General features: G+C 37.8%; 2 protein-coding genes and 2 long non-coding RNA genes across 4 annotated transcripts in view; 2 read left to right on the top strand and 2 right to left on the bottom strand.

The window, feature by feature from the left end:
* Positions 1-1,045, top strand: part of LOC104885395 (heavy metal-associated isoprenylated plant protein 47) — a 1,723-nt gene extending 678 nt beyond the window's left edge. Inside the window, exon 3 of the mRNA XM_010670092.3 lies at positions 335-1,045. Coding sequence (XP_010668394.2) covers positions 335-753 — 419 coding nt within the window. The 3' untranslated portion in view covers positions 754-1,045. The remainder of the gene's footprint in view (positions 1-334) is intronic.
* A 19,876-nt stretch (positions 1,046-20,921) lies between these two features.
* Positions 20,922-21,998, bottom strand: LOC125494637 (uncharacterized). Its single transcript, XR_008968411.1, has 2 exons — positions 21,771-21,998; positions 20,922-21,117 (listed from the first exon to the last, which is right to left on the bottom strand). It is a non-coding gene; the product is annotated as an uncharacterized LOC125494637 (long non-coding RNA).
* Positions 21,999-25,923: 3,925 nt separating this feature from the next.
* LOC125494638 (uncharacterized) lies at positions 25,924-28,756 on the bottom strand. The gene is made up of 3 exons (XR_007270928.2): positions 27,772-28,756; positions 26,768-26,831; positions 25,924-26,119 (listed from the first exon to the last, which is right to left on the bottom strand). It is a non-coding gene; the product is annotated as an uncharacterized LOC125494638 (long non-coding RNA).
* A 16,644-nt stretch (positions 28,757-45,400) lies between these two features.
* Positions 45,401-46,977, top strand: LOC104906339 (RNA polymerase II C-terminal domain phosphatase-like 5). The gene is made up of 2 exons (XM_010695077.2): positions 45,401-45,646; positions 46,402-46,977. Exons 1-2 carry the CDS (start codon positions 45,401-45,403, stop codon positions 46,975-46,977), a joined length of 822 nt encoding a protein of 273 aa, XP_010693379.2.
* The last annotated feature ends 12,574 nt before the right edge of the window (positions 46,978-59,551 follow it).

Consider the following 59,551-nt stretch of genomic DNA (forward strand, 5'->3'; position numbering starts at 1 on the left):
TCCCTTGGAGACAAAAATACAAGTTTAGGGGATGAGATTGCTTGCCTATGAAGAAAAAATGTCTCCCCATGGAGATTGTAAGGGTGCTTCCCTAATAGCATTATACTTAAAATTCATTCTCATTATCGCAATTTATTAACGACTATCAAACGGGTTGTAAAGGTATTATAGATCAAAATGTTACATTGGCATACATGAAAATCAAACTGTTGCAGAAGTGTAAGGACCAACAATCGATCATAGATATACTGCAACTCAACAGGATTTGATCATATTATTTCCAAGATTTAGGTATAAGTTTTGTTCCAAAAGAAATAAAGCTTGTGTAATGCAGGGGTGATATCAGTAACCATGCAAGGGAAAGACAAAGACGAGATTGTGGTGGTTGGAAATGAGGTTGATTCAGCTGGTTTATGTGCGGCGTTAAGGAAGAAAGTAGGGATTTCTAATTTATTGAGCGTAGAAGAAGTTAAGGATCCAAAACCAGAAGAAAAAAAGAAAGAAGAAAAGAAAGCAGTAGAGGAGAAAAAGGCAGAGAAAGTGGAGGAGAAGAAACCAGAGAAAGAGGAAAAGAAACCAGAAAAAGAGAAGACATCAGAATCAAAACCATCAACACCAGAACCAACAATTATTTATCATCATTATCCTCCTAATTATAATTATCCACCTCCTAATTATTATGGTTGTCAAAATCCTCCTCAGTGTTACATGTATACCTATGATGATCATAACCCAAGTTGCAGCGTCATGTGATTTATTTATCATGTTAATGATCTCTGTAATTTTACCCTTTTCATTTACGAACATAAGGGTAAATATTGGTATTTATGAGAATAATAAGGTAAAGTATGTAACATTTAATTTATTAAATTTAGATAAAAGGCAAGAAATTGCTTCTTATGTATTTGAATATCAAGTAATATATTGCCTAAAATGTAGCTAGAACTGATAAGGTAGCTAAAATCGATAAGGTGTAGCTGAAATCGATAAAGTAGCTTATTAGCTTTACTGTTTGGCAGAACTAGTTGATAGAGTTTGTGAGAAAGCTTAAATGTATTGAAAGAGTTTACAACCTATTTATTAGAACAACTATGACAATGAATAGAGGAAATAAAGATATTATGCTAATAATATTCTAGAGAATATGCTATACGTACAAATTAAGAGATAATATTCTAAAAATACACATGATATCGTAAATATATTAGATAACTGAAATATTTGACTAAGATATGTACTATACGTATATCTTATAGTATATCTTCTATACTAGTTGCATAAGTTGATTAATTATTTAAATTTTGTAATTTTTTTCGATGTATTTAAACAATATAATAACAATATAAATATTTAAAATATAGCTCACTTGAACAAAAATGATACTTGTAAAATATAATAACAAATCATTTTCTACTCCATATTTGACTAGCAATACGATCACGAACCAAATCCATCTCTTTAAAAGTCCCTCTTGAAGTTTCGCTACTTTCGTAATTTGCAACATTTGGGATTTCTTCGTTTGGCATATAATCTGGATTATTATCGAGCATATTAAACATAAGGTCATTTCTTATATTCAATACAAGCATCACAAAACACAAAACATTGTATTATATTCACAATTCTTATATACATTGGTGGTTAATTATGTCCTTAACTCAAATTTAGACGAAACAAAAAATGACAGAAGCATGTATCCTATACTTTTAAGAACCTGTTTTCCCTTTGAATTAGGAAAAAATGATTTAATCAGTTTCAACTTTGGGCGTTCTGACAAAATTGTCTCAACTTTCCTTATTTATTGTTCAGTCCTAACTTTTGCGAGTCATTTACAATAACAGTCCAGGTTAACCAGTAATCAGTTTAAGAGGTTAAATATATATTTTTTTACTTTGTTTTTGTTGTTTTAATTATATCTTTTATGTTTTATTTCTTATATTCAATACAAGCATCACAAAACACAAAACATTGTATTATATTCACAATTCTTATATACATTGGTGGTTAATTATGTCCTTAACTCAAATTTAGACGAAACAAAAATGACAGAAGCATGTATCCTATATTTTTAAGAACATGTTTTCCCTTTGAATTAGGAAAAAATGATTTAATCAGTTTCAACTTTGGGCGTTCTGACAAAATTGTCTCAACTTTCCTTTTTTATTGTTCTGTCCTAACTTTTACGAGTCATTTACAATAACAGTCCAGGTTAACCAGTAATTAGTTTAAGAGGTTAAATATATATATTCTTTTACTTTGTTTTTGTTGTTTTAATTATATATTTTATGTTTTAATTCTTATATTCAATACAAGCATCACAAAACACAAAACATTGTATTATATTCACAATTCTTATATACATTGGTGGTCAATTATGTCCTTAACTCAAATTTACACGAAACAAAAATGACAGAAGCATGTATCCTATACTTTTAAGAACCTGTTTTCCTTTTGAATTAGGAAAAATGATTTAATCAGTTTCAACTTTGGGCATTCTGACAAAAATTGTCTCAACTTTCGTTTTTTATTATTCAGTCCTAACTTTTGCAAGTCATTTAGAATAATAGTCCAGGTTAATTAGTAACCGATTTAAGAGGTTAAATATATATATTTTTACTTTGTTTTTGTTGTTTTAATTATATATATTATGTTTTAATTCTCTCCTCTCTCCTTCCTCCCCTTCCACCTCCTCTTCCTTCTCCCCAACCATCCACCCTATCCCCCTCCCTTGCTGAGTGTCGACTCCCTGCCACCCACTCCCCATCCCCTGCTGACCCTCTGCCGACACCACTATTCTTCTGGGACGTCAACTTTACCATCTATATTACTCATCTTTTATATTTTTTTTATATAGTGACCCTTTTCTTCACAAATCACATGAATTAGCATTAGATCCACACTAATTTAATGTGAACCAAGTTCATATAAGTTTTTCTCCCTACAAATGCCATACTTCTCCAACAAATCAACATTGTGCATTACATTATTGTAATCCCCCATAATTTTAAAGGATTTTATAAATATATTTAAATATTTATATAGTTATATTTAAACCCAAATGAGTTTGGAAAATGATTTGACTATTTAAAAAGGTTGACTATATATTTTAAAAGTTCAATGAAGTTATTTTTCATGGCTTAATAAAATCGAAAATATTTTAATTAAGCATGTTTTAATAAAAGTTTTTAATATTAAAAGTATATTGAAAAAGAAGTCTAATGGAACTAAAAATCCAAAAAAGATAAAAAGGGAAAAGAGGCCTAGTGATGATTAATGTCTCAAGTTAATTATCATGTTCATCATCAATTTTCATTAAACTTTATCTCTTTTCCTAAGCCCAACCAAGAAAGATGTACTGGTAACTTTTCTATCAACTCAGTCCTTATTAAAACGCTATTTGATTCGGGGGCGACTTATTCTTTTATATCGTCTTCTGTCCTAAAGAGTTTGGGGTTGGTGGAATTCGAAACAGTTGACTTGTCTATTAGTATTCCTACTAGCGAAATCATAAGGTGTACTAAGTTGTTTAAAAACCTGTCTTTGAAGATAGGAGGATGTGTCTTTCCGTCAGACTTAATAGAATTCGATTTAGGGGATTTAGACGTGATTCTGGGAATGAACTGGTTGAGTCTCTATAAGGCCAACATCGATTGTGAGATCCAGAAGGTGGTGTTGACGAAGCCTTTGGGGAAACTGACCTCCTATAGATGCTTTGGGAAACCTAAGAAGTTTGGAGTTATCTCTGCCATGCAAGTAAGGAAGTTGATGAAAAAGGGGTGTGAGTTATTCTTATGTAGTGTGCAGGATGTGAGTAAGGAAGTTGAATTAAAACTTGAGGACGTCCCAATAGTGAACGAGTTTATGGACGTGTTTCCAAGTGAGATATCAGGTATGCCACCTGTTAGAGCTGTTGAGTTCACCATAGACTTAGTTCCTAGAACTGCACCTATATCTAAGGCACCCTATAGAATGGCACCTCCTGAGATGAGTGAGTTGAAGATGCAATTGCAAGAACTTTTGGATAAAGGTTATATCAGGCCTAGTGCATCACCTTGGGGAGCTCCTGTGTTGTTTGTGAAGAAAAAGGATGGAAGTATGAGGTTATGTATAGACTATAGGGAGTTGAACAATGTAACCATAAAAAACAAATACCCTTTGCCTAGAATAGATGACCTATTCGACCAATTGAATGGAGCGAGTGTGTTCTCAAAGATTGACTTACGTTCAGGATATCATCAATTGAGGATAGCCGATAAGGATGTACCTAAGACTGCCTTTAGAACGCGTTATGGTCACTATGAGTTCACTGTAATGCCATTTGGGTTAACCAATGCTCCTGCAATATTTATGGACTTAATGAATAGGATATTCCATGAGTTTCTAGACAAGTTTGTGGTGGTTTTCATTGATGACATCCTAATATATTCGAGGAATGAAACTGAGCATGATGAGCACTTGAGGGTTATTTTGGAGACTTTGAGGAAGAACCAACTATATGCCAAGTTCTCTAAGTGTGAGTTTCGTCTGGAGAAAGTAGCATTTTTGGGTCACTTTGTGTCTAAGGAAGGAGTCTCAGTAGATCCTGCTAATTTTAAACTTCTTTTAAGGGGGGTAGACTGTAATCCCACATAACTTTAAAGGATTTTATAAATATATTTAAATATTTATATAGTTATGTTTAAACCCAAATGAGTTTGGAAAATGATTTGACTATTTAAAAAGGTTGACTATTTTAAAAGTCAAATGAAATTATTTTTCGTGGCTTAATAAAGTCGGAAATATTTTAATTAAACATGTTTTAATAAGAGTTTTAAATATTAAAAGTATATTGAAAAAGAAGTCTAATGGAACTAAAAATCCCAAAAAGATAAAAAGGGAAAAGAGTCCTAGTGATGATTAACGTCTCAAGTTAATTATCACGTTCATCATCAATAATTTTCATTAAACTTTATCTCTTTTCCTAAATCCAACCAAGGAAGCCTTTTATATAAATATCCTAATACCCAATTATTTTATCTCACACAAATTATTTTCCTCTCTTTCACACGCCATACACGTTATTCTTTTCCTCCTCTCGGTTTCTCTCTCTCCTCTTTGGCCGTTCCTTGTTTGTCTCTCAATTCACTTTTCTTCTTCTTCAAGTAAAGTTTCTTGTTCAACAAGAAGCATCACAAGCCTTCCTAAAAACCCGAAATTTGCTGCTGCCGTGCTGCTGGTGGTGGTTGTTGTGACCGACGCTTGTCTTCCTCCTCCTTGAGTTGGTTGTTTTTCTTTCTTCCTTCTTAAGATTCCATTAAAGTCTAGATTTTTATATTGTTTTATTATTATTATTAATCATGTTTACTAGTTAAATTACTGTTTTTTTTATAAGTAAATTCGGCATCTATAGTTTACATATTATAAGAAATTTTCAGATTTGTTATTTTGATTTTATTTTAGTTCTAATTATGAAAACATGAGTTTTTAGGGTTTTAAATTGCTTGGAAAACTAAAGTAGTATATTATGTACTATGAGGTTTACTTAGTACGTGATTTTAAGTATATTATACATGTTTTAAGGAGGTTTCTTAAATATTAAAGTTGTTGTATTTTCAGAAAGGGTTTAATTAGGGAGTTTTTTAAGGGTTTTTAATTATTAGAATAGTAGTACTATACTAGGAATTAAAAATATTGCAAGTTTAATAGTAAAACCGATTTTTAAACATGTTTTGAGGGAGTTTTAAATTATTCAAAGCTGCTGTAATTTTTATTTAAAGATGTTAATTTCGGTTTTGTTGTTTTTTAGGCGGAGAATACTTCGTAGGGAACTTTTAGAAATTTAAAAGTGGCCTACAGGCTAGTATACACGAGGTACGTACATAATTATGTGCTATGTAACTAGTATTATGCTTAAATGATTTGTAGTATCATGTATAGGGACTTTTATGTTCATATATCTGATTTCTAGCTTATTTGATTATTACATGTTTTATGCCTGTGTGCAATGCATGTGAATTGAGATTATTTGGGAAGTATTGGGTTGTATGTTTGTATGGATTAATTGATGCAAGCATGAAAGAAAGTTATTTATTAATTCATATGATGAATTGTTATGCGTTATTGAGAATTGAATCATGTTGTTCATGTATTCTGTGATGAGTATTATTTTATTATCTTATGAGGATTGTGGACCTTATTTGGTAAGTTGGAGGTATACCTATATAATGGTAAATTGGTTTGTTGGCTAGGTTCAACAATTAAAATGGATTGGATTGAAAAGAAAGTATTCTTGAATTGTGTTATGATCACTTGTTAAATCTCAAGATAAAAGAAGCTATTTGTGGTGATTGGATATTTACGTGTGGCTTGTATGTGCGTGTCATGACAAGTAATAATTGGTAATTAACGTAAAGTGAAACGGGAATAGTTGTTGATTCTAGACTTGTGCACGTCTAGAGTTGGACGTTGGGAGTTGGGGTTGTGGTGAGCGTGCCATAGCTTTTCGAGGATGGTTGATCTCCATTCCTCTTCTTTAGTCAAAGGTTCCTCGATATCGTAGGTCACTTGGGAATACGTAGTTGCTCACGTATTTCGTCTTCGTAATGAAGGCTGGTTAATTGGTAGGACAACTCATAGTCTAATAACTATTCCATTAAAGTAATAAAAAGATGTTTTGAGTTTAGTTCAGTAAAAGTTGCCTGCAGATTATTATATGATTATGTATTATTTATTCCTGCACCTTATTATTTTAGTACCATGTTTAGGAATGTTTGTGTCTGAGATGTAGTACTCAGCTTTGCTGATTACGTGCTTGTTTGTGTGTGTGATCATGGCATTGCCTTATTGATCCTGTGATGATCCTTCTGGTGAGCGGAGTCGATTTAGCATTGACATTACAGGTTCGTAGATGTGCATCCATTGGGAATCTGGAGTGGAGAGACTTTAAATCTAGCGTAGTTTAATTTATGCTTTCGCATGAACATATTTATTTCAGTTGGTGTGTTTAAATTCTAAACATTTGTTATTTACTTAGTGAATTTTAATAAAGTTGGTTTTTAGTAAATTATTTTCCGCTGCAAAATTCTAAATAAGCCGATACGTTATCACACGGGCGATAATGCCTGGGTAATTCTCTAAGTTTATATTATAAAAGTATTTCTGAAAAGAGAGAATTATCGGGGTGTTACAATTATTTTACCTAAACATGAATAAAGCAAATCCCATTGTCGAGCTATTTTAACAACATTCTCATCACTACCTAAAATACTCTTAAGAATTTGAATTGCAGAAGATAAACATCGATTTAACAATGAAGGATTCCTTGAGATAACATAATGAGGAGTAACCTGGAAAATATCAATTATGTTGTGTGTGCTAATGCTACTGTCAATTAGTGTCATCTGAATTATTCTTCAAGAATCTTTTACCTAGGTGTCATCTAGTACCAATCATTCTCTAATCATGAGCTATCTATTTATTATTGTTATTTTGCCGAGTCTGGTTTTGGAGAGACGGTCTCACGTTAGTGTTAACGTGAGACCATTGATGTCATGCTGACATCACGCGCGTGCATCAAACCAGCCGTAGAATTAGTTAAGCGCTTGCACCTATTAGTTATGCTAGCCTTAAATTGATTCTGGATGAATTAGTTAAGCGTTGAAGTATATTAGTTAGTCACTGGAGTATATTAGTTAGTCGCTGGAGTATATTAGTTAAACGCTGAAGTATATTAGTTAAGCGCTGAAGTATATTAGTTATATCATAAAAATCAAATTATAATGCATTTTATAGGCCATAACTTCATTATCACGCATAAATAATTATGTCTTTCTCAAAAAACTAATGCAAGAATTCTATCATAAACCCTCCAAAACAAAGCCATCATGCTCTTCTTCAATAAGTCTGACAACAAAGAATTACAACAACCCAAACTAGGGCAAAATCACCATCTTTAACACACAAAAACACATTAGCAGCTTCAATCAAGAAACCCTTTTTCTTACAAACATTGATCACTATATCAAAGAAGAACAATCAAAATTAAGAAAGAAAACAATTATTGATGAATACCCAATTGAGAATGTGACCAGTTAAAGAAACCCAAAAGTTTAGTTGGATAAAAAAACTGATTATGATGAAGAACAGATTGAATAATATATGGGTTTAGCTTTTTAGTGATGTTTGAAAAACCCACTAAAATTTTCCAGTTGTTGTGTTTGAGAAGTGTTGAAATTTCTTCAACATTTTCGCCATTGGAGGGATTCAAGGTGGTGAAATTGCAGGAGATAATCTGAGTTTTGTGCGTTTTTTGTGTAAAAAACAATAGTAACTAAATACCCAAATATCATAACTATTTATCAGAAAACAGTAACTAATAGCCAGAATCACAATTATCAACCATAAAACCATAAGTAGTAAAGTTCGATGCTAAGAATTGGAGGAAAAACAGATTCGTCTCACGTTAGTGTAAACGTGAGACGGTCTTTTATAAGACTTTGCGTATTTTGTCCTTATTAGCTCTGAGTAACTTGTCCTGTAATAGCTCCATATATAAGGGAAGGTATAATCAATATTGGACAAGAATATTAATACAATCTATTTATCATTTCCCCATACTATTCTCTATTCTTATTTTTCCTATCTACGGTTTATTTCTTGCTCTCCCCTCTAGCTATTCATTCAATCACTGATGATGCATCTGTGTTGATCCTGCATTACTATAGAAGTTATTATAACATGAACTAGAGGAGAAGCAGATGAACCCGTTTCCAAATGTAACACTAAAGGTTTCAAAATTGCAATCAAATTCTACAGATATTTGACTTCTCCAATAAACTAGACGAGGCATTCATTATATTTTTCTTAGCCCACCTCTTCAAAGTTCAAAGTCCCCCCAGCCACCCACCCAAAAAAAAAAAACAGAACTCCTTTCTTTTCTCTCTGTATATTTAATTGAATGTGTTTCTCCTCTCTGCATCAAATACAAAAGGAAAGCAAATCAAATGCATTCAGAAATATAGAGAAATAAAGAACAGAATTTGCATAAAATTGCAAGAAAAATCATATGGCGATTTCAAGAAAATGAAGAACGAATTAGATGGTACCTATTTTGAGAAAATAAGATGCAGAAATTTAACAAAAGATGCAGTAGAGGTTCGAAGATGAACAACGCAGTAGGGAAAGAAAAGCGGCAGTAAGAGAGAATGACGTTAAAGTAGGAGATGTAAAAAAGATTTTTCTCAAAATTTTAGGTACCTAATTTGAAACATTAAATTTTTTAACTTGTCAATTTCAGTCTTTTAGGAGGGGGTTAGGGTCATTTATTATAGATGATCCCCTACGAAGAGGTCATTTATCATGGATGACCCTCCTATAGGGGAGTCATTTATCATAGTTAGTATGATTATGATTCTTTCATGAGGGATAAGTTAGTCGTTTACTCTTTTTTGTTATATTTAACTTTTTTTTCAGTATATATCACTTATGTTTAGATATTTTCCGTACACACCTAAATATTTTAGCAACTTATCATTTTAGGCACCTAAAAACCTTTCCAAACAAAGCCAATATAAAAATATATGATATGATTTAACAAAATCAACATGTGGCTTCCAAGATAGGATATGGTCATTAATCAAGATACGCATATTGTAGCCTTGTCGGTATTGAAGAATTGATGTATTCATTTTTTGTATTTTTGAAAATAACGTACATATCTGTTTAGTGAAGTATGATTATTGATAAGAGTGGCATATTCATTAACAAAACCAAAAAACAAACTTTTACCATCAACTATATATGAAAAATTCTCATGACATCCAAAAGTACCATGCAAAACCTTATAAAAACAAAAACAAAAAAACCTAATTAATATGTCTTTATTTGTAACCCAAACTAATTAATATTAGCTCCATTTCACTACCGGTGACAGTCCCGATCATTTGAAACTTCCTTTGCACCTCATCTCTCGCTTTTCTTACATCTCGACTTTCATAATGGAGTCCGTCCATATCTCCTTTCTCCGTACTATAGAATTCCCTATGAATTTTTTTAAGTTCTCTCAAAACCCTTGCTAATTCTCCATATTTCTCACTTTCATCTGCAAATCGTCTGGACCAAGACCTTTTATCGTCATCAAAGAACTCATACGGAGCAATTTTGATCAAGTTTTTAGAATCATTGTCCCAGAATTCTTCTATGTCGTCAACTATCAAAATAACTCTGTCATGTGACGATACAAGATTAAGCCCTTTTTCATCGGTGTGATGCAATCTTCTTTAGTAATTACATCTGAATGTGCAAAATATAATCCCTTGGGATCAAGAATATTAGCATTTTCTTTGCATACGTACGATCTCCTAGTGTAAATATTGAAAAATCAAACAGTTTGCTTGCTTCTTCTAGGAAGTTGCGAATGTTGGGCCTTAATTTGGTCAGCCATTGATCTTTTCCCTGTTATATGAAAATTATATGATTTTAGAATACACAATTAAAAAGACCACAAAATGACGCAAATTGATATAATCATCAGCACAAAAGTAGAATAATAAAACTGGACAAAATCAGATTAAATTCTAAACATCTCACATGGTTTGAGATGGTTTAATTAAATAAACTTGTTCGCTGCTGTTAAACTTTTAGGCGTGGATTATAATTTACTAAAGTGGCTTATAATATTTGCAAGAATAGGAGTATAAATGGTAAACACAATTAAAGAAGAAGACACAAGATATTAGCCTGACAGTCTTACAGTATATCATGTGTTGTATCATGTTTTTCCAATACCTAAGTAATGATAAGAATTGGTATTTCACGAGCACAAAGCAGCAAAGCTTTTAAGGAAGGACTAGGACATGCAATAACTATTAACATACTGATTACTGATACTGTATATACGAAGTATACAATTGCTAAAAATTACGAACAACTGATATGTAATGTACTGCGTGACTGCGTCCTTCCCTCCTATACTAAAGAGTAAAGATCCGCAACAAAGTACACAAGTATTACAAAGAAAGAAAAAAAATACAAAAGTATATATTTTTGCCATAATTCAAAACAAGTGACAGTAACTTTATGTTCTAAACCAAGTTTCTTTTTAACCGGAGTATTAACTGATTACCTTCGGTGCAAAAAAAAAAGAAGAAGATAATACCAAAACAATGACAAAAAAGAATAATCAGGAAAAAATAATAATTTGAAATCCAAAAATTACCTTGCCCCATCTAATCAATTTTCCTTCCTCGAGCCATCTTTGAGTACCAGGACGTTCCAAATATTCACGATCATATAGGGTTAGATTTCGCATCGCTCTTGTTTGAAGGAGGGTGTTATCTAGATCCAGAACAAGATGAAGTTTTTTCCGCGCTATTAAACTTTTCAAGTTCATATCACGAATATAATTGATTGAGCAAGCATGAACCGAAGAAGTATCGATGGGGTTTAACCTTTTACCTTCCATAATGCAATGATTGTCGTTTTTTTGTTAGTCTGTCTTTGATTTGTACGTGTAATTCTTCTTCTGCTTTGTACGTCTATTTATACACAATGCTTTGTAATAATCAGACCAGGTTTCGGTTAAATTTGATAAGGTAAGTATACCCTAATATATCCACTAAAATTCGGAATCTAGGAGTCCTAGATTTCCAAACTTGATTTGGAGTTGCAAACGTTTTGGCATAACCTGCTTCTACCAATTAAGGGAGTTTCCTATCTGGTTTGCTGCATTATGATGTTGAGATACTAATTACTAGTGTTCTATTACAAGTTAAACTTAAGAAACGCAAAACATTAACAAATAAACGGATAAGATCGATTTTTGAGTAACTCTCTAAATAGACCGTCTTATAATAAGATTAGAGTTAGACGTAATAATTCACACGAGCTTGATTATGGTATAGCAGTGCAAATTTAATTACACAAATTATAAAATAGACAGTCTTACAGAATGGATTAACCTAGTTACGAAATAGATTAAACCTGTCACTAAATAAATTAAAGAATGTGATTACTGAATATATTAAATTGATTCCTAAATAGATTAAAATGGTCACTCAATACATTAAAGTAGTCACTATGTTCAAAAATATGGCCCGTTATCTTCTTAATATTGGGCTTGGACGCGCTTACTTTTAAATTAAAAGTAGAAGGTCTCTTACAAAACCAACTGATTTAATTAAACTATAAAAAATGTTAACTGATTGCAAAAAATATGCAACTATTTTTACATAATAACTTTTGATGAAATTATATTAACTAATAAATTAAAACTCATATAACTATAATCAATAAATCATAATTATCAATCCAAAACCATAATATCAACCAAACCACCATAATCATAATTCAAACGATAACTATTTAAAATTAAAAGAAGTATTATATAGTAATACATTCTTTAAACAACATTTAAAATTTTATATTCAAATAATATATTTAAAAATACTAGCTTAATGCATTTTAAATACCAGAGAGTGTTTTTTAGGTTGCTCTAGAATTCATGTTATTTTTGTTTGGGTCGCTTCATGGTTTGTTGTGTAAACTTGAGTGGGTGCAAGTATTAGCGTGAAGTAATTGTTCAAGACTAACACATGTTCTGCTGGTTAGTGTTGCTTGTTTATGAATAATATTTATTTGATGAATTTGTAGTTAAAGTTGGATTAGTGGTTGTAAGACCCTCATTTGAAGTTGGATTAGTGGTTATAAGACCCTCATTTCACTCCTATGAATGGAGTTCGATTCTCACCCCTTACAAGAAAGATACTCAATTTACCCCTTTCCTTATAAGAGAATTCTCCTTACCTTAAAAAAAAAAAGTGAAAGGACATGGGATGTGGTTCCTCTTCCTTTGCTTGCTGGTTTCAGATGTTGTCTGTTTCTGTCTAGAAATTGAGGGTGATCACAAATGCTGATGTGTGCTTAGAGACTTGATGTGGGCCTCAAGAAGCTACGCCTGAGCTCCGTTATTCGTACATCGGAATCCTGCAAAACAAGGTTAGCCTACCCCGGGGGTGGTCCCGGGATTGCCCCTCCCACGCTCAAGCCAGTAAATGATTGAGGTAGAGAGAGAAAGGGATCAATATAGAGAGAGATGCTCTGGGTTTGGCAGCTTAGAGTTGCTTGCCTTTGTCTGATGAGACAACTCCTATTTATAGAGGATAGGAGCCCCAATAAAGGAGGGTATTTTAGTCAGCTCCAGCTGGTGGAGGATTGACTTCCCTAGATGCAGGGGTATTTTAGTAACTTTTCCATAGGTGGGCTGGTCCAGGAAATGGGCCCAAACTATTAGCCCCACGCCAAGCAATCGGAGTGAAAATCGCCATTTTAGCTCGGTTGATTGGCGGAATAAGCTGATTGCATATTTGCTGATATTGAGCAGGACACAAGAATTTTCATGCCGGATCGTAGCGGAGGAAATCTTCTGGCGCTAGGATTAACCAAGCACGGGGGTCTCGCTAAAACCGAGCTGCTTGCTGGTCGGGCGGCTCTACAAGTCGGGGTCTAGGGGTGAAACGCCCTGGTGGGGTTAGGGGGCAACGCCCCCGAACTTTTTCGGAGTATAGGCTGGCCGAGTGTACGGGCCGAGCTGCTGCGCTGGCCGAGTGTACGGGCCGAGCTGCTGCGCTGGCCGAGCTGCTATGCTGGTTGGGCGGCTCTACAAGCCGAGCAACTATGATGGCCGACCGACTTCACGAGCCGAGCAATTATGCTGGCCGAGCGGGTAACATGGTCGAGTGCCTCTATGGGCCGACCCACTCCCCTGGCCGACCAGCTTCATTGGCCGAGCGGGTAATATGGTCGACTAATCCCCCCTGGCCGACCAGGTGTTAGGCTGAGCGAACCCCCTGGCCGACCATGTGCTAGGCTTGCCGAGCTTGATAGCCGAGTAGCTTCATAGTCCGACCGGGTGCCTTATCCGTATGCCTGGGTCGAGCGAGTGCCATGACCGAGTGGCGGAGCAGCTCTCAAGCTTTGCTGGCCGAGCCCGAGCAGTTGCCCTGGTTGAGAGGCTGACCGTATGCCTTGGTCGAGATACTCTTCTGACCGACCAAGTACCCTAGCCGAGCGACTCTCCTAGCTGAGCGACTCCATTGGCCGACCAAGTATACACCTTGGCTAAGGGGGTGCCCAGGCCGAGTGGCGGAGCAGCTCTCAAGCTTTGCTGGCCGAGCCAGAGCAGGTGCCCTGGTTGAGAGGCTGACCGGATGCCTTGGTCGAGATACTCTTCTGACCGACCAAGTACCCTGGCCGAGCGACTCTCCTAGTTGAGCGACTCCATTGGCCGACCAAGTATACACCTTGGCTAAGTGGGTTCCCAGGCCGAGTGGCGAAGCAGCTCTCAAGCTTTGCTGGCCGAGCCCGAGCAGGTGCCCTGGTTGAGAGGCTGGCCGGATGCCTTGGTCGAGATACTCTTCTGACCGACCAAGTACCCTGGCCGAGTGATTCTCCTAGCTGAGCGACTCCATTGGCCGACCAAGTATACACCTTGGCTAAGCGGGTGCCCAAGCCGAGTAGCTGAACGGGTAGGACGCCACTTGGATGACGAGTTAATGAGCCCCATGCTGTCCGAGTGGGTGTCAATAAGATACTTAGCTCGAATTTGGCTAAGTATGAGAACGGCTCGTCAAAGGGGATGTTGTCTCCTAGTGGTCGAGCGGGTAGGACGCCACTCGGATGAGAAGCTAATGAGCCCCATGCTGGCCTAGTGGGTGCCTAAGAAGTACTTAGCTTGAATTTCGCTAAGTATTTGAGTGACGCTCCTCGAAGTGCCGAGGAAGGTCATAGACGATCCTCGAGATGCCGAAGGAGGTCCTTATCCCTATTTCGGCTAGGCGTTTCAGTGACGCTCCTCGGAGTGCCGAGGGAGGTCATGGATGCTCCTCGAGATGCTGAGGGAGGTCATGGACGCTCCTCGAGATGCTGAGGGAGGTCCTTAGCGCTCTTTGGCTAGGAAAGTAACTCGGCCAAGGATGGGAGGGCCTCCTTGGGACGAGTAGGGTGGATGCTGCTCGGATGAGGGGCTAATGAGCCCCAAGCTTGTCCGAGCAGGTGCCTTCTCTCGCTAAGTCGTCCAAGATTTAGGAAAGTGACTCAACCGAGGAGGGGAAGGCCTCCTTGGGCTGAATTGGGTGGACGCGGTTCGGATGATGGGCCAATGAGCCCCATGCTTGTCCGAGCCGGTGGCGTCTCTCGCTAAGTCAATCTGGGACTTAAGAGATTGACCCAACCAAGGAGGGGGACCTCCTTAGGTAGAGATGGGTGGACGCGGCTCGGATGAGGGGCCAATGATCCCCATGCTTGTCCGAGCCGGTGCCGTCTCTCGCTAAGTCAATCTGGGACTTAGGAGATTGATCCAACCAAGGAGGTGGACCTCCTTGGGCTGAGTTAGGTGGACGCAGCTCGGATGAGGGGCTAATGAACCCCAAGCTTGTCCGAGCCGGTGCCGTCTCTCGCTACGTCATCCAAGAGTTAGGAGAGTGACTCAACCAAGGAGGGGAAGGCCTCCTTGGGCCGAGTTGGGTGGACGCGGCTCGGATGAGGGGCTAATGAGCCCCAAGCTTGTCCGAGCCGGTGCCAATGAAATACTTAGCTTTGAATTTGGCTAAGTACGAGGTCGACTCGTCAAAGGAGAGGGGGTCTCCTAGTGGCCGAGCGACTCGATTTGTTTGTACTTAACTATTTTCACTAAGTGGTAGGGTATTCCTGGCATAGCCGAGGAAGTACCGTGAGATATGCTCGACTCGGGAGGCTAATGAGCCCCATGTTTCCTGAGGAGGTCTTGCGACACTACTCGGCTCCCGAGTAGGTCCGGTTTATTGATACTTAGCTATTTTTGGCTAAGTTAGGACGCTCTTTTTATGACTGAGGTGGTGCCAATGATGGAGCTTCTCGACCCGGGGAAGCTAGGGAGATCCATGCTTGCCGAGGAGGTCTTCTGACACTACTCAGATCTCGAGTAGGTTCAATTGTTGATACTTAGCCGTTTCTCGACTAAGTTAGGACGCTCCTCCTATGACTGAGGAGGTGCCCATGATGGAGATTCTCGACTCGGGGAAGCTAGGGAGATCCATGCTTCCCGAGGAGGTCTTCTGACGCTACTCAGATCTCGAGTAGGTTCAATTATTGATACTTAGCCGTTTCTCGACTAAGTTAGGACGCTCCTCTTATGACTGAGGAGGTACCCATGATGGAGATTCTCGACTCGGGAAAGCTAGGGAGATTAATGCTTCCCGAGGAGGTCTTCTAACGCTACTCAGATCCCGAGTAGGTCCAATTATTGATACTTAGCCGTTTTCTTCGGTTAAGTTAGTCGGGGGAGACTTCTCCATATTTGAGTGCCATTGGAGAAGTTTTTATTCAAGAGATGATGAACATCATCGTACCTCCATCAAGTGTATTCATTTGACCAGCTGAGGCGTTCAAGCAATTAGCCCCACGCTAGATGATCGGATAGGGTAGCATCATTCATTCTCAAGGCGATCGTCCAGCGGAAAACGAGAGAGATCCATGTTCCTGGGGTACCCTGCTGGGCCCGAGAGGGGGGGTGAAACTCCCTGGTGGGGGGTTATGAAGCAACGCCCTAGAACTTTTGCAAAGTATAGGCTGACCGAGCAGCTCTCTTGGCCGAGATTGTGCCTCGCTTCAAGTTATGTGCAAGACTGAGTGGCCGACCGGGCCCCTGTTCGAGCAGGTATCAGTGAATTACTTAGCCTAAATTTGGCTTAAGTATAAGAGCGGCTCGACAAAGGAGAGAGGGTCTCCTATCAACTGAGCGCCTCGACAAAGGAGAGAGAGTCTCCTATCAGCCGAGCGGGTCGGGACGCCACTCGGAGGAGGAGCTAATGAGCCCCATGCCTTCCGGGTGGGTGCCGATGAAGTGCTTAGCTTGAATGAGTATGCCTCCAAGTGTGAGTGACTCGGCAAAGGAGAAGGGGTCTCCTACTGACCGAGCGGGTCCAGATATGGGTCGATTTGAGCCTCACCATTTTGACATCATGAATGTTCCGGTATGTTGTACTTAGCCATTTTTCGGCTATGTTAGTGAGATTTCCCCTTCCTGATTGTGGAGGTGCCATGTCGAAATTCTCGCCTTTTGAGTCTCCTTTTGCTCGCCTTTGTTGACTTGATAGTCTTAGTTTTGCTGGACTGATCTGGGTGGTCTAAGGCTTTTGATAGTGTGCCTTTGAAGCTGAGATAAATTTCTCATAAGTTGAGTACGCATCTAAGGCCGAGTAGATGCCCTGGCTGAGCGAGCACCCAAGGATGAGTGGGTACATTGAAGGAGTGGGTAATGTTGATGAGGTGCCTTTGATGATGAATAGGCGCATCTAGCTAAGTATATTCTTTTTGCCGAGTGGGCACCCAAGGATGAGTGGGTACCCTGAATGAATAGACATCGTTGATGAGTCGGTGCTTTTGATGAATAGGCCCCTCTGGCTGAACTATACCATAAACTTCAGGGTCCACTTTTTATTTTGGAGGGATTTTGCGGTTCTAAGTCACCACACCCCTTGTTCAGATCAGTCTTCATGGGTTGTGTTCTTCAATACAACTTCTTCCGAGTGATAACATGTTTTTCCCTTTGAGGGTTGACACAGTCCTTCCCTCTGTTTAGGCCCTAGCCGGTTAGGCTGACCATCTCAGGAAGGACTAAGGATCTCCTCACGACGAGTGGAGGCCATACCCATCCGACTTTGCTGGTGCTGCGGGATGACCGACTCCGTAGTGGATTCTCCATTGGGGTGGAATCCTCATCATTCAAATAGAGGGATAGCACCATAGGTGCATATGGGATGCTTGAGCCCTCCAGGAACGGTTGGCTTGGGAGCATGTCTTCATGGTTGGGGCCATTGCTGAGCAGCAATGAGGTGAGTTTTGCTGAGTAGCAACAAGGTGAATCTTGTTCAGTGGTGGCGAAGTAACTTCTTGTACTTTCCCCACAGACGGCGCCAAACTGTTTCTGTCTAGAAATTGAGGGTGATCACAAATGCTCATGTGTGCTTAGAGACTTGATGTGGGCCCCAATAAGGTACGCATGTGCTCCGTTATCCGTGCATCGGAATCCTGCAAAATAAGGTTAGCCTACCCCGGGGGTGGTCCCGGGATCGCCCCTCCGATGCTCAAGTCAGTAAATGATTGAGGTAGAGAGAGAAAGGGATCAATGTAGAGAGATGCTTTGGGTTTGGCAGCTTAGAGTTGCTTACCTTTGTCTGATGAGACAACTCCTATTTATAGAGGATAGGAGCCCCAATAAAAGAGGGTATTTTAGTCAGCTCCAGCTGGTGGAGGATTGGCTTCCCTAGATACAGGGGTATTTTAGTAACTTTGCCATAGGTGGGCTGGTCCAGGAAATGGGCCCAAACATTGGCGTTTTTATTTGATTATTTGTTATGATTTCATGCGTGTATTTCTTTGGGCCTGTTCTCCCCAACTTATTTTCATTTCAGTTCAGTTTAATTCAGTTTAGCTCTGGACAATACTTTTGCTCTCGCATATCACTATTCATTTCAGTTTAGTTCAGTTCAATTCAGTTCAGTTCAGTTCAATTCAGTTAAGTTCAGTTCAGTTTAGTTCAGTTCAACTGTTTTATGCCGAAAATAACATGTCCTTAGTTGAGCAGGGGCGGCATGAATCATGTTTTGTGATGTGTTTTTTTTACTAATTTCTAGTTTAATTATTAAATAATTTCATGTTTTATTTAGTGATGTGGTTCTTGGTTATTTCTTATTATTGCTGCTTTCTATTGCTACCTTCTTACATTTTGAGCTATGTGAGGATAAATTATATGGTGTTTCTGTCTAGAAATTGAGGGTGATCACAAATGCTGACGTGTGCTTAGAGACTTGATGTGGGCCCCAAGAAGGTACGCCTGAGCTCCGTTATCCGTACATCGGAATCCTGCAAAACAAGGTTAGCCTACCTCGGGGGTGGTCCCGGGATCTCCCCTCCGACGCTCAAGTCAGTAAATGATTGAGGTAGAGAGAGAAAGGGATCAATGTAGAGAGAGATGCTCTGGGTTTGGCAGCTTAGAGTTGCTTACCTTTGTCTGATGAGACACCTCCTATTTATAGAAGATAGGAGCCCCAATAAAGGAGGGTATCTTAGTCAGCTCCAGCTGGTGGAGGATTGGCTTCCCTAGATGCAGGGGTATTTTAGTAACTTTCCATAGGTGGGTTGGTCCAGGAAATGGGCCCAAACGTATGGTATTTTTTTAGTGATTACTATAAGTCTCAGATTATTATGTACGATCAGGTGATGCTCATGCATGTTGGGTGATCTGAAAGTTTCAGTGGCAGATGTGTATTTTATGGAACTTCATATGCATTTTTATGCACTCTTCAAACTCTTATGCCTACTTTGCCTCTTACACTACAATGAACTCACAATCACACACTTGCTCTTCAAATTTTCAATCCTCTTACATTAGAGTGTCAAACAAGACTTGCAAATGTAGGAGAATATTTGCGATTAGGAGCTCGAAATCATCAATGAATCCGCAACAATTATACTACAAGTGTGATGCGTGTAACAAATTTAGGTGGTGTAGTGGTTATGTTGAGCAGCACAATGGGGATGATATACTTGAAGAAGAAGTGGAAAATAATGCAAAGTTTGTGGAGGAAATGAAGCAATTGGAGAAAAAATCAAGCAACAACACAAGTGCTTGCAAGCTGCCGTCAATATAGGAATTATCATGTTTCTTTTACTAGTGTTTGTAATGAAGAACTGAAATGAAAAGCAATGTAATCAGATGCATATGATTTTCATTAAATAAAATATGACTTGTATGATTCACCAAAAACAGTAGGTTTACATTGTCCAAAAAACAGTAGCTTCACATCACCAAAAAAATTGATCTTCACAACATTCCCAAAAAATTGAACTTTTATTTCAACTACTAATTAACCCATAACAACTGCATTTATAGAGTTTCAAAATATGAAATTATAATAAAAAAATCCACCAAAATGACTTAAGGGTTGTTCTTGGTCTTCTTAGCCTTGGATGCACCCTTAGATGTTGTTGCATCTCTTTTCTTTCCCCTTTGTGAGCTTCTGCCAGGCACATGAGTGGGTTGTTGTGATGTTGAAGGACCCTAGCATCAGCAGCATCAACTTCTTTCTTTTGCTTGGCAGTGGCTCCTCCTTTGCATGTTCTAGAATTATGGCCAACCTCCTTGCAGTGACCACACTTGACAGTGCTGCTCCTTCTCCCTCTTTTCTTCTCACATCTCCCTCTCTTCCTCTTCTTAGCTGGCCTCCCAGCACTTCTTTGGAAATGGGGGGTAAAATTTTAGGAAGTTGAAACAAGGGCCACTGGGTTGAATCAGGCATTTGGTGAATGTGGTTTGAGTAGGATCTTTTGTAGGCAACCCCTTTGTAGTAGGTAGAGACAAAGTCCTTAGACTCTAGTCTTTGATTAAAAAAATAACCCTAAGACCATGTTTACATGGAATACCAGTCCCCTACCACTTCCCACAATCACATTTCCTATGCTCTAGGTTAATGGGGAAATGCACATGGTCTTCCCTAACATCAAACTCACCCCCACCTGCTTGTACCATGTGACAAAACCTAGCTTCATCAGATCTCTCATTCAAGATCCTTGTAGCATAATCAGTTAAGGCAGCAAGGTCCACATCAACTGCTTTGTCAAACCTAGACTCAATTCTTTCCATGCACCAATACCTTATAGCTGTAATAAAATACCAACCTAATTAAATGACTGACACTAAATATTATTACCTTGAAAGTATTAGCAATGGGATGGAGAACATTACCTTCCAATAAAGACATGACAGGGAGATCTCTAAATGGTTTTGTACATGCATTAAAGGACTCCACAAAGTTGGTTGTGTTGTGATCACAAACAACTTGAGGGTTAACTGCATGTCTGGACCATTGCTTGTAACGCCCCGACAAACTTACATAACCTTAATCGTCAGCGGAAGCATAACTTAATCCTGTGGGTTATGGCCCACAAATAAAATAGTAGCCTAAAATTGAAAATTCACTATACAATTACTCATCGCAAGATAATACTTGTTTATTCACTATACAAAGTATCTTAAAACCTCATAGAATCATACAAAATCTCCATAACGCAGTATAATAGTGATCCATATCTGTTCTTCCATACCTAAAACATAAAACAAAACGTCGTGAGCCGAGGCTCAGTAACATACTACTCTAACATCGTAAATTCATTTCACATCATTTTATTTATAAACAGGGAGGAGAGAATAAGTAAAACCATTTCACAAACATATCATAGCATGTTACATTATCTTCTTTATCATGTTCATCATCATATATCTTTTACTTTGGTAACTTGGCTAGTACAACGGAAGGGACGTCTCCCCAAAACATCATAACATACATAAACGGAAGGCAGCCACCCGAGGACAAAAGCCCTCACTAAACGGAAGGTGGCGTTATTTGCCCAGATTTGCGCGTGCCACCCGAGGACAATAGCCCTCACTAAACAGAAGGTGGTTAACCGGCCGGAAGGTACGTGCACGACCCGGGATAACAGAATACTTGCCAAAAACCGTCTTTCACTTGAATTTATCATGTTTCATTGGTTTTAAGCATATCGTCATCATCGTGAATAATTATATTCATTTCACATCATACATCAACATCATAATCATTATATAAGTGCATCATATCATATATAACCATCATAAAACATTTCATTTCGATCCCGCAATCCATATATAAAACATAATATTAATCATGATCATAAAACATACTTTGAAGGGGAATGCGGGTGTTAGCAGTAGACGTTACCTGAATTCCTGCTTACCAACCATGATAGCCGGGGAGGCTTGTAATATCCTTTATCTTCTTTAATCTATTCAAGAATAATTTTATTAAAGAACGTTTCGTTGTTATTTAGCTTTTAAGCTTAAATATTAGCTAGCGCTTATTAAGGTCATAGCGGTCATTATAACGTCGCAAAGGTCTCCTTAAAGGTCATTATTTCTTAATCGTTAATAACTTTTAAATTAAGGTGACTCTTTAATCGACTAATTAGGTGAAATAACTCATTTAGCTATATTTTTAGAATTATCGAAACATTAAAGTTATAATACTACATATTATATAACCTTTCGAAAACGTATCATTTTTCTAGTTCATAGCTAACAACTTAATTAGTCGTCCATTAATAAACTATAATAGGGCCATTAACATTATTTTAATATTATTTAGTCATTTAAAACTAACAAGTCAAGTAACTCATTATTATAAGTGAACCTAAGGATTAGTGAAGTACTCATAACTTAGACTCAATTATAAACTTAATGAATTTACAGCTCAACTAGTTTAGAAATCATGAATTATAACCCAATAATAGATTTTAGTAAATAAGTTAGGTGGTTTAATAAAACTAACTAAATCAGTCCATTAAAGCTTAATATATTAAAGCGACAAGATTAACTTAAATGATTTAACTAAGTAAATTCAGATTATAAGCCCAACATTATGCTCAACTTAATAATTAAACTAACATAACTTAATAAAATACTAAATCAGCTTTAGTTTAACTCAATTAGCCCATTTAATAATAAGTAGCTTAGCTAATACTATAAAGAGGTCAGATTTGAGCCTAACTATTGTACATGCAACAAGTTTATAGCCCATAGTAAAATTCAGGTTAAAAATTAAGCTTACTTTTGAGTTCAAGACTCTAGGCCCAAATAAAAATAGTAAAGGTTAAAGGTTATATCTTGGGCTTGCATTAGTAAATAGAGACATCAGAATTTTTTTAATAACAAAGGGAATGTCGTTACCTCTGCTTCTTAGAGCAGGGACGACGGAGATCGAGGCGGAGGGTTCCGGCTCCGGTGGACGACGGTCGAGCACGGCGGCGGCGAGAAACGTCGGCGGCGTGCAGCAACGGTGGCGTACGGAGTTCGCCGGTGCTTGCGCGGTACAGCAATCCGCGAAGGAGAAGAGCGAGAGAGAGGACGCGAGGAGGAGAGAGAGTGTGTGCGTGAGTGCTGGCGCCGCGGATCTCCGGCGAGTGACGTGCGAGGCGGCCGGCGAGAGACGGCGAGGTGAGAGGGGGCGACTGAGCGTGGCGCGAGACCGGCGTCGCGCGGTGGCCGACGGGAGTGTTTCGTTGAGGGGGGACCGAAACAGAAGAGAGTTGTAAAAATTGGGGTTTTCTTTTGTGTTTCTTTTAGTTGCAATTTTTCCGGCAATTATTGACCGAATTTCTGATTAGAGAGAAGAGATGATGAAGGTTGTTGTTGGTGTGTTCTTGGTGTTGTATCCATGACTATTTATAGGGAAATTTGGAGTTAAAATCAGTGGTTGGGAGGAAGATGGTGAAGTAAATAATCTGAATTTGTCAACTTGAAGAAGCAATGGTGAGGATTGGTGACAGATTTTGACTGAAGAAGAAGAAGAGAGGGTGATTGCATGTGTGCCATGTGTTTGCCATGAAAATGAAGGAATTGAAGGAGGAGGAAGAAGGCAGTCAACTTTGTCAGTTTTATATAATACTTTTATTTTTCTTTTAATTTATGAAATCAGCAAATAGTCATTTTTTTTTTTTTTTTTTTTTTTTTTTTAACTTTCAACCACCAAGTTGGGTGATGGTTAAATATAAGTCTAATATTTTCTGGTTAAACAAAAGAATAGGATTACCCCCTTTTTACAAAGTCTAGTAATTTATGTTTAACATAATAAAAGAAAATCTAAATCTTAGTCAAATTAGTGATAACTATATTTAATTAATTACTTAAACATGGTTAAGTTTTTAGGATATTACATCCTTACCCCCTTAGAAAAAGTTTCGTCCTCGAAACTTGCAATTTAGTTAATTGATAAGACAACACGCTAAATTCATTTAAACAAGACCAAGATCGCATGCCTTCATGGCTTCGTTAGATATTCAGCCTCCATTCCGCCATCATCTTTGTATCTCTACTTCAACTCGACTCGCGAAATCGAGGAGCAAAGAAAACAAAAAGGGCAAACTTGTTGGCAATGAATTCCAACTAACTCATTTGATGAGACCTCGTTTGAAATTCTTTTGGTTTATCCAATTATGAAGATACATACTTTGAGTAACTACATATCATAAAAAAAATGCATGATACTACGTACGGATTACTGATAATCACATGCACCACATCTTTACATAAACAGATTCATATTGTACACGCAAAAACGCAAATGCTCAAACGACTTGGTTCATCTATATCCAACTTTTAGCCAACCCATTAAACCTATTTAAAACATTTACGCTACGATATGAAGATCATAGTGTTCCTGAATCTAACCTCAAACTTTCTCAGCACAACTTTACTTTCCATAATATGTGTTGAATCCTTGTGAATTTAAATATCCATGACACAATTTCATACTACGCCCACCAATTTTACTTAGAAAGCTTAAACTCGAATGTTAATCATGCCCCTTAATATATCAACCTATTCTTTTCTTACTCATTATCATTTGACGATTCTCATTCCGCTTGGTATATAATATACATTCTCTTTATCAATTCCACAATATAAGCTTATTAAGGCATTCTTAAACATCACATTTTGGTTCATGTCTGTATAATAACAGTATCATCTAATAAGGTATTCACTAAAGATCCCTAAACCTAATATTTCATGCATTCCCAAATTTTCAATCATCACATTATCATACCAAATCAATATTATTATCATAGCCTCAACGTTAAGCACTTACTAATTTGACAATGTCATAACATACTCCTTACCAACTTCCTCACCTAGCTAACATCAATACTCAAGATCTTAATTATTCAAGGCTTCACCGATCCAAATAATATTTACTTCTCATCACAATTTCAATTTCCTCCACATTTTTCCATTATCCTCTTTTATTGGTAATTCGATCACTTGAATTCATTCCTAGATCATCTCAATACCATACACAAAGAAACCATTTATCTAACAACATTTCAAACTTCGAAATTCTTTATCCCAAATCTTGGTAAAATAGAAGAAAAAAAAAAATCAAGCACTTGTGCACATTAAGTTTCATCTCGACATCAATGCTTATTTCATAATTTTATTCCATATGGCCATTACATCTCCAAGTAGCAAATTCCTATTCCTTCAAGACATCGATTCGTCTAACTCTTCATTTACTTAGTCATAATATAACATCCCAAAAGTGGTTCGCATCACATTAGGAAGTGCTTCAACCATTAAAACTAAAATCCTTAATAACTGAAGTAATGGTAATTGCTTTCTAATTCCTCGAGTAGAATTTCCAAATCCTTTCAAAATTTTCGAATCTCCAAAATCGTCATATGAACTCCTATAAAGTAAAAATTCAATATCAACTTATAACCATCAGGATTTCATATAGTTTAGCCTTTTTATCATCCCACAAATAATATAACCCTACTCATCATAGCATATCTAAATATTATTTCATGTATTACCTCGAGCGTCAAATATTACTACTCATACCTCAAAAGATCGTTCACCTTAGTCCTTATGACTCATATAACCATCATTTTATCCTCAAGTTATTCAACATCAATCTTTGCAGATAATTCATGCCAAGTTTAAATCGCAAAATTTTCCATTTAACATCTTACACTCTAGTAACCCCAAAGCTTTACGTTATTCTAATTTTCCAATAATACTTCAAAGGATCATAATTAAGTTCAAATCCTCACTTCTTTAAGATTCTAATAACCCAAATAATCCTCAACTCCTAATAACTCATTCATGGAAGTAAACCTCATATTTTTCAGCCATTGTCTTATATCTCATCCTATATCAACCCAAATGGTCATTTACTAATCTCGAGTTTTCCTCAATATCTACTTTCCTAAAGGACCACTCCTAGGCGGTGCAAAGTCTATTACTCCGCACTTCCGGCTAGGTTTCGGCTCTGATACCACTCTGTAACGCCCCGACAAACTTACATAACCTTAATCGTCAGCGGAAGCATAACTTAATCCTGTGGGTTATGGCCCACAAATAAAATAGTAGCCTAAAATTGAAAATTCACTATACAATTACTCATCGCAAGATAATACTTGTTTATTCACTATACAAAGTATCTTAAAACCTCATAGAATCATACAAAATCTCCATAACGCAGTATAATAGTGATCCATATCTGTTCTTCCATACCTAAAACATAAAACAAAACGTCGTGAGCCGAGGCTCAGTAACATACTACTCTAACATCGTAAATTCATTTCACATCATTTTATTTATAAACAGGGAGGAGAGAATAAGTAAAACCATTTCACAAACATATCATAGCATGTTACATTATCTTCTTTATCATGTTCATCATCATATATCTTTTACTTTGGTAACTTGGCTAGTACAACGGAAGGGACGTCTCCCCAAAACATCATAACATCATAAACGGAAGGCAGCCACCCGAGGACAAAAGCCCTCACTAAACGGAAGGTGGCGTTATTTGCCCAGATTTGCGCGGTGCCACCCGAGGACAATAGCCCTCACTAAACAGAAGGTGGTTAACCGGCCGGAAGGTACGTGCACGACCCGGGATAACAGAATACTTGCCAAGAACCGTCTTTCACTTGAATTTATCATGTTTCATTGGTTTTAAGCATATCGTCATCATCGTGAATAATTATATTCATTCATTTCATCATAACCATCATCATCATATTTATAGCATCATATCATTATAACCATCATAAAACATTTCATTTCGATCCCGCAATCCATATATAAAACATAATATTAATCATGATCATAAAACATACTTTGAAGGGGAATGCGGGTGTTAGCAGTAGACGTTACCTGAATTCCTGCTTACCAACCATGATAGCCGGGGAGGCTTGTAATATCCTTTATCTTCTTTAATCTATTCAAGAATAATTTTATTAAAGAACGTTTCGTTGTTATTTAGCTTTTAAGCTTAAATATTAGCTAGCGCTTATTAAGGTCATAGCGGTCATTATAACGTCGCAAAGGTCTCCTTAAAGGTCATTATTTCTTAATCGTTAATAACTTTTAAATTAAGGTGACTCTTTAATCGACTAATTGGTGAAATAACTCATTTAGCTATATTTTTAGAATTATCGAAACATTAAAGTTATAATACTACATATTATATAACCTTTCGAAAACGTATCATTTTTCTAGTTCATAGCTAACAACTTAATTAGTCGTCCATTAATAAACTATAATAGGGCCATTAACATTATTTTAATATTATTTAGTCATTTAAAACTAACAAGTCAAGTAACTCATTATTATAAGTGAACCTAAGGATTAGTGAAGTACTCATAACTTAGACTCAATTATAAACTTAATGAATTTACAGCTCAACTAGTTTAGAAATCATGAATTATAACCCAATAATAGATTTTAGTAAATAAGTTAGGTGGTTTAATAAAACTAACTAAATCAGTCCATTAAAGCTTAATATATTAAAGCGACAAGATTAACTTAAATGATTTAACTAAGTAAATTCAGATTATAAGCCCAACATTATGCTCAACTTAATAATTAAACTAACATAACTTAATAAAATACTAAATCAGCTTTAGTTTAACTCAATTAGCCCATTTAATAATAAGTAGCTTAGCTAATACTATAAAGAGGTCAGATTTGAGCCTAACTATTGTACATGCAACAAGTTTATAGCCCATAGTAAAATTCAGGTTAAAAATTAAGCTTACTTTTGAGTTCAAGACTCTAGGCCCAAATAAAAATAGTAAAGGTTAAAGGTTATATCTTGGGCTTGCATTAGTAAATAGAGACATCAGAATTTGTTTTAATAACAAAGGGAATGTCGTTACCTCTGCTTCTTAGAGCAGGGACGACGGAGATCGAGGCGGAGGGTTCCGGCTCCGGTGGACGACGGTCGAGCAGCGGCGGCGGCGAGAAACGTCGGCGGCGTGCAGCAACGGTGGCGTACGGAGTTCGCCGGTGCTTGCGCGGTACAGCAATCCGCGAAGGAGAAGAGCGAGAGAGAGGACGCGAGGAGGAGAGAGAGTGTGTGCGTGAGTGCTGGCGCCGCGGATCTCCGGCGAGTGACGTGCGAGGCGGCCGGCGAGAGACGGCGAGGTGAGAGGGGGCGACTGAGCGTGGCGCGAGACCGGCGTCGCGCGGTGGCCGACGGGAGTGTTTCGTTGAGGGGGGACCGAAACAGAAGAGAGTTGTAAAAATTTGGGGTTTTCTTTTGTGTTTCTTTTAGTTGCAATTTTTCCGGCAATTATTGACCGAATTTCTGATTAGAGAGAAGAGATGATGAAGGTTGTTGTTGGTGTGTTCTTGGTGTTGTATCCATGACTATTTATAGGGAAATTTGGAGTTAAAATCAGTGGTTGGGAGGAAGATGGTGAAGTAAATAATCTGAATTTGTCAACTTGAAGAAGCAATGGTGAGGATTGGTGACAGATTTTGACTGAAGAAGAAGAAGAGAGGGTGATTGCATGTGTGCCATGTGTTTGCCATGAAAATGAAGGAATTGAAGGAGGAGGAAGAAGGCAGTCAACTTTGTCAGTTTTATATAATACTTTTATTTTTCTTTTAATTTATGAAATCAGCAAATAGTCATTTTTTTTTTTTTTTTTTTTTTTTTTTTTAACTTTCAACCACCAAGTTGGGTGATGGTTAAATATAAGTCTAATATTTTCTGGTTAAACAAAAGAATAGGATTACCCCCTTTTTACAAAGTCTAGTAATTTATGTTTAACATAATAAAAGAAAATCTAAATCTTAGTCAAATTAGTGATAACTATATTTAATTAATTACTTAAACATGGTTAAGTTTTTAGGATATTACATTGCTGCTCTACCTTGTTCAAGTACTCCAATGCATTCACATCATGGTTGGTTATCTTCTTCATGGACTTGTTGTAAACATACATGTTGTATGCATCAGCAGCAACCTAAAATAGTTTGTGTAAAGCACTTCCACTAAACCCAGCATTTTTACAGTTTACATAAAGATGCTGGCAGCATATCCTCCTTGCAGCATCAGGGAAGACTTCATGCAAGGCAGTTTCAACTCCCTACATTTATGCAAACACACATTAGCAAACTTGTTTAAAATAGTAGTGTAAGAAAAACAAAAAAAACTTAGAAAGTATTAGATGACTAACCCTCATTTTGTCACTAATGAAGGTCCAATATGATCTATGGACTCCTTCACTACTGAATAGCAGTTTCAAGCACCTGAAGAAGTACCCCCATCTCTCAATGCTTTCCTTGTTCATTATCCCATATGCAAATGGAAATATTTCATTATTTCCATCAATTGCAACAACTGTGAGTAGAACCCCCTTGTAGTACCCACTCAAATGAGTGCCATCAATCCCTATAAGAGGTCCACATCCACCAAGAAATCCCCTCACTTGAGCTGCAAAGGAGATGAAGCATGCCTTGAAGTGAGGAGATTCACTATCAGTGCTATATGACCAGGTCACCAAAGCTAGCATAGCTTCCACGGTTTGTTGCCTTAATCATCTCAACATAGGCAGGCAACAACCCATATGATTCAGCAAAACCACCATATATTACTTCCTTTGTCATCTCCTTTACCTTATACAAAATCCTCTTCTTCACCTTCAACATGAACTTTTCTTGGCATAACTTCTGTAATGATTTAATAGGGATGTCTGGTATAGCTTCAACATCAACCCTCAAATGTCTTGTCAACCAAACAGTGGAAATCATAGGATTGTTTTCCAACCTCCCATACAACCTGTGTTCTCCTTTGAGGGTCTTGATTGCCCAATTGTTGTTGTTCAACAACTTGGATGCATGGATCCTCCAGTCACAACCCTCAACAATGCAACATGCAGTGAACCTACTGTTATCAGCCTTCTCCACCCTCACTGCAAATCCTTTTTGTATTCAATAGTCCTTAAACACATCAAGGAAATGTTCTTTGGAGGAGAATATCATCCAAGAATGAAGCTTGACCTCACCAAAAGTCATATCATCAACCACCTCACAATTCAAGTACACATGATCCATGGTGGATGTCCCATCCAAGCACCCATCAAACCTACCCTCTGTGTATCACCATCAAAGTCAGGCTCAACTTCAAGAATTTTCTCTTCAAGGTCCAAATTTTCTAGCTCCACCTCAGAACTTTCTTCCTCATCCTCACTGTTGTTAGAATCCTAAGCATCAGAGTCTCCAGGTTCATCCTCTTCATGCACAGCTTGCCTAGACCTAGTTGCATTTCTCCTAGGACCTTTAGTCTTAGGCACATAAGTACCAAGCCTCCTTGCACTAGTCTTAGCAGCCTAAAACCCTTTTTAACAATCCTCTTTTTTGCTGGGGTGGCTTGTTTTCTTGAGAGTTGTTTTCTAGTGGGTTAGTGTGAGGGTTCAGTTGAGGGGGTCGATGGGGGGTTGCGAGTAGGAGCTGAAGAGTGTGAGGGAGATATTGAGGGGCTGTGAGTAGGAGCTAAAGGGTGTGAGGGAGAGATTGGGGGGTTGTGAGTACAAGGGGAAGGATGCGAGGGAGAGATTGGGGGACTGTGAGTAGGAGGGGAAGGATGTATGGGTGGGATTGGGGGGTTGTGAGTAGGAGGGGAAGGATGTGAGGGAGAGCTTAGGGGACTGTGAGTAGGAGGGGAAGGATGTGTGGATGGGATTGGGGGCTGTGAGTAGGAGGTGGTTGGTGTAAGGGTGAAACAGGAGGTGATTGGTGTGAGGGTTCTACTGATGTGTTGTGAGGTGGGGGTGTTTCAGGTAGGGGTGTTTCAGTTGGGGGTATTGCAGGAAGTGTTGGTAGTGGATGGTTCTGATTTGGGGGACTTTGGTGGGGGGGGGGGATTTTGTTGTGAGGATGACTGAGGTGGGGTTTGGGGAGGAGTACTTTGTGTTTGTGACATTGGTGATTGTGATAGCCCAAGGTCTATTTCCCATACTCTTTCAGACTCCACTGCCATGTCATTCTCAACATTATAAACAGGGACCTCCACTGAGATAATGAACTTCCTTGCCTCTTCTAAGTCTCTCTGAATCTTAGCTTCATATTCTTGTTTCTTCAATTCCTCCTCTTGTTTCCTTAATTCCTCCTCTCTTCTTTTCCTTACTTGTTCTTCAAATTCTGCTTGTTTAGCAGCTTCTCTCATCAACTTGGCATTTCTCATTTGTATGGCTAACTTAAATGACAACCCAACATCTTGTGTTTCCTCTATCCATATAATAATCTCCTCTTTACCTTTAAAAAGAGGGAACATCCTCATCAAACTGTCATCATCACTCACTTCTACCCTCTGACCAGTCCTAGGATGATCATACCAAAATCTGAACTTCTCAGGCACAATAACATCTTGCTTTTGTCCCTCCACTATCATGAACTCATCAATCAAATTCATAAAACTACTCTCATCCATATCTAATACCCTAACATCAAACCTATGTCCATTGTAATCACAAAGTAACCAAATATCTCTAACCCTAAGCATATTACAAGCAATGAATCAAAACCACATCATAACATGCATGAAGTAAGGAAAAAAATTCAAACTTTAAACAATCAATTATCACAGACTTAAACCCTAAAAAACAGTTAATTTCAAGCATTTTAACCATTAAATTCACTAATTTCCACTAAAAAAAACTGAATGAGAGAGATACATACCTATTCATTTTGAAGATTTAACCCAGATTTTCTTCAACTTCCAAGCACATCCAATTCTTCTTCAAAACCCGCAATTCAGATGCGAACAACCCAGATTATACACCTTGATCAACTTCCCACTCCAATTTTCAATCTTCAGATTATGTAGATTTTTCGTAAAAAAATTTGTGCGATTTTTAGGGCCTTTTTTGGATGAGAGAGTTTGAAAAACAGAGGGTGTGGGTGAAGGGAAGAGGAAATACGAAAGGTCGTGGGTTGAGGGATCATTCTAATGGCGCCAGTTCTGACTGATGGCTTTTTTGTAAATATGCACTAACAGCACACTAACGCCACACTAACGTCGTTCATCATTAATGGCATTTGGTTCAATTTAGTCAAACTTCAGGGGCATTTGGTGCATTTTTCAAACAACGAGGGTACCTGGTGCATTTCCTTAAACCTCAGGGGTACCTCATGAAAAAACCGTTATTTTTTTCTCAATTCTTGGGATATCAATGGCAGATTTTATTTCACTTCGTTCCCCAATAAAATTACCAACTAACTGTTAATCCCCCCCCCCCCGACCAAAAATATATTTTTTTAGAAAAATATCATATTTTATTTAGAACGCATTCTCATGGAAGAAAATTGCTGGAGAATTGGAATTAATGAAATTGAATTGTGCGTTCGACTTGCCCTGTTCTTGAGTTTCCTTTTGTGAAGTCTTTAATTGAAGGAATTGGGTGAATCTTCACCCTTCAACTTTTAGCTATAAATTAGGTAATTCTATTTCCTTTCTTCTTTTTGTAATCTATTTTTACACCTAATAACACTTCTTTAACAATTTCTTCCTCGTCTTATTTTTTTAGAATAGCTCATACATTCAGATTATGACATGTCAATTAAAATAAAGTGTGATAAAGTTAGATAGATTAAGATACAAATTCTTAAATTTTTTTCTTCGAGATGTAAAAATTGGAGTATGGTTGTTCAATCACTTGTATTCTGAGATTCAATTATCAGGTTGTTTGGTTCCTTTTTGCACTTATGATACTTGCCTCCTTAAGTCAAAATGCTTAAAGTGGATATGAGAAGAGTTAAAAAAAAAGGAAATAAAAACTTGTGGTTTTTGACATTTGGACTTTTAAGAGTATAACCAAAGTATTTTCTTTAAGAGAATAAGCGAAGTATTTTGAAAGAAACTTTTAATGTTAAAATAATGGATGAGAATACCCCCAACTATGGCCCATCCGCTTTTAATACCCCCAACTATGAGTTATTTGTAAATACACCCAACTATTAGGGAGGTTTGTCAAAAATGCACCCCTGACCTAAAATAACCGGTTTAGCAGGTTAAAATGACACGTGTCATGCTCTTATTGATTTTACTTATTTTTTTTTGTTTTTCCTTTTTATTTATCACACCACCCTTCTACTCCCACCCCACTGTCACCCCTCCTCTTCCTCCTCTTCATCACCAGTCCCCCTCCCCTTCCTCTTTCTCCCTCCTCCCGTACCCCTTCCCACCGAGAAAACCCCCTCCTCTTCACACCACCCCCGAAACCACCCCACCTATGAAATCACCCCACCCCCACCACCCACTGCCACTTTCCCTCACCCCCAGTACCACCCTTCCCACACCCCAACCCCCAAAAACCCCCCTAATCACCACGCAGCCCCTACTCCCTTACCGTAGCAACCCCCACTGCCCCGCAACCCCTCCTTCCCCTGCTGAATCGACACAAACCCATTCTCCCTCCCCTCACCCTCCCATTCGAATTTCGTTTTATTTTCATTTAGCTGTGAGTTTCGTCGTTTTAAAGTTGTGAATTTGTTGAAAATGGTTGATTTGGGGAGGATTTCAGATGGGTTTGTCAAAAATGGAGGTGTATGGAGGATTTCACGTGGGTTTTGCGAAAATTATAAGGGGTTTGCGGGACAGGGAGGTTGTGTGGGAGGGGGTTGCGGCGCAGGGGTTGCGAGGGAGGGGAGGTTGCGGGGTAGAGGGTTGCGAGGGTGGGGGAGGGGTGATGAGTGTGTCTAGATTTGCTAGGCTGAAGGCGGTGGATGGACGCGGTGGATTCGGGGGTGGGGGGAGTGGGGAGGGGGCCTGGCTGGCAGGAGGAATTATGGGAGTGGTTGCAATGGGGGATGAAGAGGAAATAAAAATAAAAGAAAAAAAAAATAAAAAAATGACCTTGGTAACAGGTTACAAGTCATCTGGGTGCATTTGTGGCGGACCTCCCAATAGTTGGGATTATACAGGAATAACCCATAGGTGGGGGTATTAAAAGCGGATGGGCCAAAGTTGGGGGTATTCTCATCCATTTTTCCTAAAATATCACCCTTTTTAAAAATATTGGGGCCCAATTTATATGAGATTAGAACATGGCACTTTGAAATATTTAAGACGGCTCTCTAAAAAAGATTAATTTTGACGAGAATTATAATCATCAACAAGGAGGTTTCGGTAGACGACGACAAAATTTTAAGGGCTAGATATAGATATAAAATTGTACGGACAAAATTTTAAGGGCTAGATATAGATATAAAACTTGTAGATATGATGTAGAAGTATTATATGAAATATCTATTAGCAATGTAATTTTCTTGACATTGTGGATATTTCTTTATAATAAATAAAAGCATTTATTTAATTACTAGTAGTTCTCTTTGTAGTATCTCTTTCAATTGTTAGATATTTTATTTATTATACAAAGTATAAGGAATGCAAAAGATAAGTTAAAATAGCACTACAATTAAAATGGATGAGTTCTAATGCATTCAAAATAATACTGAATTTGATAAATCATAAAATTTCTCTTGAGGCTCTTCAAAATAATTCTTGAATTCTTACAACCGCACACAATGTGTCTTAGACTATGTTCAGTTCACCTTATTTTTGCTTATTTCAGATCTAATCAGATCAGATCAGATCAGATCAGATCAGAAAAAATAAGTTCAGATCAGTTCTGATCATGCTTATATTTAAAAATTATTATCTCTATTAAATATCTTTCATTACATATTAGTAAAAATTATAATAATTGAATATTAGTAAAGTACTCATTGAGACGAATCAAACAAGACCCCACATGACTATATTTTTTTCTTATATATTGAGAAAGATCTAAAAGATAAGATCTTGTAAATCATATCAGATCAGTTCATATCAGATCAGATCAGATCAAAAAAAATAAGTTCAGATCAGATCAGATAAGGTCAGATCAGAAAATTTCAGGTGAGCTAAACATAGCCTTAGTAGTAGGGTAAGAAAAGCGCGTCAAATTAGCAACGCTTTTTACTTGTTATACCGACGCTAATAAATAGTGTTGCTAGAGCTACTAGCGACATAGGCAAAGCCGACGCTTTATTTAGCGTCGGTAAAGGTGCTTGTGACGCTATTTAGCACCGCAATATATAGGTCTTTATAGAGCGTCGCAAGAGCCCTTTTTGTACTAGTGATCCCTATGTCAGATTGATTATTGAAGATAAGAAAAGTTGGTCTATGCTTACTTTTTCTCATCAGTTTTAACTATTTCGCTTGAATAACATCTTGACTACGACAATTATGAAATTGAAAAATACAAAGATGAATTATACTCTTCTTTTATCGGTAATTTTATGAATTTTACAGTGTTGATCTTTGTAATCATTATTGAATATTAAAAGAATAGTTTGTACTTTCGGCTTTAGAATTGTTGGAAATTTTTTTATGCTAGTTTTCTCATCGTAAGTAATCTTTTAATAATGACAATCTTAAAACTTTTTTATGTTAGTTTTCTCTTTTTACATCTTTCCTTAATTATGCATAATTATAATTCGGGAAATGAATGAGAAATTTCAAATAGATTTTTTATGTAATTCCTTAATCAACTCAAGTAAGAATAACCATAATAGTAATAATAAATATGAACTCATGTTGGCATAACCATAATAGTAATAGTTCATCATACATGCATACATACATACATGCGTGCATACATTCATACATACATGCATACATACATCCATACATGCATACATCCATGCATGCATGCATCCATCCATACATTCATGCATACATGCATACATGCACACATCCATGCATGCATATATACATGCATACATACATGCCTGGATTTGAGGGTAGGCAAGAAGTGCCATGGCCTACGGCCCATCAGCCAAAGGGGCCCAAACCAAAAATAACCAGCCATAATTAAGCTATGTGATATAAGCTTCCCATCATCCATAAGCAAACTGATTATCATAGAAGAAGCCAGGAAGGAAAGTCAGAGAGAGAAATCATTAATTTCCTCCAATTTCCAAATTCCAATATTCCATGGCCTTTCATTTCCATCTACTGTTTTTCTCCAAATCTCATTCAATTCTTCCCATATTCCAACTGATTTCACCATTATTTCTCATGGAAAATATCAAATGCTTCCCAAAAATTGAAGTGTCAAAAACATTCTTTGCCTTCTTTCCCAAATAAATGTTAACGGAAAAGAAAAAATTTTTTCTCCAATTTAACATTCCTTTGTATTTGAGTTTTGTTTGAAGAGATGTTATTAACATGATGCAATAAAATATACTACTTTAAATTATATTTCTAGCGCTTCTAATGAAATCACAATTTTAAAATTATTTTAGATGGGGCCCATTTTTTTTATTTTGCCTAGGGCCCATAAAATGTCAGGAACGACACACACGCACACACACACACACACCACACACAACACAAACACACACACACACACACACACACACACACACACACACACACACACACACACATACGTACTACGTACGTACATACATACGTACTACATACGTACTACGTACGTACGTACGTACATACATACGTACTACGTACGTACGTACATACATACGTACTACATACGTACTACGTACGTACGTACGTACATACATACATGCATGCCTGCTGCGTACGTACATACATACATACATTCACAATCATACATACATACATACATACATACATACATACATACATACATACATACATACATACATACATACATACATACATACATACATACATACATACATACATACATACATACATACATACATACATACATACATACATACATACATACATACATACATACATACATACATACATACATACATACATACATACATGCATGCACACGTACATACGTACATACATGAATGCATGCATGCACACGTACATACGTACATACATACATACATACATACATACATACATACATACATACATACATACATACATACATACATACATACATACATACATACATACATACATAAATACATACATACATACATACATACATACATACATACATACATACATACATACATACGTACGTACATATACATACGTACATACATACGTGTACGTACGTACATAGATACATATATACGTACATACGTACCGACGTATGTACGTACGTACGTAAGTACATACATACATACATTCAAAGTACCGATTGCTTGGCGTGGAGCTAATAGTTTGGGAATGTTGTGAAGATCAATTTTTTTGGTGATGTGAAGCTACTGTTTTTTGGACAATGTAAACCTACTGTTTTTGGTGAATCATACAAGTCATATTTTATTTAATGAAAATCATATGCATCTGATTACATTGCTTTTCATTTCAGTTCTTCATTACAAACACTAGTAAAAGAAACATGATAATTCCTATATTGACGGCAGCTTGCAAGCACTTGTGTTGTTGCTTGATTTTTTCTCAATAGCTTCATTTCCTCCACAAACTTTGCATTATTTCCACTTCTTCTTCAAGTATATCATCCCCATTGTGCTGCTCAACATAACCACTACACTACCTAAATTTGTTACACGCATCACACTTGTAGTATAATTGTTGCGGATTCATTGATGATTTCGAGCTCCTAATCGTAAATATTCTCCTACATTTGCAAGTCTTGTTTGACACTCTAATGTAAGAGGATTGAAAATTTGAAGAGCAAGTGTGTGATTGTGAGTTCATTGTAGTGTAAGAGGCAAAGTAGGCATAAGAGTTTGAAGAGTGCATAAAAATGCATATGAAGTTCCATAAAATACACATCCGCCACTGAAACTTTCAGATCACCCAACATGCATGAGCATCACCTGATCGTACATAATAATCTGAGACTTATAGTAATCACTAAAAAAATACCATATGTTTGGGCCCATTTCCTGGACCAACCCACCTATGGAAAGTTACTAAAATACCCCTGCATCTAGGGAAGCCAATCCTCCACCAGCTGGAGCTGACTAAGATACCCTCCTTTATTGGGGCTCCTATCTTCTATAAATAGGAGTTGTCTCATCAGACAAAGGTAAGCAACTCTAAGCTGCCAAACCCAGAGCATCTCTCTCTACATTGATCCCTTTCTCTCTCTACCTCAATCATTTACTGACTTGAGCGTCGGAGGGGCGATCCCGGGACCACCCCCGAGGTAGCCTAACCTTGTTTTGCAGGATTCCGATGTACGGATAACGGAGCTCAGGCGTACCTTCTTGGGGCCCACATCAAGTCTCTAAGCACACGTCAGCATTTGTGATCACCCTCAATTTCTAGACAAAAACACCATATAATTTATCCTCACATAGCTCAAAATGTAAGAAGGTAGCAATAGAAAGCAGCAATAATAAGAAATAACCAAGAACCAATCACTAAATAAAACATGAAATTATTTAATAATTAAACTAGAAATTAGTAAAAAAAACACATCACAAAACATGATTCATGCCGCCTCCGCTCAACTAAGGACATGTTATTTTCGGCATAAAACAGTTGAACTGAACTAAACTGAACTGAACTTAACTGAATTGAACTGAACTGAACTGAATTGAACTGAACTAAACTGAAATGAATAGTGATATGCGAGAGCAAAAGTATTGTCCAGAGCTAAACTGAATTAAACTGAACTGAAATGAAAATAAGTTGGGGAGAACAGGCCCAAAGAAATACACGCATGAAATCATAACAAATAATCAAATAAAAACGACAATGTTTGGGCCCATTTCCTGGACCAGCCCACCTATGGCAAAGTTACTAAAATACCCCTGTATCTAGGGAAGCCAATCCTCCACCAGCTGGAGCTGACTAAAATACCCTCCTTTATTGGGGCTCCTATCCTCTATAAATAGGAATTGTCTCATCAGACAAAGGTAAGCAACTCTAAGCTGCCAAACCCAAAGCATCTCTCTACATTGATCCCTTTCTCTCTCTACCTCAATCATTTACTGACTTGAGCATCGGAGGGGCGATCCCGGGACCACCCCCGGGGTAGGCTAACCTTATTTTGCAGGATTCCGATGCACGGATAACGGAGCACATGCGTACCTTATTGGGGCCCACATCAAGTCTCTAAGCACACTTGAGCATTTGTGATCACCCTCAATTTCTAGACAGAAACAGTTTGGCGCCGTCTGTGGGGAAAGTACAAGAAGTTACTTCGCCACCACTAAGCAAGATTCACCTTGTTGCTACTCAGCAAAACTCACCTCATTGCTGCTCAGCAATGGCCCCAACCATGAAGACATGCTCTCAAGCATCCCATATGCACCTATGGTGCTATCCCTCTATTTGAATGATGAGGATTCCACCCCAATGGAGAATCCACTACGGAGTCGGTCATCCCGCAGCACCAGCAAAGTCGGATGGGTATGGCCTCCACTCGTCGTGAGGAGATCCTTAGTCCTTCCTGAGATGGTCAGCCTAACCGGCTAGGGCCTAAACAGAGGGAAGGACTGTGTCAACCCTCAAAGGGAAAAACATGTTATCACTCGGAAGAAGTTGTATTGAAGAACACAACCCATGAAGACTGATCTGAACAAGGGGTGTGGTGACTTAGAACCGCAAAATCCCTCCAAAATAAAAAGTGGACCCTGAAGTTTATGGTATAGTTCAGCCAGAGGGGCCTACTCATCAAAAGCACCGACTCATCAACGATGTCTATTCATTCAGGGTACCCACTCATCTTTGGGTGCCCACTCAGCAAAAAGAATATACTTAGCTAGATGCGCCTATTCATCATCAAAGGCACCTCATCAACATTACCCACTCCTTCAATGTACCCACTCATCCTTGGGTGCTCGCTCAGCCAGGGCATCTACTCGGCCTAGATGCGTACTCAACTTACGAGAAATTTATCTCAGCTTCAAAGGCACACTATCAAAAGCATTACACCACCCAGATCAGTCCAGCAAAACTAAGACTATCAAGTCAACAAAGGCGAGCAAAAGGAGACTCAAAAGGCGAGAATTTCGCCATGGCACCTCCACAGTCAGGAAGGGGAGATCTCACTAACATAGCCGAAAAATGGCTAAGTACAACATACCGGAACATTCATGATGTCAAATGGTGAGGCTCAAATCGACCCATATCTGGACCCGCTCGGTCAGTAGGAGACCCCTTCTCCTTTGCCGAGTCACTCACACTTGGAGGCATACTCATTCAAGCTAAGCACTTCATCGGCACCCACCCGGACGGCATGGGGCTCATTAGCTCCTCCTCCGAGTGGCGTCCCGACCCGCTCGGCTGATAGGAGACTCTCTCTCCTTTGTCGAGGCGCTCAGCTGATAGGAGACCCTCTCTCCTTTGTCGAGCCGCTCTTATACTTAAGCCAAATTTAGGCTAAGTAATTCACTGATACCTGCTTGAACAGGGGCCCGGTCGGCCACTCAGTCTTGCACATAACTTGAAGCGAGGCACAATCTCGGCCAAGAGAGCTGCTCGGTCAGCCTATACTTTGCAAAAGTTCTAGGGCGTTGCTTCATAACCCCCCACCAGGGAGTTTCACCCCCCCTCTCGGGCCCAGCAGGTACCCCAGGAACATGGATCTCTCTCGTTTTCCGCTGGACGATCGCCTTGAGAATGAATGATGCTACCCTATCCGATCATCCAGCGTGGGGCTAATTGCTTGAACGCCTCAGCTGGTCAAATGAATACACTTGATGGAGGTACGATGATGTTCATCATCTCTTGAATAAAAACTTCTCCAACGGCACTCAAATATGGAGAAGTCTCCCCCGACTAACTTAACCGAAGAAAACGGCTAAGTATCAATAATTGGACCTACTCGGGATCTGAGTAGCGTTAGAAGACCTCCTCGGGAAGCATTAATCTCCCTAGCTTTCCCGAGTCGAGAATCTCCATCATGGGTACCTCCTCAGTCATAAGAGGAGCGTCCTAACTTAGTCGAGAAACGGCTAAGTATCAATAATTGAACCTACTCGAGATCTGAGTAGCGTCAGAAGACCTCCTCGGAAGCATGGATCTCCCTAGCTTCCCCGAGTCGAGAATCTCCATCATGGGCACCTCCTCAGTCATAGGAGGAGCGTCCTAACTTAGTCGAGAAACGGCTAAGTATCAACAATTGAACCTACTCGAGATCTGAGTAGTGTCAGAAGACCTCCTCGGCAAGCATGGATCTCCCTAGCTTCCCCGGGTCGAGAAGCTCCATCATTGGCACCACCTCAGTCATAAAAAGAGCATCCTAACTTAGCCAAAAATAGCTAAGTATCAATAAACCGGACCTACTCGGGAGCCGAGTAGTGTCGCAAGACCTCCTCAGGAAACATGGGTCTCATTAGCCTCCCGAGTCGAGCATATCTCACGGTACTTCCTCGGCTATGCCAGGAATACCCTACCACTTAGTGAAAATAGCTAAGTACAAACAAATCGAGTCGCTCGGCCACTAGGAGACCCCCTCTCTTTTGACGAGTCGACCTCGTATTTAGCCAAATTCAAAGCTAAGTATTTCATTGGCACCGGCTCGGACAAGCTTGGGGCTCATTAGCCCCTCATCCGAGCCGCGTCCACCCAACTCGGCCCAAGGAGGCCTTCCCCTCCTTGGTTGAGTCACTCTCCTAACTCTTGGATGACGTAGCGAGAGACGGCACCGGCTCGGACAAGCTTGGGGTTCATTAGCCCCTCATCCGAGCTGCGTCCACCTAACTCAGCCCAAGGAGGTCCACCTCCTTGGTTGGGTCAATCTCCTAAGTCCCAGATTGACTTAGCGAGAGACGGCACCGGCTCGGACAAGCATGGGGCTCATTGGCCCCTCATCCGAGCCGCGTCCACCCATCTCTACCAAGGAGGTCCCCCTCCTTGGTTGGGTCAATCTCTTAAGTCCCAGATTGACTTAGCGAGAGACGCCACCGGCTCGGAAAGCATGGGGCTCATTGGCCCATCATCCGAACCGCGTCCACCCAACTCAGCCCAAGGAGGCCTTCCCCTCCTCGGTTGAGTCACTTTCCTAAATCTTGGACGACTTAGCGAGAGAAGGCACCTGCTCGGACAAGCTTGGGGCTCATTAGCCCCTCATCCGAGCAGCATCCACCCTACTCGTCCCAAGGAGGCCCTCCCATCCTTGGCCGAGTTACTTTCCTAGCCAAAGAGCGCTAAGGACCTCCCTCAGCATCTCGAGGAGCGTCCATGACCTCCCTCAGCATCTCGAGGAGCGTCCATGACCTCCCTCGGCACTCCGAGGAGCGTCACTGAAACGCCTAGCCGAAATAGGGCTAAGGACCTCCTTCGGCATCTCGAGGAGCGTCTATGACCTTCCTCGGCACTTCGAGGAGCGTCACTCAAATACTTAGCGAAATTCAAGCTAAGTACTTCTTAGGCACCCACTAGGCCAGCATGGGGCTCATTAGCATCTCATCCGAGTGGCGTCCTACCCGCTCGACCACTAGGAGACAACATCCCCTTTGACGAGCCGTTCTCATACTTAGCCAAATTCGAGCTAAGTACCTTATTGACACCCACTCGGACAGCATGGGGCTCATTAACTCGTCATCCAAGTGGCGTCCTACCCGTTCAGCTACTCGGCTTGGGCACCCGCTTAGCCAAGGTGTATACTTGGTCGGCCAATGGAGTCGCTCAGCTAGGAGAGTCGCTCGGCCAGGGAACTTGGTCGGTTAGAAGAGTATCTCGACCAAGGCATCCGGCCAGCCTCTCAACCAGGGCACCTGCTCGGGCTCGGCCAGCAAAGCTTGAGAGCTGCTTCGCCACTCGGCCTGGGAACCCACTTAGCCAAGGTGTATACTTGGTCGGCCAATGGAGTCGCTCAACTAGGAGAGCCGCTCGGCCAGGGTACTTGGTCGGTCAGAAGAGTATCTCGACCAAGGCATCCGGTCAGCCTCTCAACCAGGGCACCTGCTCGGGCTCGGCCAGCAAAGCTTGAGAGCTGCTCCGCCACTCGGCCTGGGCACCCCCTTAGCCAAGGTGTATACTTGGTCGGCCAATGGAGTCGCTCAGCTAGGAGAGTCGCTCGGCTAGGGTACTTGGTCGGTCAGAAGAGTATCTCGACCAAGGCATACGGTCAGCCTCTCAACCAGGGCAACTGCTCGGGCTCGGCCAGCAAAGCTTGAGAGCTGCTCCGCCACTCGGTCATGGCACTCGCTCGACCCAGGCACACGGATAAGGCACCCGGTCGGACTATGAAGCTACTCGGCTATCAAGCTCGGCGAGCCTAGCACATGGTCGGCCAGGGGGTTCGCTCAGCCTAACACCTGGTCGGCCGGGGGGATTAGCTCGACCATATTACCCGCTCGGCCAATGAAGCTGGTCGGCCAGGGGAGTGGGTCGGCCCATAGAGGCACTCGACCATGTTACCCGCTCGGCCAGCATAATTGCTCGGCTCGTGAAGTCGGTCGGCCATCATAGTTGCTCGGCTTGTAGAGCCGCCCGACCAGCATAGCAGCTCGGCCAGCGCAGCAGCTCGGCCCGTACACTCGGCCAGCCTATACTCCGAAAAAGTTCGGGGGCGTTGCCCCCTAACCCCACCAGGGCGTTTCACCCTAGACCCCGACTTGTAGAGCCGCCTGACCAGCAAGCAGCTCGGTTTTAGCGAGACCCCCGTGCTTGGTTAATCCTAGCGCCAGAAGATTTCCTCCGCTACGATCCGGCATGAAAATTCTTGGGTCCTGCTCAATATCAGCAAAAATGCAATCAGCTTATTCGCCAATCAACCGAGCTAAAATGGCGATTTTCACTCCGATTGCTTGGCGTGGGGCTAATAGTTTGGGCCCATTTCCTGGACCAGCCCACCTATGGAAAAGTTACTAAATACTCTGCATCTAGGGAAGTCAATCCTCCACCAGCTGGAGCTGACTAAAATACCCTCCTTTATTGGGGCTCCTATCCTCTATAAATAGGAGTTGTTCATCAGACAAAGGCAAGCAGCTCTAAGCTGCCAAACCCAGAGCATCTCTCTATATTGATCCCTTTCTCTCTCTACCTCAATCATTTACTGACTTGAGCGTGGGAGGGGCAATCCCGGGACCACCCCCGGGGTAGGCTAACCTTGTTTTGCAGGATTCCGATGTACGGATAACGGAGCTCAGGCGTAGCTTCTTGAGGCCCACATCAAGTCTCTAAGCACACATCAGCATTTGTGATCACCCTCAATTTCTAGACAGAAACAGACAACATCTGAAACCAGCAAGCAAAGGAAGAGGAACCACATCCCATGTCCTTTCACTTTTTTTTTTTAAGGTAAGGAGAATTCTCTTATAAGGAAAGGGGTAAATTGAGTATCTTTCTTGTAAGGGGTGAGAATCGAACTCCTGTCATAGGAGTGAAATGAGGGTCTTATAACCACTAATCCAACTTCAAATGAGGGTCTTACAACCACTAATCCAACTTTAACTACAAATTCATCAAATAAATATTATTCATAAACAAGCAACACTAACCAGCAGAACATGTGTTAGTCTTGAACAATTACTTCACGCTAATACTTGCACCCACTCAAGTTTACACAACAAACCATGAAGCGACCCAAACAAAAATAACATGAATTCTAGAGCAACCTAAAAAACACTCTCTGGTATTTAAAATGCATTAAGCTAGTTTTTTAAATATATATTTGAATATAAAATTTTAAATGTTTTTTAAAGAATGTATTACTATATAATACTTCTTTTAATTTTAAATAGTTATCGTTTGAATTACGATTATGGTGGTTTGGTTGATATTATGGTTTTGGATTGATAATTATGATTTATTGATTATAGTTATATGAGTTTTAATTTATTAGTTAATATAATTTCATCAAAAGTTATTATGTAAAAATGGTTGCATATTTTTTGCAATCAGTTAACATTTTTTATAGTTTAATTAAATCAGTTGGTTTTGTAAGAGACCTTCTACTTTTAATTTAAAAGTAAGCGCGTCCAAGCCCAATATTAAGAAGATAACGGGCCATATTTTTGAACATAGTGACTACTTTAATGTATTGAGTGACCATTTTAATCTATTTAGGAATCAATTTAATATATTCAGTAATCACATTCTTTAATTTATTTAGTGACAGGTTTAATCTATTTCGTAACTAGGTTAATCCATTCTGTAAGACTGTCTATTTTATAATTTGTGTAATTAAATTTGCACTGCTATACCATAATCAAGCTCGTGTGAATTATTACGTCTAACTCTAATCTTATTATAAGACGGTCTATTTAGAGAGTTACTCAAAAATCGATCTTATCCGTTTATTTGTTAATGTTTTGCGTTTCTTAAGTTTAACTTGTAATAGAACACTAGTAATTAGTATCTCAACATCATAATGCAGCAAACCAGATAGGAAACTCCCTTAATTGGTAGAAGCAGGTTATGCCAAAACGTTTGCAACTCCAAATCAAGTTTGGAAATCTAGGACTCCTAGATTCCGAATTTTAGTGGATATATTAGGGTATACTTACCTTATCAAATTTAACCGAAACCTGGTCTGATTATTACAAAGCATTGTGTATAAATGACGTACAAAGCAGAAGAAGAATTACACGTACAAATCAAAGACAGACTAACAAAAAAACGACAATCATTGCATTATGGAAGGTAAAAGGTTAAACCCCATCGATACTTCTTCGGTTCATGCTTGCTCAATCAATTATATTCGTGATATGAACTTGAAAAGTTTAATAGCGCGGAAAAAACTTCATCTTGTTCTGGATCTAGATAACACCCTCCTTCAAACAAGAGCGATGCGAAATCTAACCCTATATGATCGTGAATATTTGGAACGTCCTGGTACTCAAAGATGGCTCGAGGAAGGAAAATTGATTAGATGGGGCAAGGTAATTTTTGGATTTCAAATTATTATTTTTTCCTGATTATTCTTTTTGTCATTGTTTTGGTATTATCTTCTTCTTTTTTTTTGACCGAAGGTAATCAGTTAATACTCCGGTTAAAAAGAAATTGTTTAGACATAAAGTTACTGTCACTTGTTTTGATTATTGGCAAAAAATATATACTTTTGTTTTTTTTCTTTCTTTGTAATACTTGTGTACTTTGTTGCGGATCTTTACTCTTTAGTATAGGAGGGAAGGACGCAGTCACGCAGTACATTACATATCAGTTGTTCGTAATTTTTAGCAATTGTATACTTCGTATATACAGTATCAGTAATCAGTATGTTAATAGTTATTGCATGTCCTAGTCCTTCCTTAAAAGCTTTGCTGCTTTGTGCTCGTGAAATACCAATTCTTATCATTACTTAGGTATTGGAAAAACATGATACAACACTGATATACTGTAAGACTGTCAGGCTAATATCTTGTGTCTTCTTCTTTAATTGTGTTTACCATTTATACTCCTATTCTTGCAAATATTATAAGCCACTTTAGTAAATTATAATCCACGCCTAAAAGTTTAACAGCAGCGAACAAGTTTATTTAATTAAACCATCTCAAACCATGTGAGATGTTTAGAATTTAATCTGATTTTGTCCAGTTTTATTATTCTACTTTTGTGCTGATGATTATATCAATTTGCGTCATTTTGTGGTCTTTTTAATTGTGTATTCTAAAATCATATAATTTTCATATAACAGGGAAAAGATCAATGGCTGACCAAATTAAGGCCCAACATTCGCAACTTCCTAGAAGAAGCAAGCAAACTGTTTGATTTTTCAATATTTACACTAGGAGATCGTACGTATGCAAAGAAAATGCTAGATATTCTTGATCCCAAGGGATTATATTTTGCACATTCAGATGTAATTACTAAAGAAGATTGCATCACACCGATGAAAAAGGGGCTTAATCTTGTATCGTCACATGACAGAGTTATTTTGATAGTTGACGACATAGAAGAATTCTGGGACAATGATTCTAAAAACTTGATCAAAATTGCTCCGTATGAGTTCTTTGATGACGATAAAAGGTCTTGGTCCAGACGATTTGCAGATGAAAGTGAGAAATATGGAGAATTAGCAAGGGTTTTGAGAGAACTTAAAAAAATTCATAGGGAATTCTATAGTACGGAGAAAGGAGATATGGACGGACTCCATTATGAAAGTCGAGATGTAAGAAAAGCGAGAGATGAGGTGCAAAGGAAGTTTCAAATGATCGGGACTGTCACCGGTAGTGAAATGGAGCTAATATTAATTAGTTTGGGTTACAAATAAAGACATATTAATTAGGTTTTTTTGTTTTTGTTTTTATAAGGTTTTGCATGGTACTTTCGGATGTCATGAGAATTTTTCATATATAGTTGTTGGTAAAAGTATTTTTGTTTTGTTAATTGTGTTTTGCTTGAAAATAATGCCTTATTCAAAAGAAATTGCAAGATGGTTTAAGAAGCATATTTGTGTAGGTATTGATATAATTTCATTCAGAATATGAGAACTTTGTAGCGTAATTCTAGTGCATATTTAATTAAATATATAAATTAGAAGAAATGAATCTAAAATCTATTGAGTCTATTTTATAGTGTAATGAGATTACCATAACCTTTCAAAAAAAAAAAAAAAGAAATTACCATAATGAATATGCCACTCTTATCAATAATCATCCTTCACTAAACAGATATGTACGTTATTTTCAAAAATACAAAAAAGTAATACATTAATTCTTCAATACCGACAAGGCAACAACATGTGTATTATCTTGATTAATGACCATATCCTATCTTGCAAGCCACATGTTGATTTTGTTAAATCATATATATTATGTATTTTTATATTGGCTTTGTTTGGGAGGTTTTTTAGGTGCTTAAAATGATAAATTGCTAAAACATTTAGGTGTATTTGGAAAATATCTAAACATAAGTAATATATACACAAAAAAAGTTAAATATAACAAAAAAGAGTAAAAGACTAACATACCCCTCAGCATGAGAGGATCAAAGATCATATTAACTATGATAGGGGGTTAAAGAAAAGGCAAACCTGGACAATTTGTTGATGCAAGTCTGCCCTTCCAAGCAAGCCCACAATCAGCTAATTAATTTGGGCTTACTCCAAATCAGGCTCTTTCTCGACAAAATCAGTTACAAAGGAACTTGATATGCTTCGCCCACCTCCTCACCATGATGCAATCATGGGTATATGGGCAGGTCTTGTGCCGCACAAAATAAAAATATTTGTATGGTTGGCTTTGATGGGGAAAATAAATACTCGAGACAGATTAGCTTCCGTTGGGATTATTCAAAGAGATTGCAATGTATGTCCACTATGCCTGCAAGATCCTGAATCCGCAGAACACCTCCTGCTTCACTGTAGTGTCTCATCGCAAATATGGTCATGGTGGACCAATCTATGGCAGATCAACTGGGTATTTTCTCACAGCCTTCGGGACGCATTCTTGCAGTGGAGGTGGCCAAAAAAGGCACCTTTCTTTAAGAAGGTATGGGCAGCGGTTTTGTTCATTATTTTGTGGAGCCTATGGAAGGAGAGAAACCAGCGCATCTTCACAAACAAATCATCACCAGTCAAGAATATAAAAGACATGGTTCTCTTGAGACTAGGTTGGTAGATATCGGGCTGGAAAGATGAATTTCCGTATAAACCGATTGACATAATGCGTAATCCAAAATGCCTACAATGGTCGAGCAGTTCGAAGATAAATCCAACAGATCTTTGTGGCAAAAGCGCAGTGTTATGGTGCCCCCCATCTTCTCACACCTTTAAATGGAATGTTGATGCGTCAGTTCATCCCTTTAACTCAAGATCCGCAATCGGAGGGGTTTTAAGAAACCATCTAGGTAATTTCATGTGTTTGTTCTCCTCTCCTATTCCTTTCATGGAGATTAACAGTGCGGAAATTCTGGCAATATATAGAGCTGTGAAAATAACTACATCAAATGAAGCGTTAAAAGGTGCGAAACTGATTCTTGAATCTGACTCAAAAAATGTTGTGTGTTGGTGCAATAGTGATAGTGGTGGTCCGTGGAACTTAAACTTTCAACTAAGCTTTATCAGAAATGTGTGCAAGGGAGGAATTGATATATCGATTGTTCACCGAGGGGGAAGCGCAAATTTCATGGCTGATTCAATGGCAAAACAGGGGCTGCACAGGAAGTCCGAATTCATAGCATGGCTGTGAGGGCTATTTTGTCAAGGCAGGGTGCAATCAGTGAGCTATAGGGGCTCAAAGAAATCAGAAAATCCTCACTCCCATGGATAACTTCGAGGCCTGGTTATGACTTCAGATTTTAGAATTACAAGCCCAGAAATGTACGGGTGAATGTACCCAGATGGCATCTTCCCTCAATCCCAAATTTTGTAATCTGTTTCTTTTAATCTGTCACTTTTCATGCTACTTGTAATGAGACTCGATTGTATCAGTTTTTTGAAGGGGGACTCCTCTCTATAGGGTGTGCTTCGGCACTATTAAAACGTCGCTCACCTAGTGGGGGAATACCCTATTTTGAGTTTAGAGGCTGCCTTCATATTATTATCAATGAAAGAGTCTCGCAAATTATCAAAAAAAAACTATGATAGGGGGTTATCCATAACAAATGACTCCCTTATCGGAGGGTCATCTATAATAAATGACTCCCTCGTACGAGGAAGTCATCTATCTCTATTATATAAGGGAAGGGGGGAGCAATGGTGTCCTCTTTTGAAATGCCTATTTTGCCCCCCTTCCCTTTCTAAATTACAAAAGGAATGTCAAAATCAAAATCGCCACTCACTTTACAACACTCACTCACAAATCACTTAAAAGAAGAAACTTTACAAATCACTCATACAATTAAGAAAATCACATTATAAAAATCACGCAAATCACGCAAATAATCGGGAAACTTTATTAAAACTTAAAATTAACATACAAACTAAAACTAATAGCCGAGAACGTCAATACATACAAAAACATTTACAAAAACACTTACAAATCACTACTCTCAAGAACCATTCACAATTAATGGTGGGTCATGATAAAAATAGAGGTGTATTTGTAGTGAAATCAGAATTTAGAAGTTAGACAAGGAAAAAAATTATTTACTTTTTATAGTGTTTAAAATTTAGAAGTTAGTACTGTACTTAATTCAAAAATCAACTAAAAAATTATAATATTATAAATCATAAATAAATTCAATAAAATTTTCTATTTTGTTCATAAAATTTAACTTTGAAAAGTAAAAAAAAAAAAAGACAAAAATAATGGTGAGAAACTTAAGTGACAGAAATTAAACTAATCAAATTTTGCAACTAAAAACAATTATACTTCATATGTCTAATGTTCAAATTTTGACTCTTATGCCGAAGAAAATCGTGTTTCTGTTTTGAAAAAAAAATTCTAGCATGCATCGCGTGCAAAAAATTCTAGTAATAAATAACTCTAACCCCCTCCTAAAAGACTGAAATTGACAAGTTAAAAAATCTAATGTTTCAAAATTAGGTACCTAAAATTTTGAAAAAAATCTTTTTTACATTTCCTATTTTAACGTCATTCTCTCTTACTGCTACTTCTCTTTCCCTACTGCGTTGTTGTTCATCTTATTTTAATTTCTCAAATTAGGTACCATCTAGTTTCGTTCTTCGTCTCCTTGAAATCGCCATATGAGTTTTCTTGCAATTTTATATGCAAATTTTGTTCTTTATTTCTCTATATTTCTAAATGTATTTAATTTGCTTTCCCTTTTTATTTGATGTAGAGAGGAGAAACACATTCATTTAAATGTACAGAGAGAAAAGAAAGGAGTCTGTTTTTTTTTTTTTTTGGGTGGGTGGCTGGGGGGACTTTGAACTTTGAAGAGGTTGGCTAAGAAAAATATAATGAATGCCTCATCTAGTTTATTGGAGAAGTCAAATATCTGTAGAATTTTATTGCAATTTTGAAACCTTTAAGATCGTTTGGTTCATTATTTTTGGGTTGCAAGAAACGGAATCAAATACCGGTTCTCTTTCTTCTTGTTTGGTTCAACCCCACATCAATCCCTTACCATTACTTGTTGGTAATGGATTTCTCCAATTTATTACCTTCCCCTCCCCTTCAAGTAACTAAATCCATTACTTGAAGGTAATAGTTACTCTTCATTTCCATTACTTGGCTTGAACCAAACACTCAATAAAAGGAACCATTTTTGTTACCATTCCCCTCCTCTATTTGTATTCATTCCCTTTCCATTTCATATATTGAACCAAACGACCCCTTAGTATTATATTTGGAAATGGGTTCATCTGCTTCTGCTCTAATTCATGTTATCTCAAGGAATCCTTCATTGTCAAATCGATGTTTATTTTTTGCAATTCAAACTCTTAAGAGTATTTTAGGTAGTGATCAGAATGTTGTTAAAATAGTTCGACAATGGAATTTGCGATATTCATCTTTAGGTAAAATAATGTAATGCAGAATGTTGATTTGTTTGAGAAGTATGGCATTTGCAGTGAGAAAAACGTATATGGACTTTGGTTCACTCTAAATTAGTGTGGATCTTCAATGATAATTCACGTGATTATGAATAAGGGTTATTATCTTAAAAAAATAGATATAAAAGATGAGTAATATAGATAGTAAAGTTTGATTATGTGAAAAAAATGTTACTATGTTGCAAAGTGAAAATTTCATTATGATAAACTAATGTAAAAAAGAGTGGCTATATTAAAAAAACAGTCACTATGATAGATAGTAACTGTATAGGGGTGTTTAGCAATTAGAGTTTTGGAGAAAAAGAGAGAAGGAAGAAGAGGTGTAAGGGGAGGAAGGAGGGAGGAGAGAATATATCATTAAAATAACAAAAACAAAGTAAAAAAAATTTTTTAAAAATATTTAACCTCTTAAACCCGTTACTGGTTAACCTGCACTGTTATTGTAAAGGATCCCCAAAAGTTGGAATTGAACAATAAAAAACGAAAGTTAAGACTATTTTTGTCAGAATACCCAAAGTTGGGACTGATTAAATCAAATTTTCTTAATTCAAAAGGAAAAGAGTTTCTTAAAAGTATAAGATATACATGCTTCTGTTATTTGTTTCATCTAAATTTGAGTTAAGGACATTCTTTGCTTCCAATGTATATACGAATTGTGAATATAATACAATGTTTTGTGTTTTGTGATGCTTGTATTGAATATAAGAAATGACCTTACGTTTAGTATCCTCGATAATAATCCGGATTATATGCCAAACGAAGGAACCCTAGATATTGTTAATTATGAAATTAGCGAAATTTCAAGAGGGACTTCTAAAGAGATGGATTTGGTTCATGATCTTATTGCTAGTCAAATATAGAGTAGAAAATAATTTGTTACTATATTTTACAAATATTATTTTTGTTCAAGTGAACTATATTTTAAAGATTTATATTGTTATTTTGTTGTTTAAATACATCGAAAAAAATTACAAAATTTAAATAATTAATCAACTTATGCAACTAGTTATGCCAAACAGTAAAGCTAATCAGCTACCTTATCAATTTTAGCACCGTATCAGTTTTAGCTACCTTATCAGTTCCAACTACATTTCAAGCAATATATTACTTGATATTCAAATTGATAAGTCGGTTTTTAGTTGCATATAGGTAGGTATTAAGTCTCATTTTCATGAAGATTTTAGTGCATCTTAGATCTAATTGCATGATTTGGGCATTCTTTTGAACCATTGTGTTATTTTGAGATACTTTTAGGTCTTTCATGTGACTTTCAGGTTATTGAGGCGGATTGTGACTAAGATAAGCTTATATGGTTCGTAGATGGTCTAGATGACAGTTTTCGGATGCGAAAAGATGAGTTTGAGTGCTTTTGGGGTTGATGGAATGACGACATCAAAGAATACCTCCTTTGCGGGACCAAGCAAAACTTCGCTTGCCCACGCACCAAGGCGCACACCCAAGCACGATCTCACTTGCCCACGCACAAAGGCGCATGCCCAAGAGAGATCCCGCTTGCCCATGCATTATTGGAAACAAAAACTCAAAACCTTCTGTTTCGCGTGCACGCCCAAGCAGAATTCTGCTTGCCCGTGCACGGTGTTGCACTCCCGTGCAACTTCTCGCTCGACCGTGCGTGTTGTTGCCCGATTATTTTCGCGACTTTTAATTATTTCCTTTTTTAGTTTATGTAGGCATTATTAGGTTTTGTTAAACATACTTTTGGGCACTTTTTCATTATTAGAAAATAGAGTATTACTTTTAGAGAGCTTTTGAGAGAAAAACTCGATGATTGAACCTTGAATTCTACAAGTTTGATCCATTCAAGTAAAGACTAAGTTTTTCTAATCTCCTCTTTTCCTTTATTATTATTATTATTATTATTATTATTATTATTATTATTATTATTATTATTATTATTATTATTATTTTATTATTATTATATTATTATTATTATATTATTATTATTATATTATTATTATTATTATTATTATTATTATTATTATTATTATTATTATTATTATTATTATTATTATTATTATTATTATTATTATTATTATGCCTTTCAATTTATTTATTAATTGCTTTGTTATTTCAGTTATGAGTGAGTAGTTTTATAATATAGGATTAAGTTGAACCTTAGTAATGATTAATGCATGAATCCCTTCCATAATTCCAATTTGATGTGATTAATTGTTCTTGCTTGATTGAACCTGAATCATCTTTGTTTCGCAGATGATCTCTTACTTTTTTTGTAAGTGTGATGTGAAATCAGCCTATCTGCTTCTTCAAGGGATAAAATTATTTTCTAATTTTACAGGCTTACAAGCTAATTAATAACTCTAAATATGCCTTGTACTGCAATGGTTTGAGGGAGGATGAGTCTCAAAGACTTCACCTTTTATCAGGGTATGTGAAAGACAGTTTCCCTTTCAGGTATTCAGGAGTACCCGGCCCATTAGTACTATTAAACTAAGAGTAACAGATTCTGAAGCTCTAATTGATAAAATGGTGTTGAGAATTAGAACCTATCTTTTGCAGGAAGATCTTAACTTGTGAATTCAGTTCTGATGAGTGTGTACAGTTATTGGGCATAGTTTTTTCGTGCTTCCTAGTTCAGTCATCAAAAAAAAAAATAACACTATTTGTAGATACTTCCTTTGTACAGGGAAGGCAAATGGTGTTAAAGGGGGCTATGTTAACTAGGACCAGGTCTGTTCTCCCTAGTCTTATGGAGGTCTTGATTTTAGAAACATTATATGAGGAAATGGAACTAGGCAACGATGGCAAAATTGGTTTGGCATATTGGTATGAGGAAGGATGATTTGTGGGCTAGGTGGATCTATGCTATTTACATCAAAGATCATGATTGTTAGAGTTTTGAAGCTGCACAAGGGGACAGTTGGATTGTCAAGCAATTATGCAAAGTGAGGGATAGCTTGAAACATTAATATGCATACTTGGGAGAATACAAGGCAATATTCAATTAAAAAAGGCTTATCAGCAGCATATGGAATCGCATGATTATTCCTACACATAGGTTTATATCATGGCTTGGGGTTCAACACAAATTTCAAACACAAGACAACTTTACAATTATGACATCAGTAATGATACTAGTTGTTGTATCTGTTGTAATGCAATTGAGTCTCATACACACTTATTTTTTGAGTGCCACTTTAGTAAGCAAGTGTTGATGCAACTTTTGGATTTGATTGGATTCCAAAGGAGAAATAGAAACTTGCTCCATGGTTATTAATGTGGATTCACAGAAGCTACAAAGGCTCCAAAACAAGAAAGGGTGTTCACTTAGCTGTCATACGTGTAGGGGTTTATCATATAGATTACTAGGAGCAATGCCTATTGGCACTCTTCTCTTAATAGTATTCTTTTTGTTGTTAATAACATAAAATTCAATGTTAAGCATATAATCAAGTATTGTATTCCAAAGAAGTGTAGTGTTGTAGATAGATTGTGGATAGAAAGGTTGTAAGTTTCAGCACTTTTGTGCTTGTGTCTTGTGATTGTGATTTTTGGTGATATACAATTAGATTACTTACCAAAAAACAAAAGGTAAAGGGGCCTTCCTTAACATTGATTGGGGCTTGTAGACCTTCAAGCTTGTGTCTTGTGACTTGAACGCTCACCTAGACATAAACCAAGACATGAGTAGGAAAAAGAAGATATTAAAAATAAAATTCGTTGTCCAAAAAAAAAAATTACATAAACAGAAATAATAGAAACTATATTAAACCATTTATAAATAAAATAAATAAATTATGAAATTAAGAGCTAGAAACTAGCAAATAACACTAATTAAACAATTAAGCTACAAAGTATAAAAAGAATAAATAAATGCTAAAATATATAAAAATAAATCAAAATAAACTATGAAAACAATATAAAGAATTACTCCTAGAAGTGACATAAATGTCACTTATCACAATCCTATGTTTTGTAAAAATAAAGTCTATGTACGAAGTACATGTTTATTATTTCGCATTAATATTAATGTTCTTTTTATGATTCTTAATATCAGTTTAATACTAATGTTACCGCAACTTGCACGCATCGCGTGCATACAAGGCTAGTGCTAAATAAGTCCACCATTGATGAACTCCAAAACTTCAATATTTGTTTTTATGATAGATAAAGATCAATTTTCTCAAATCATTTGTGATTGTTCATCAATTGGATTTGCCATGATGAGAGAGTAAACCATAAAGGGGAGAGAAACTTGAAAGGTGAGAAACAATGTTAGGAGAGAGAAATTTTGAGATAGGAGAAACAATGGAAGTAAGAGAAATCTAAAACTAGTTGATTCTTAAATCATCTTTTACATTACGTCATTATGATCATTAATTCTCACTAGTACAAGATAGAATATTTGCGTCGGATGCGAGATGCCCATTTGCATCGGACATGGGTCCAACGACACATGCCTCATCGCAGATCAAGATACAAGAAGATCTGCGTCGGACAACGACACGATGGAGTTGATTAGCTATCTACGTCGCACCCTGCCTACTATGCGACGCATATGACTCCTTGCCCCTGTCACATCAACAAAAGACTCATCTGCGTCGCATGAAGAGTAAAGTGTGATGCACATCCTTAGTCCAACACCACACCAACTAGCACCCATGGCCGTATGTGTCAAATGGTGGACAAAAGAATCCTAAAAATTCATGTCTCTGAAATGAAATTTAAAAAATATAACCCAAAGAAACAAAATTACATTTAATACAAAAAAACCCTAAAATCTAAGACAGTCTGGGTAAGATCGAATATGAAAATCTTAATTGAATTTCGTTGAATTCTGATGTCTTCTTTACTCTTCACCGTCATCTTCAACTTTCTAGTCGCCTTTTGCCGGCGAGAGTGAGAAAGGGAATCGCGACCGTCATTTGCAGTTTTGGTGAGATCTTGGTTCAACAGTTAGAGGAGAAGTGTTACGTTGTAGCCTTATAGGGTCTTAAATGAAGCCAGGCAGGCCTAGTTTGCGTTGGATGGGCTTTTATGGTCCGACGCAAATCCATCCCAACTAAGAAAGCCTGAAACCCATTTGCATCGCATGGTACTAATGTTCGACGCAAATTTCCGAATCCAAAAATCAACTTCTTTACTCATCTGCGTCGGATGATCTTTCATGTGCGACGCAAATCGCCTGATACAAGGAGTTGCACCCAAGACACGTTCGACACAAATCCTCAGATCATTTGCATCGAACTTTGATAATAATGCGATGCAAATCATCTGCTCTTGACTACTTTTGTCATTTCTTCGTGCATGCGACGCAAATAGGCAGACACAAATCGTTGATTCTGTACTAGCACTGGTGGAAAAAGGTTGATTTGCATCGGACCCGAGACCCCTATTTGCGTCGGACTTGGGTCCAACGGCACAGGTCTCGACGCAGATGACCTATCAATGATCTGCGTCGAATGCAGATCCGACGCAGATCTTCGTCTATTTGCGTCGCACCTCGTATACGGTGCGACGCAAATGGCTATCCCAACCCCATTATCAGAGCTTCGCTCATTGGGTAATGTAGAGGGTAATGTGCGTCACACATTGTCTAGGGTGCGACGCACATGAGTGATTTGTGTCGCACCATGGGCTATGTGCGACGCAAATTGCTATTTTAATAAAAAAAAAATTAGAACTACGATATACTGCAACATTCAAGGAAAAACAAAGACGATTCTCGAACAGTAGAAGAAGCGAATTGAACACAACAGAATAAACCAACAAAATTCAATAATTTCATAATTTACAACTCCAACACAAAACAATAAACCACCAAAATTCCATAATTTACAACTTGAACACAAAACAATATACCAACAAAGTTCCTAAAATTAAAACAACGAGGGCGAGTAGAGAGACATTGTTAAGTCGAAACAAAAAGAACGTAACTTCAATTTCCTTCCATTTTCGACGAAGAAAACTTCAAGAGAAACCAAAAACAAATCTGCAAAAAGTCAATAAAAAATCAGATATAAAAAGTAAAAAAACAGAAGAACATAATTTCAGATGTATAAAACTCGAAGACAATGAAAAAATGAAAAAAATTAGATCTAAACAATGTAAAAATGAAAAAACGAAATGAAAAAATTGTAGATCCGAAAACATGAAAAAATGAGAAAACGAAATTGTAGATCTAAACAATGAAAAAATGAAAAAAATTAGATATAAACAATGAGAAAATGAAAAAACGAAAAACTGAAACTGTAGATTGAAAAACTGAAAAAAAAAAAACGAACCTGTCAAAGTGAGAGAGAAAGAGTTCGACGATTGTACGCCGGAGACGAAATCGTCGGAAAGAGAAAGAGTTTGTCGTTGTTCATATCAGTTCGTCGATTGAGTATAAAATCAGTTCGTTCATATCAAATTTTAAAGAGTTCGTCGTTGTTCGCCGGAGAGAGAGAGAGTTTGAGGGTGTGAGAGAGAGAGAGTGTTTGAGGGTGAGAAGAGAGACGCGAGAGGGAGACAATTTTTTAGGGTTTGAGTGAGAGAGGAGAATGAGGCCCTATCCGGTGAGAGACATGTTTAAGAGTCGCGCAAGGGGTGTAGGGCTTTTGGGATGATCTGCGTCGGATGGGCCAAGGGGTCTGATGCAGATTAGCCTTTTGCAACACACTTTAATAAAGTGCGACGCAGATATGGCTTAACGATGTGCGTCGGATGGGCTTCGGTGTCCGACACACATGAGCTATATGCATCGCATATCGATAAGGTACGACGCATATAGCTCCGCTGGTGCTTATGCAAAGATGTTTTGCGTCGCACTCTTAATAGCATGCGACGCAAATTATATTTTTGCGTCGTTTTGCCTTTCATGCGACGCAAATAGGACGGCGCAAATCGTCCTTTTTCTACTAGTCTAGTGTCTGTCCTTGAAGAATTTTTTTGGAACTCTAAAATGTTGATTCGCAAATATGAAATTAATTTCGCAATTGATGGAATTTGGCGCTCCAATCTATGTTTTTTCATTTATTAATTTCAATGAAGGTTTCACATTTGGAAGAGAGAGAGAAACAATGTTGAAGAAAAATTTGGAGTTAAGAAACAATTGAGAAGAGAGAAATTTGGAGATGGGAAAAAAATGGAAGAGAGAGAAATTTCGAGGTAAGAGAAACAATGGAGGCCAGAGTGAGAAAATTGGAGGTAAGAGAAACAAGGAAGAATAGAAATAAAGAAGAGAGCAACACAATAAATAAATAAGTGACTAGAAATGAGTAAAATTTTGCTCATTTGGAGCATTTAATACATAATCTTCATTGGGAGTACCATGCATGCATGTAATCAAATTAGTGCAGTAGATAGAAAAGAATCCATAAGTGATTATAAGTTTCTTGATATTATTCTGTTGAACCCATATATGTTGTGCACATGTGAGTTGTCCTACATTGAAGAAAGAGAAGAGAAAGTACCACAATAAAAGGTAGAGGACTACCCCTACTATTGCTAATTGGTTTTAATATATAACCTCCTTTGAGCTTCTATGTGGACCGAATTCTCTTTTTCTTTATTTGGGTTGCCTAGGCCTATTTTTAGTCAATATCAAATTTATCTAATTTAACTCCAAATAACACAAACTTAACATGGAACAAATGACTTAACCACGTGCTAATTTATGAATTTATTTGATTGAATTGAGGTTATTTATAAGTTTTTGCGTATTTCTATTAACATGGTTTACGAACTACCAAATACATACACAAGCAAGATTGCTCTATCTCTATTATATAAGGGAAGGGAGGAGCAATAGTGTCCTCTTTTGAAACGCCTATTTTGCCCCCCTTCCCTTTCTAAATTACAAAAGGAATGTTAAAATCAAAATCGGCACTTAAAGAAAACTAGCGAAAATTAATTTACAACACTCACTCACAAATTACTTAAAAGAAGAAACTTTACAAATCACTCATACAATTGAGAAAATCACGTTATAAAAATCGCGCAAATCACTCAAATTATCAGGAAACTTTATTAAAATTTAAAATTAGCATATAAACTAAAACTAATAACCTAAAATGTCAATACATACAAAACATTTACAAAAATTTTCTTACAAATCACTATTCTCAAGAACCATCACAATTACATACTCACAAAAGTTACCTATAAACACAAAACTGAGAAGAACATAAGATTTTGACGGCGATATCACACATTCATCCATCGGCAATTTGCGAACTTTCAAAAAGGTACATAACTCTTTTAACCTTCAAAATTATTTCACACTAGTGAAATAAACAATAGCAACTTAGTCGACTGTTATGTAGTTAAAAAATGGAGATGATAGCAATGAGTTCAAAAGGGGTTTTATACAATCAGACTTAAATTTAATTCATTTTCATATAAGATAAATCTATTTTTTTCTTAA

This window comes from Beta vulgaris, chromosome 2 (genome assembly GCF_026745355.1).
Source record: "Beta vulgaris subsp. vulgaris cultivar EL10 chromosome 2, EL10.2, whole genome shotgun sequence".
Classification (NCBI taxonomy): Eukaryota; Viridiplantae; Streptophyta; class Magnoliopsida; order Caryophyllales; family Amaranthaceae; genus Beta; species Beta vulgaris.

Coding starts and splice junctions, on each gene's coding strand:
- LOC104906339 (XM_010695077.2), top strand. CDS start 45,401: ATGGAAGGTAAAAGGTTAAACCCCATCGATACTTCTTCGGTTCATGCT. Junction 45,647..46,401: donor AATTGATTAGATGGGGCAAG/GTAATTTTTGGA, acceptor TTCATATAACAG/GGAAAAGATCAATGGCTGAC.